This window comes from Equus przewalskii, chromosome 16, assembly GCF_037783145.1.
Source record: "Equus przewalskii isolate Varuska chromosome 16, EquPr2, whole genome shotgun sequence".
Classification (NCBI taxonomy): Eukaryota; Metazoa; Chordata; class Mammalia; order Perissodactyla; family Equidae; genus Equus; species Equus przewalskii.
Genome location: NC_091846.1, coordinates 39,709,325 through 39,781,413, shown reverse-complemented (window position 1 = coordinate 39,781,413; position 72,089 = coordinate 39,709,325). Strand labels below are relative to the sequence as shown.

Here is a 72,089-nt window from a genome sequence, read left to right as displayed (position 1 = left end):
AGAAGACTTGAGCCTTGTTAAAAATATTTTTAAAATCAAGTTTGTGAAATAACATTAACCATAAACCAAAAGAAAAAAAAGAAGCCATTATATAATATTGAGTGTAAATAATTTATCAGTTCAGATATGATATGATTACACGGATGGAGGTGTTTGAAAGTGGACTTGACTAATAGGCAAAAGGGCAAGATTAGAATATTCTTAATAAAAAAGTTATGCAGTCAATCCCAAACTTATCAAACATAAATTTATATATATTAAATAAGTACAGATTTTTACATGTCAATCTTATCTCAATAAAGTGATTTAAAAAACAAAAAGAGGGGCAGGCCCGATGTCATAGTGCTTGAATTCATGCACTCTGCTTCAGTGGCCTGGAGTTCACAGGCTTGGAACACAGGCGTGGACTTACACACGCCTCATCAAGTCATGTGGTGGCAGTGTCCCACATACAAAATAGAGGAAGATTGGCACAGATGTTAACTCAAGTACAATCTTCCTCAAGCAAAGAGGAAGATTGGCATCAGATGTTAGCTCAGGACCAATCTTCCTCACCAAAAAAAAAGGAAGAAGAAGAAAGTTTATAGTTAAGAATGTATACAAAAAAAAATAAAAAGACTTGGAAACTAATTAAATATATATCAAATATGTATTCACTGATTCTTATTTTATTCAATGAGTTCTAGAATGTAGTATGTAGCATGGGTTACAGTAGAAAATAAATTTCTGTTATTTAGCCAGCCAATCTATGGTATTTTGTTATGGCAGTTTAAGTTCATTAATATAATTTCTATAGGTACTCCGATAGAAGTTGGGATTACTTTTTAAAATATTGATACTAGGACTTGGGTATTTCTAGATGACCTACATAGTGTACTTCTTGCTTCTTGAATCTGATGCCAAGTGTGACAGTGATTTGTTTCATATTTCTTACTTGTTTCAATTTCGTACAAGAACATATATATTCCCTTTCAGAGCCTTAGGCTGACACAAGGCTTTTTAGCTTCTCTGGGATATTTGGCTGAGTTTATAAACTTGTCTTCCCTCTTAGAGTAGAAGGCAAGGTTCACATGTCTATGTCACCCCTCACCTTGCTTATGATTTATCCTCCTCTAGGAAGCAGATTATCGGGACTCTACAAGTTGATAGACTTTTTTCCCCTACTAATCCAAACTACAACTATTCTTATTCCCATAGCAAAACTAAGAGTCGTATTGTCTCAATTATTTGCCCCAAGTCAGAGAGTTATTAAGTGAGGAAAAGTGTATTAAACTAGAGCGTTACTTGATATCAAGCCCCATATATCTTTCTTATAAAACGCTGCCTTTCAAAGAGGAATGTTGCTATTTGGGGAAAAATTCTATCTTGTCTTCAATTTTATTTTTACCCAACAACAAATTTAATTCAAAGAATAACTATTTTTGCCTTGTTTAAAAAAAAATTCAGGGAAACTATAAGAAAAGTATATAAACGTAATATGCTATTTTCAGGTATTTTTATTTTGTGGTTTTCTCAAAGTGTTACTCAGTTATTTGTTTTGTATTACCACATTTTGATGAATATGACTGTGTCACTGAATTCTCTTTAGGAATGCAAAGTCAAACATCCTTTATAATCGTAGAATTTTCAGCTTTCTTTAATATCTAGAAGAATGATTCTCCCATTCACTGTGCTGTTGTTATAGAGACATGTTCAGAGATTCTTTACTCTAAAATATTTCTCTTTTCCAGTAGTCTTTTATACATCAGAATGTTAATATGAATTGAGAAAAGTTGAATATAGGTAAAGATTACTGCTAGAATATAGAATATGCTGGCATTAAAAATATTTACTTAAAATTATAGTCTAAACGCCCAAGAAGTTGTAACATCTAAATAGTTGGAGACAGTGAAAAGACATGTTAAGTAGGATTTCATGGAAGATAGGATGAAACTTCAGGTGGATAAAATAAAAGTGAAAATTTAATGCAAGTTTTTAATAAATTCAGTAAGAGTACACTGCTGAGTTCTTTAAGGCAGTGTTTCCTGAACACATAAGGGTTTATAATCAGTGTGGTTCACTAGGTTAACAGCAGAGCCATACATCAGGGGATAAGTATCTCAGGGGCTTTGGCTGCCCTAGACTTTGGTCAGGAAAACAAGACTGCTAACCACACCAATGATTAAGGCGATCAATATATTGTCATGACTGTAACCCATTCCCTACCTCCATTGGAAAGCACAGCCTTGGTATCAAAAAGCCAGAGGTGATTTAATTTTATATATATATATATATATAAAACTTATATGCATATACAATGGAATGCATATGTATAAACAATGTAATATATATACTTATACGTTTCTGTGTGTGTGTATATTTATACTTTATAAGAAAGGCTGATGGCTATCCTAGTCACAAAGCATTGACTATATATTAAAGGATTTTATGGCAGACTCCATTGGTTTTTCATACCACAGTGTTTCTCCCACTATCAGAGTTAATAGAAACTTGATGTTGTTTGGATATCTGACAGAAACGTATGCACAGGGAAAACCAATCATAATTCCAGTTCTCCTTTTCAAGGATTGCTTCAAGGGTAGGAAGCTAAACCTTGAGGTGGCAGTAACTATTTTGTGATCATGAGTATACAGATTTAAGATTAAAAGCTAATACAGGAAATAGTGGAGCAGAAAAATGGAGAGCATTAAGATCTTGATGCTACCCTGTGGCTGAAATAATTAAACCTGGAACAGCCTACCTTCAGATATTCTGATATGTAAAATAATATATTTCTATTGATTAAGCTACTTGTACAATACTTCATATCTTCAATGACAAATCAAATGAAATACTGTCCACAAGTACAAAATTAAACACATAGATTTCCTAGAAAAGTAACACAGATAATATACACATATTAATGAAATTCTGGCTGATTATTGATCTAAATTGTAGGACTAAAAGTTCTTATGACAAGTAAGTAGTCTGAGAACTAAACAAGTAACCTAAGACAATTCTAAAGAACAGGAGAAGAAAGGTTATTTAACTGTTAAAAATTTAAATGTGAAGTTGAATAGGGAGACCAAAATATAATATGTCATAAAAGGAGGAAAAAAAATAGAAATGTCATATTTCAGTTAATATGATGAACCTTACAAGAAACATCTTGGTACAAAACACCTAGATACTGGATAAATTTCGATAAACATAATTTGTGTGTCTGTGTGTGAGGAAGATTTGCCCTGAGCTAACATCTGTGGGCAATTTTCCTCTTTTTTTGCTTGAGGAAGATTAGCCCTGAGCTAATATCTGTGCCAATCTTCCTCTATTCTATACGTGGGATACCTCCACAGCATGGCTGATGAGTGGAATGTGTCCACGCCTGGGATCTGAACCCATGAACCAGGGCCACAGAAGTGGAGAGCATGGAAATTTAACCAGTTGGCCCTGGGGCCAGCCCCTCAATAAACATAATTTTAACTGCTTAGTAGAGACCATAAGAAGAAAAGTAAAGGAAAAAAAGAAAAGGAAAGGAAAAAGAAATTCAAACCCTTCAATACAGAGGTGGTAGGAAACCAGAATGAGCAGAAAACCAAGAGTTGAAAACATATAAAATAAAAGCCAGACTCTTGTTTGGCATTTGTCAGACAAAAAAATAGTTACATGAGTTTTTCCATCTGTGATAAAGATAAATGACAAGGTTTGGTGCCTGTACTGGATATGGGACTGGAACTGAGAACATCACATAAAGCCCCAAGGAATAGATTATAGACAATCTCCATGAGCCAACATCAGTCATGGCTGTTGGCCAATGAAAATATCTTCCGTGATAAATAGATGCAGCTCTGAAAACACACATTACTCATATGGTCTGGAATATTCAAAGCCTAAAAGTTAAACCGAAGCCCTTGTCAGTAGAGAACTCCCTGGCCTAAGCATAAACAAGTTCTCTTTGTAAAAAAGCATACTTAACTAGGCCCATTATTGTTCCCAAAGCTTTAGATCAGCCACTTATGAGCTTCAAACCAAAATTCAAGAAAACTTCCTTGAGATGAATAAGGTCTGAGGATTTAACATATAACATGGTGACTGTAGTTGATAAAATTATATTGTATAATTAAAATTTACTCCGAGAATAAAACACATGATCTCACACAAAAAAGAGGTAAATATGAGAGGTGATGGACGTGTTGATTAACTTGATGTTCGGAATGCTTTTACAATGTATGTCAAATCATGTTGCACACTTTACATTTATTACAATTTTATTTGTCAATTATGCTTCAATAAGGCTGAGAGAAAAAGAATAAAATGATGATTTACCAGAAAAATAAAAATGTCCTTGAACAAACTGCCAGTAGTGATAATCAACAGAATTTAAAATTCAATGACTTAGAATCCACATTTGCCTTATAAAATACAAGGTCTTATAAAATACAGATGTAAAATATCAATAGTTAAAGTAATAAATTAAATTGAAAATGCATTAAAAAACATAGCTACTAAATATGACCATGCAGGTGTGATAAAGACATAAAAACGAATTTTGAAAGGAACATATATATATGTATATCCAATTCAGTGGGTACGTTAACAAGAGAATATTCACAACTGAAGACACATAACAAGTAGTTAGCGAATGGATTTTGGATCAGAGAATGTTTTGTAAAATATAAGTAGAAGAGGGAGAATATGCAGCATAGATTTTGAGAAAAGAGAATAGAATTAAAATTTCTACTGTAGGCTAAATGAATTTCCAAAGGAAAAGAGACCTAAAATGAGGGAGAAACAAAATTTGAACATATCCTGACTGGAATTTGTCCAGAATTGACATATCCTGTGATTAAGTCAGATTCAAAATGAAGGGAAGCAAATGCCAAGCAAAAAGAAAGAAAAATATACATAGTCGTATCATCGTGAAACTATAGAATAAAAATGCAAAAGATGAGATATTAAAGGTAACTAATGAGAAAGGGAAGATTAGCTACAAAAAGGATGATTGGAGTTAGAATAACAGTCAATGGTGTAACGAAATCACAAAAAGAGTGAAACACTCTCTTTAAAGTGTTGAAGTAAATAATGGTCAACATGAGCTCCCAATCTAAAAGGGAGCAAAATCAAGGTACTTTCATACTAACAAAATCTCAGGGAATTTCACTAAGAGATCTTTAAATAGATTTATTTCATGAAGAAGAAAAATTATTCTATAAGAAAGGACTATGATATACATTTTTAAAGTGAGCAAATAAATTAATATAAATGTAGATGAGCATAACTATGTGGTTACAAAACAATAATTATATTGCTGATTCAGATTGCTGCATAAAATCACCCCAAAACTTACAGACTTAAGTTAATTTTTTTGTGCATTATTCTACAATTGATGTGGGCACAGGTGGCTGCTCTGTCCCTTGTGGTGTCTGATAGGGCTGGAATGTTCAGGGTGACTTCTTCCTTTATGTGTGGCTCCTCACCTGGGATGGCTGGAACATCTTGGGGCAAAGTGAGCATCTCTTTTTTTCCATGTGGATGTTACAACAGAGTTGCTGGACAACTATACATAGTGGTTCAGAGCTCCAAAACAGCATTCAGGGGACAAGCCCCAATGTGCAAGCAGTTGTCAAGGCTCTGTTTGTATCATGCTTGCCGACGCCACGTTGGTCAGAATAAATCACATGGCCACGGTGAGTTGCTCTAACAGTAGACTACACAGGGATGCATATACCAAAATATATGGTTTATGTGGGCTACTAATGTAATAGTCTGCCACAATTGCCTAGTTGTGAAGTTAAAAAAGATATAATTATATTTATGGCAACAATAATATATAATAATGGACAGGATGTGAAAATTAATAGTCATAAACTGCTGTATTTCTTTATGTACATAGAATGTCAAGAGTTCTCAACAGATCATTTTATATAGTGCCTCACTTGAGATTATGCAATCTATTTTGAATCTATTAACTTGTTGTTTATTCATTTATTAAATTATAGGTGATTATCTAATAGTATCTTTTACTAAAATTGTATTCAGTGCAGAATTATATATTATGGATATGAGTATAAATTCTTGCTATATCATTTACAAGCAATGCCTCCTTGGATAATTTACATAACCTTTCTCAAATTCCATCTTTACATAATGAAAAATATAATACATTATATAAAGCACTAGTATAGATTATAATTATTATATTCACATATTCAGACTTCCTAACTAATTGTTTTCATGCTGTCTTGAGGAGACAGAGCTTGTATTATTATTAGGAGAAAAGAAGGAGGAGAAGGAGGAATAGGGTGAGAAGGAGAAAAAGAAAAAGAAGTTGCTTCTAAGATCTGTATATGAAATACATTTGTATCATCTTTTTATTGGGTTTTCACATACCTCCACTATCCTGTAATCAACACACACATGCACACACTTAAATATACCATGTACTTAACCTACATTTGTTCTTAAAGTGAAACTAACATCCATCTTGACAAACACATAGTACAGACGAAACATGTGAAGGAAAATTGTTACTTTCAGGTTTTTTTTTCTGTACCCATATCATCCTGCTCCAACTTCAGAATGAGAAGACACGCATTAGAAAACAGCAAGATATATAGTGTTGAGCTATGTACTCTTATGGTAGGTATGACTTCTTATCACATGTCCACATTCACATTTTGGACACTCAGTTATCCAAAATTAAAAAAAATAATAATCCCTTAAATTCACCTTCAGTAATTTTACTCAAGGTTACTTAGAGCTTAGATTACTGTGCTGCAGTATGGAGCTTGGATATTATCAAACAACTTCACAAGAATTTGAATTTATAATAGCATAAACAGAAGCACACATTGTTTATTTTAAAATTTTATGGACATATGTTGCAACTTGTTTATTGTTACTGCTTTTTCTTCTCATTCCTCAGTCATTTGGCCTAAATTACAAACAGACAAACAAAACGCAAAATAACAACTTTACACACAATATCTAAAAATGTATTTTCTAAAGAAAAAGATAGAACCAGGTGGTGAGTGGGTCTTGGAATATTTTCCTCTATCACATGAAGAATAAATGTATTTTGGAATTAGCTAAGGTTTTTAGAATACAATATATCCCCTCTAATGATTTCACTTTAGACATGGAAACATATGCAAAATTAGAGAGAAAAAAATCGAATAAACAAACAAATGTGTTTCCTCACTTAAGTATATAATCAGCATAATATGATGTTGCTTAAATATAGAATCATGATAATATAACAATGATAATTGCATGAATAATCATTGTCTCAGTACTGTTAAAACTCTTTCTTGTTGTATATTATTTAGAATTCCCAAAAATGCTATGAAGTAGGTATTCTTCTTCTCTCAATTTTAGACATGAAGAAACAAAGACCTAGAAAGGTTAAGTAACTTTCGCTGGTTAATTGTACTATTTAATAGGGTGGCTGTCAACACGGGTTGTGGTAATGTGCCAAGTAAGAGGATTAGAGGTGGCAAGTCTCTGGTTGCTTAGTACATTTATAACAAGAGTACCGCCAGTGTCTAGGGTGAAGGAAGTAAGCTATAGTTGACAGGACTGGGGACTAAATGACACATGGGAAGGGGCAAGATTTCTGTTAAGGAATAGTGCCTCATGCCTCATGTGGACTAGAATAATACTCAGGAGAGCTAAAGCAGTGCATGCTGGCATCTGATGTGATGGGTGAGGAGAGGTGTCTGTGTGTGGAGGGATAGGTAATACAAGAGAGAGTCGGTGGGCATCACAGAACACAGAAAACATTAGATATATATTTTGTAGTCACTAGACTAATTTCTAAACAAACTAAGTAGTAGGTTGAGGCAGCCTTAAACGTGGCTTAAGAGTGTACATGAGGCTAAATGTGGAGATAGAAAGAAGCATGGAGTACAGCTAAGTGAGCTGGTAAAGAAAAAGAAATGGATAACGTGTCTATGTGGACTGAAATTAGATGAATAAAGTATGCATTCCCAAAACAAGACCCTATTAATGCCCTAATAAGCAATGTGCTTCATAGAATATGTGGAAACAACCAAATTATGAATAACATTTATCTAGGGTTTTTAGTTTTCAAAGTAAATTAACTATATTAATTTTAGAGATGTTGCAAGAATTTTGCAATATAAATAATTCAAAAGAAAAATAGTGGTAGAGGGACTTCTTGGAGCAAAGATTAGATAAACAAACTATGTAAGATTAGATAAACAAACTATGTATAAACAAAACCAATATTTAGAATATTCAAAGGCTATTAAATTAATATTTATGGTACAACTAATACAAGCAAATGTAATGGGTGACATGAGAAATAGGTCAGATTCAAATTACAGCAGCCTTTTTACACCATTCTCTTTCTCTTGATCTAACCAAGCTGAGCACCAGGACTTTGATGTTATATAGATGGATCTACCTGGTCAAACAGCTGTCTTTAATTTCTGAAGGAAGTCTTTTCATTTATGCAATGGTTTAGATAATTTGGGCCAATCTTTCCCCCTTGAGAACATCCATAAAATCCAAACAAAATATTTAAAACACTTTCATTGATGACAAAGGTACAAGTCAATATTCCAAGAAAAGTTCCAAGAAAGAATATAATTCAGAGAAATAAAGTTATCATTTGGGGTCATCTTCTACTTGTGAAGTTGGCCATCCATGCAGAAGCAGCTGGAAGGTTGTGAAGCTGAGGAAAGTTTTTGTCAGACTCATGAGGCAAGTAAAAAATAAGTCCTGGAAAATTTGGCTGGAGTAGAATTTTATATCTACCAAATATATCCTCGATGATGAGTTTGAAATAAAGACATTTTTGAGAAAACAAAACTGAGATATTTTGTTGTGTGGAGGACTGAACTAAATAAAATACTAAAGAATTCTTCAGATAGAAGATGCTGATCCCAGATGGAAGCTTGTAGATGTGGAGGACTGGCATTGGCCACCCCAAGATATGTCTCTTCGGCATGAGGATTATTTGGGGCTGGTTACTTTTAATAAACTGGGACAGAGAATGAGGCTCTGAGGAGTGGAACTTGCTTGCCCATTGTTGGGAGACATTTACATTGTAAAGGAAATCTCCCTCTGTAAAGGTGTCTCCCTCTCTGTACCAGGAAGAAGGCGGGATGACCTTATCTCTAGAAACTCTTAATCAATGCCAAAGGCAAGGACTTAAAGCTGCATAACAATCTTATTCCTGTTTTGTGCTTGTCTGGTAACCTCCTGTAACTGACTCCCCCCACCTCCAACATCTTCCTTTGTCTTTAGCTGAATATGATATTTAAGGTGGGGGCTTCAGCCATTTTTGGTGAGTTGCTCAGCTTGCCTGAGCCTCTCCCATTTATACATGTCATAAAGGTTTGTTTAATTTTCTCCTGTTATTCTGTCTCATGTGAATTTAATTCATTCTCTGGCCAGATGAACCCAGAGAGGGTAGAGGAAATGTCTTCCTCTCCTACATAGACATGCAGGAAAGAAGAAGAAGAGAGAAAATGAAAATGAACATGTGAGGGAAACTCCAAATAAATATTAATGACATAAAAATAGTAACATCTTCCTTGGTTTAAATAAACAGAATTGAAATCAATGAAAACATATTTCAGGAGAGAGGATTCATACTACATATTTTAAGGTCTTGAATTGAACATGAGGATACTGTAAATTTGAATTAATATTACTGATAAACCAGGAATGCATGATATGATTTTAATGCCAGGCAGTAAAAGTATGTTCAAATATGATATAAATACAAGGTCGATAGTATAGAAAAAATGAATACTTAAAATTTAAAAATAGTCCCAAAAGGAGGCAATAGAATTATACTGTTTTCCTATTACTACATAACACATTATCACATATTTAGCAGTTTAAAACAACAACCGTATTATCTCAGTTTCTACAGTTCAGAATTCTGACATGTTCTACCTGTGTCCTCCGGTTAGAGTCTCACAAAGCTGAAATCAAGGTGTCGGTCAGATGCATATTCATCTGAAGACTCATCTAGGGAAATATCTTTTCCCAAGCTCCCTCAGGTTGTTGCAAAATTGATTTCATTGTAGTCCATGTGACTAGGTTTTCTTACTAGCTCTTGGCTGGGGATCACTCACCTCCAGAGGCCATTCTGGGATTCTTGCCCTGTGGCTTTCTCCATCACACGCCAGCTGTCTCCATTAAGGCCAGCTGAAGTCCATCTCTGTGATGCTTCACCTTCTTTTCAATCTCATCTAATTGGGTTAGATAATCTCCCTTTTGATTAATTCAAAATTAACTTAGTAATCTCCTCATGGGGGTGAAATCCCATTATATTCACTGGTCTTCCTCATACTCCAGGGTAGGACTTAGACAGGGTACGTACATTAAGGAGCAGCAATCTCATGGGTCATCAGAATTCTGCCTATTCCAAAAGGAGAGAAAGCAATGGAACAAAGACAATGAGGAAGGAAGAAGTAAGATGGTAGATTTAAATCCAATTATATCAGACATTTCTTAAATGTAAGGTGTCAAATCTTCCACTTATAAAACAATAGTACATTGTTCATAAGTACATATATAAAATATATGAATGAAAAACTACATATTTTGCAAAATGTAACCGAAAGAAATCTGTGTGTAGCTCTAATCTCAGAAAAAAAATACAGACTCTAAAATAAAAAGCATGCTTAGGGGAAAATGACATATGTAATGATACACTTGCAGTTTGTTAGAAATATAACAGTTCTAAACTAGTGTGTTTCTAATAACATAACCCCAAATGTATATATAACACAATTACTGAAAGATCTTTAAGGACAAAATTACAAATACACCATCATGGTGGGAAATTTTTAACACTTTTCTCAGTAATTGATGCATTATGCAGAGAAAAAATATTAAACAAAAAATGTGAAAGATTGGGAAAACACAATTAACTAGTTGACCTAATTAAAATATACTAAAGACAGATCTTCTCTGATTTATGATGAGATTATGTCTTGATAAGCCCATCTTAAGTTGAAAATATAGAAAGCTAAAAATGCATTTAATACACCTAACATACGGAACATCAGAGCTTAGCCTAGCCCACCTTAAACATGCTCAGAACCTTACATTAGCCTACAGTTGTGCAAAATCATCTAACGCAAATCTTATTTTATAACAAAGTGTTGAATATCTCATGTAATTTATTGAATATTGTACTGCAAGTGAAAAACAGAATTGTATGGGTACTGAATGGATATAGGTGTATTGGTTGTTGACTCTTGTGCTTGCGTGGCTGACTGGGAGCTGCGGCTCCCTGCTGCTGCCCAACATCCCGAGAAAGCATTACACTGCATATTGCTAGCCCAGGAAAAGATCAAAATTTCTACTGAATGCATATCACTTTCACACAATTGTAAAGACAAAAAACCGTTAAGTGGACCCAGCATAAATTGAGGACCATCTGCACTTAAAGTTGTAGAATATAAACTCTTCAAACACACATTAAACAATTACAAAAATTGAACATATCATATGCCAAGGAGTAAGTTTTGAAAATTTTCAAAAGATTGAAAAGACATAGAATATGTTTGTAAACATAGTATTATTTAGCAAGAAATTATTATCAAAAAGGGATAAATGGAAAAATTATATTAAATGATAGGCAAACAAGAAAATTATAATAGAAACAGAAAATGTTTTGCATTGCATGATAGTGAAATGAACACATACCAAAACAAGTGTCTTGCAACTAATACCATCTTTAGAGGTAAAATTACAGCCCTAAACTCTTGCATTAGAAAAGAATAAATGATGGAATTCAATCAACTATGCATCCATTTCAAGACAGTCATAAAAAAAGACAGCCAATTAACCCAAAGGATGTAGAGGGAAATAATAAAAAGCAGAAATGAATACAATGAAAACATCATAAATGATTCAACCAAGCCAAAATTTTATGCACTGAGAATAATTAATTGATAAATGACTGTCAAGATAGCTTTTAAAACAATGAGAGAGAGCATAATTAATCAGTATTAGGGAAAAAAAAAACTTTTTTGAGTGCATGAGGTGTAAAGTGATTGAAGATGAGTTTAGAAATGCTACCTAACACAAACACAGGTTGGTTTACCTGCCCCACACTAGGGCCAATTACTGAAACATCCAATTATAGCAAGGAAAGAGGGTCTATTATTATTGAAAGGCAGCCAGATGAGGAGATGGGAGTTGGAACTCAGATCCACCTCCTCGAAGGGAAAAATGTGGGGCTTTTTATCTGGAGTTTTAGGTAGGGTAGAGAGAGCAAGTGTTGGGGTTTTAGGTGGGGGGCGGAGCATGTGGCCTTTCTGGTTGGTGCCTTCTCACCAGCCTGTCTGGCCTTGAAGACTGAATTTCTTTTCCCTTGACTGTCTGGACTTTTCTGGTCAGTTTTCATCTTCAGCCTGCATTTGGCGTTGTGAGGCTGAATCTTGGTGTCTGGACCTTGACTTCCTGGGAAAGATAGCTCACTCATGTACTAAGGGGGGACAGAAGACCTAGTTAGTTTTAAACAGCAGTTGATTATGCTGAATATGCACAGCTGCAGTTAGCAAAGCTCATCTCAAAGTTTTTGGCTCTAGGGAAGAATTTTTAAACTTTGTCTTTGGTTTCTGAAAGTCAGGTTAGAGCCAGGTTACTGAGGGGCCTTCAGGCTAAGCTAAGGAATTTGGAATTTTCCTTTATGGGTTTGATCATCTCAGTCTGTAGGAATATGGATGAAAGAACATTCAGGAGCCTAAGTGAACAGATAGTAGGAATGGTGAAGTGACACAAGTTTAGAATTACGAAAAAGGAAAAATATGAAGGCGTAGGTAAAGAACTTAACGTTGAGACTGGGGAGAAGGCAGAGTAAAGAATAAATCTAAAGTTTCAAACCTGATGAACAGGATGGTAAAGAGCCCATTAATTCAGAAGCTTATTTGGACTGAGGGGAGACAGGAACAAGCTGTTAGGAAATTGGGGGCGAGGAGTCCGTTTTGGAACATACAGAATCAGAGGTGCCTGCAGCCGTTCAAGTGGAGAGATCGCATCAGCAGCTGAAAATACAGTTTTCTTGCTCTGGAAATAATTTGTACCTGAACATTATCAACTTACTTGAGCTACCTGAATTGCAATTTCTGAGTTTTTCTTGAGATTAAATAGCAAAATTTTGTATAGTAAAGTTTGAATAGTAAAGGATTCTTTATTATCTGAGTCTATTTGGTTCCAGAGTATCAAACAGCAGGTAATAAAAGTGCAAAATATGATAGTTATTCTGGAAGTAAGTAAAATCACCCAGTAATCATGTGTGCAAAATATTATAAAATAATAGAGTTGAAGAAAAAAATCTAGGGATTACTGAACTTAATGTGACAAGCAACAGAAGAGGAGACTTTAAAAGAAAATGAGAATAAACTCTCTGAGGATTAGAGTGCAGTAATGATGGCTAAGAGAGAAGAGCGGAATTATCTAATACATCAAGTTAACTGCCCGTGCGCGAGAGGATAAGCCCAGGAACCACAGTAGAATTCGCAGTGATGGATTTAAGACAATTTTAAGAGGTAATATAAAAGTGTATTATATGTGAGGAAAAAAGTGAGGAGAGGAGTTGAGAATTAATCCCAGGGTTTGGTTTGCATGATCACTGGATGGTACTGCCACCAACTAAGAGAAAGACATAGAGATGATTGAGTTTTTTTCGGGAGAATATCATGCTTAGGGTATATATTTGATTTTAACTGCCAGGTATGTAAACTACAGGATTTTGGCTATTTAACACTGAAATTTGGGAAAGTAGTCTAGGCTGGACACTGTGAAGGGCCAGTGTGTTAGTCATATTTTGCTAGTGTATTAGTTTCCTAGGGCTCTTATAACAATGACCACAAATTGGGTTTTTTAAAGCAACAAAAATGTATTCTTTCACAGATGTGGAGGCTAGAAATCCAAAGTCAAGGGGTTGGCAGAGCCATGCTCCCTCTGAAGGACTAGAAGGATCCAGGTTCTAGTAAGACCATATGTTCCTTCGCTTGTGGCAGCATAACTCCAGTCTGTGACACTGTCTTTACACAACTGTCTTGCCTTGGTGTCTGTGTCGGTGTCCAAATTTCAGTCTTCTTATAAGGACACCAGTCATGTTATATTAAGGGCCCACCCTGCTCTGGGATGACCTCATCTGAACTAATTCCCTGTGCAATGAACCCATTCCTAAATAAGGTCACATTCTGAGGCACCAAGAATAAGGATTTTAACATATGTTTTTGGGAGACACAATAAAACAAATAGCTAAATTTTGGTCCATGTTCCAATAGTCCATAGAATTTTGTAAATGTGCTTTTTTTGCTTGACTCATTTGTAGGTACCTTGAGCTTATCAGGCTTCTTTGGGAGAGCAACATCTTTAGTCTCGTTTCTCTAAACATCTTATCCTCTTTAAAAGACTTGCTGAAAGCCAACTAAATCAGATCAGAGATTTAACAAAGGACTTCTTGATCAGACTTTAGACTTGGTCTAGACCATAAGGCTGATTATTTATCGACCTCTAACACTAGATTTTGTTTTTAATTGATTGGCTATGAGTAACAATTGCATCTTTCAACACTAAAAGTCCCAGAAGTTCTCGTTTTCTTTTCATTTGTGTTTGCCAACTGGCCAATCATTTTCTCAGCTCGTCTCTTTCCTGTAGTATCTTGTTAAATGCAGCCCATATCACCAAAGTACATTAAATTCACAAATTCATTTAACGTATAACTTTCCTCCGCATTGTTGCTTTTGATAATGTTGGCAAATGCTTTGGTTTGCATACCAAGTTTTACCATTTTTCTGCCCTCCAGAACTGTGCCTTCCAGTATATTTTATGGATTATTAAATTTTTACAAATTGTGCTGTAGGGAACAACAAAACAAACCCAGTTGTTTACAAGAGTAAAGTTTTAGTTCTTGCTTTTGTTACATGTTGTCTAGAGGCAGCTGTGGCTCTGCTTCATGTGTCTTCCTGATGAAAGATCAGCCTCTATCTTGACTTACAGTTCTTGCAGCAGAGAGAAAAGCAAAAGGATGTAGGCAGGCAATGGTGCTATGGTGATTAAATTTTCTGCTGAGACAAACAATTGATTATTTTTGCTCATATCAACTAACCAAAGCAAGTCATATTTCTAAGTCTGATATCCGTTAATGAGTTGGAGGAATTTTCCTTCTCACATATTAGCATAGCAATAACTTGCAAATGAAAATGGGGATATATAATTCTTTTACATGAGGGGCTCAGTGAATTGTTTGGAATAACAATAAGCTATATAATAGTTAAGGTGATTGTACATTGAATGGGAGTAAGGATTTAGAGAGAGATCAAGAAAGTAGTTACCTCTTCAAGAAATTTGGCTTAAAAGGGAAGAGAGAAGGAGTGTAAAGGATGTTTGGATGAGTGTGGTATAAATGTATTTTTGATTGTTTTGGCTGTTGCGTGTGGTTTTAAAAGAGAATAGAGAGGAAAATACTCAGAGATTGGCAAACAAGGAGGGGAGTGGAACCGCTCATTTTACTTAGCAAAAGGAATAAGGGGTAAGTGTTAGGTAAACTGTCTAACGGGAGGGTTGTATATTCAAATGAGAAAAATTAAGACTGATGTCTAATGTTTTTCCTCTAAATTATGTAACAATGCTATCTATCTAGAATTAAATAAAATTATTAAAGATGTGTATTTAATCATTGTTGGTAATAGAAGTCGTTAAAGATGTACAAGTAAGAGGATTGATATTTAGCACTAGGAACCAGGTTTTAAAGATGTAGAACTCGAAAGTGTAGAGATGCCTGTTGGTACAATACTATTATAGTTTCATCAATAACTTCAACAGTTAAAATATAGTGATGCGGAAGTGCTAGTGCTTTTAGAAAAACAAAATTAGCCAGTAAAGTTGGAAGATACAAAATGTAAATGAAGAACATGTAATTGCTCATTGCAGAGGTGGAGAAAGAGTAGAAATTGAGGTTAGAAATAGTGCTTAAGAAATAGATGTTTCTTTTTGCTATAGAAAAGCGGAAGATAAGAGTAGACAATTCTTATAATTTCTAGATGACAAATTTTTGGAACCCCTGCAGCCAGAGCAGGAAAAAACCTAAATTGAGTCAGTTAAGTGATTGTGTAACAGTTCAGCCAACTCATTAGTGCTCCAACACTTGTTACCAATCTCATTTTATAATAGTGTTTACATGAAACTGGAACTATCAGATAGGAAATATTGTATAGTTACTTTTTCTGAATCAATAGGTGAGTAGGGTTGTGTGTGTGTGTGCATGTGTATGGAAAATCTCCACTAAGATAAACAGGAAAGAAACATCACTCTTTCCACATTTTCTTAATTGTCTTTAGAAAATACATACATGCATATAAATACAGATATACGTAAATTCTAGGAGTTGATAATTGCTCTAATTCACAAAAGTCTTTGGAAACATTTGCACTAACTCCAAACTGTGACAATAAAAACCAAAGAATAAAACAAAATCCACAAAGAAACTTCTTTCATTTGTTTTATATTTTTCTTGGGCCATATGCTCCTTTGTTTTTTTCCTGTAGGAAATACATTCCACTGCTGACTTAAGTGATCTCTTGTGTATTAGCCATTTCCTTAAAGTTAGTGTCTATAAACATGAGCTATATAAAAACTATGATTTCACAGCATGCACTAAATTCTAAACTATTTAGATGTCGCTTTTCCAGGATTTTCTTTTAAATATTAGACAATTATTCATTACTTACAGAAACAATTCTAGACGATAAGAAGTGAAAGATTGTGATTCAGTTCTTGGAGGATTTTCTGTATTTATGTTACAATAATGTGTTCCTAATTTTTTCCTAGTTGTCTATATTCTGTTTTCTCTCAAACTCACTTCCAGTGTATAGGAAATAAATGAAAAACAAGTGGTTTAAAAAACAGCCAACCAGCCATACTATATTTCTCTAATGACAATTATATATCAGACTCAAATGTCCTTTTTTTTAAGGAAAAAATAAAGGTTTTTAATTCATTCCAGGTAACCAGATTATTTTATATTGTCCTCATCAAACCTTGGTTTCCTAAAAATACTCAGTTGCAGAGGATCGTTGCATTAAATTACGGTACACAGAGTTTGCTATCAAAGCAGCCAAAATTTTCTAAAGCTATCAAGAGGAGAAAAATACATACTCAAATACTATAAGTATAAATATCCTAAGCCTTTGATCTTTCTCATTGCTGAAGTTACTTTCTTCTCAAAAATAAATTTAATAATTTTGATTTAATTCAATAGATATTATTTGGATATCAGATTGATCTTTCCAAATTCCCTCTATAATTTTTAATCCTACTTAAAAGTTCATCCAAATGTAACTTTAGAAAATATATAAACTTAATCTCATAAAAAGATGTTGAGTGAAAGAAGACAGACACAAAACAGTACATACTGTGTGATTCCAATTATTAAAGTGCCAGAACAGACAAAACAAACGTATGATGTAACAAGTCGGGATAGTGGTTACTTTTTGGAGGCTAGAGAATAGTCCCTGGGAGGGCACAAAGCCAGCAGATGGGGGTTTCTTGACTTGGGTGTCATTACGTGGGTGTGCGTGTTCACTTAGGAATAATTCAGTCCACTGTACGCTTAGGATTTGTGTATTTCTCTGATAAAGGCTTCAATAAAATGTTTTTAAAATCAAATGAAATATTAAGAGAAAATACATAAACTTATTTAAGACATTGAATAAATTGTGTCACTTCCAAAGATTTTAATTCTCTCTGTTGTAAAAATAAACTGGTAGTGCCGCTCATAAATCACTTACCATACCAATATTTTCCATAATTAAAAGCTATTAGGGAGGAAATCTGTAAAGAAGATAGAAAAAAACAACATATCTTTTTTAGTTAATGTGTTTGTTATCTGCAACATAATCTCAAAATTTAAATGTACTGCTAAATATTGAGTAGCCAAGGTTTTATTTATCTTCTCTGTCTCTCTATCATCTATCTATCTATTTAGTCATTGTCAATCTTTAGTGCTCAGGAGAAGTCATGAAACTGTTTTGCAAGAAATAACTTGTAGCTTAGTTTCGTATGCATGTATAGGATATCCTGCATCATTGAATGAGGAAATTTTTTTAAGCCTTTCATAATTGTCAGCTTATATACATAACTCAAGTGGTTGTCAATCATATCTCTATTGGAAAGATAAGTAATGAAATGAAGGATGTGATAGTGTCCTAGTGTTTACCTGTCACCATTATTTAGTGATACTGATTCTCTTATCCTAGTACCTTTTCTCCAAGACTGTGCTTGTTATCTATATGAATCAATGTTTTGGATGTCAAGTTCTGATGCTCCTCTGGGATTTTATTTGATCTTTGTAACATCATAGGAACTGGCCTAGGCAAAATGGGTGATAGCTTAAAAGAACAGATACAAATGTAATACAAATTTTTTTTTTAAAAACCTTAAATGCTCATAATTTTCAAAGACTCAATTAGACGCCTGAAATATCATGAGTGTTTATTATAGATCTATAAACTCATAGCCTGGAAAACTACTTGTGAACACGGAGGAATAAAATGGTACGTTTACTAATGTGGTATATATTTTAAGAAAACAAAAAACTCTCATAAACAGTGGTATCCTTGTCATTAAAAGTCATTCTACCAACAGTACAGCTCTGAGAGTAAAGTTACTCATGGTGGCTATTTGATAAAAATCACTTTACTTTTAATTTGAAAAAAATTCATAATGACTGAAAAGTTATAAAAATAGTAAAAAGAAATTCGAATAACTTTTATTCATATATTCTTAATTAAATGCTCCAATTGTTAATATTTCCTCAATATTATATATCCTCTATATTCTTTTTAAAATAAGGAAATTGCTACCACCTTTATAGCCAATGTATCCAATGCAGAATTAGGAGCATCATCTGGTTGACATATCTGTTGAGTCAATCTAAAACTACTCCTCAGTCTTAGAATCCTAAAATCTAGTCTTGCCATTAGAATCTTAAATTTTTCTTTAAAATTACAGGCCTATTATTTTGTAGAATGTTATCTAATGCTGCTTCATGATTAGAATCAGGTTACGTATTTTTGCATAAATATCACAAATGTAATCCTGTGTTCTCAGCACAGTCTATAGAACATGACACATGATCTCAATTTGTGTCATCATTGACAATGTTAATTATGACAAGCTGGTAGAAGTGCTGCCTTTAATCCATTGTAAAATTTCCATATTCCCTGTTATAATTACTAAGAAATTTGTAGGGAGACAATTCGAGGCTGTAAAAACACAATTTTCCTCATTAAACTATTGCATTTTTAGCATCCATTGATAAAAATCTTGTCTAGACAATTAATACTGTGATATTTTGTAAAAGATTATTTTTTTTTTTGCAGCGGAAGAGTCACTCTAAACTAACATCTGTTCCTAATCTTCATCCTTTTCTCTTCCTTCACTGCCTTCCCACCCCAAAGCCCCAGTACGTAGTTATGTAGTTGTAAGTTCTTCTGGTTTTTCTATGTGAGCTGCTGCCACTGCCACAGCATGGCTACTGACTGATGAGTGGTGCTATTCTGTGCCCAGGAACCAAACCCTGGCCACTGAAGTGGAGCACGCTGAACTTTAACCACTGGACCATTAGGTTTTGGCTCTAGATTATTTTCTAATTTCATCATTTCTTCCACATTTTAGTTGCCATACTACTATAAGTAAGAGCTTTCTCTTCTTATTTCTTTCGTTATTTGTATCCTATGAAATCATATATTATTCATTTTATGATAATTTGCTACTCTGTTTATTTTGATGCCCAGATTGTCCTGGCTAGTGGGAGCCTCTTTAAGCTGGCTTTTATGTCCTTTGATAAGACTCCATACTTCTTTTGACATTCTCTTACTTTCTGGCACAGCATTTTCCAAGCTTATCCAGTACTTTCCCTCCCCCATTCTGGGATCAGCCATTTTTCTAGGAAGCCCCAGGACCTTTAAGTAAAAAGTGATGTTTAGAAGCCAAGATCTGGGCACCAAGTATGCTCATTGCTAATGGGATATTGCTACTCCCAGGCTCTATCAATGAACTGATAAGAAGTGTGAGCACCCATACATACACACACACGCACATATAATTGCACACACACATATATGTGTATATATGTATATATATTTCTGTGTGTATATAAACACATACACACACAACACGCATTTATATCTATATCAACCTATAGCTATATTTATATGTATATCTATATCTTGACATACATGAGAGTTCACCCCATTACTTCCAATTCTAATCTAACACACAGGATTTATTCTAAATTCTTCCATTTCCATACTGTTACTTTTCCGATAGTAAGAAATCTTGTTTTTCTATTAGCATTCTATTGTTTCTGTAACAAATTAGCTCAAACTTAGTGGCTTGAAACAACACAGATTTATTATCTTTCTGTTCTGAAGTTAGAAGTCCAACGTGTGTCTCACTGAGTTAAAATCCAGACATCAAAAGGGCTCTATTCCTTTCTAGGTACTCTAGAGGAGAATTGTGGATTTGTAGCCGTTGTTGTCATTTTGGTTTTTTCCGGGTTTTGTTTTTTTGCTTTGCTTTTTACAACTTCTAAAGACCATCTACATTCTTCAGTTAGTGGCTTCCATCGTCCATTTTGAAAGCCAGCAACAGTTGATCTCTCTGATCATTCTTTATTTGTTACACCAGTGACTCTTTTGCCCAGACCCTGTGCAGACTGCTGCTTTCCTTGTTACCCTCTTAATTGACCCTAACTCCATGCCAGCTGCTGATTTTCTCTGTCACCTCCTTGTTTGGTCCTGACACAGCTCCAGTTGCTGCCTCACTTGGCATCTTCTTTACCTGTCCCTTCACCACCAAACAGCTGATTCCTGGCTTGGCCCGATCCTCACTCACATACTATGGATCTCATACAGGTTGGCCCCAAAAAATATTTTCAAGAGAAAGAGGGAACAGGAGAGGTAAAGGTTGTATTTTTGTTTTAAGCTCTAAGACTGGTATGAAAGTAACATGTACTAAATATCAAGTCTATTGTTTACAATTATTCTTGGAGAAGAAAATTAGATATTTTCTAAACTTCGATTTTTTCCAACCATGAAATAAAAGGATCAGATTATGTTATCTCTAATTATTATTCATGAGTAATATACAAAGATACTATTATTTATGTTTCTCAGAAAGTTATGTATAGTGTCTGATATTATATGTTTTCATTTGCAAAATCATCTACCTATTTATACATTTTTAGAGAAGTATTTTGCTTCTAAATTCAAAAAAGCTTGGGCCAGCCTCGGTGGCCTAGTGGTTGAGTTCAGCACACTCCCCTTCAGTGGCCCAGGTTCAGTTCCCAGGCATGGACCTACACCACTCACCAGTGGCCATGCTGTTGTGGCAGCTCACATACAAAAAGAGGAAGGTTGGCAACAGATCTTAGCTCAGGGCAAATCTTCTCCAGCAAAAAAAAAAAAAAAAAAAAACTTATAATTAACCTGTGTAAATTTTGTGCTTCTGCTCCAAGATAATTTATTCTGATTCTTTTTTTCCCAGTTTAATTGAGAAATAATTGACATATATCACTGTATAAGTGTAAGGCATACAGCATGATGGTTTGATTTACATACTATTCTGATTCTTGGTTGCATTATAAAAGATATAAGGGAAGCCAAAACCTCTTCAGTGATCTCTTCTGTGTTATGATCAAAGAAATTTCATATAATCTCCTTTATGTTGAAAACATCTATTTTTATAATGGATGTGTTATTCCCTAGGTTTACTATAACAAAGTACCAGAAACTAGGTGGGTCAGAACAACAGAAATTTATTCTCTCACAATTCTCTAAAGACTAGAAATCTGACATCAAGGTCTGAGCAGTGCCATTCCCCCTCTGAAGGTTCTAGGGAAAAATCTTTTCTTGCCTCTCTCAGCTTCTGGATGCTCCCAGCAATCTTTGGCATTTCTTGGCTTATAACTGTATCATTCTAATCTTTGCATCCATGTCATGTGAACTTCTTCCCTGTGTGTATCTCTGTGTCTCTGATCTTCTTATAAGGACACAGTTTGTTTGATTTAGGCCTATACTAATCCAGCATGACCTCGCTTTGATGAATTACATTACCCTATTTCCAAATAGGGTCATATTCTGAGGTTCCTTAGATATGTATTTTTTGAAGACATTCTTCAATCCACTACACTGGAAAATATTTAACAACAAACACTAACAACGAGACACATTTTTAAATGGATTGGTTATTAGCTGACACTAGGAAGTTGATGTTAATTGTAGTGTGATAATAGTATTCTGATTATGTAGGAGAACGTTATTTTTAGGAAAATCATGCTGATATTTAAAGGTGATGTTGGCAACTTACTTTCAAATGTTTCAGGAAAACAGAGAGAGAGTGAGAGAGAATGGGAGGGAGAGAGAGAGATACAGAGAGACAGAGAGAAGCACACAATAGAAAATAAAGCAAGGTAAGAGAGAAATAGAATACAAGAAAGCCAGAATAAAGTCTTAAATAGTATAGTCAGGGCAATCCTCATTGGGAAGTTGAAACATGAACAATAGCTTAAAGGTGACAAAAGAGTTAGCCAAGTATATATCTAGAAGAAAGTGTCTCTGGAAGAGGAGACAGCTAGAACAATGAGGCTAAAATATGAACATGATTGGTATGTCTGAGAAAGAGCAAGCAGACAAGTATGGTAGGGTTGGGTGAGTAATGGGGCAATAAAGAGGATCTGACAGGTAATTGGAGACCAAATTACGGAGGGCCTTTTAAGCCACAGTACAGGCCCTGGCCTTACTCTGTGTGAAGCAGGGAACTACTGCAGAGCTTTGAATACAGGAGTGATTCTGACTGATTTACATCATAAAGAAGCTGACTGCTTTGTTGAGAATAGACGATAAGGAAACAAGAATGGAAGGAATCGGACCTTTTTAAAAGTTATTGCACTAAACCAGCGAAAGATCAGGGTAGCTCAGACCAAAGTGATTGCCTTATGTAGGATGATCAAATGGTCGGATTCCACATATAGTCTGAAGTAAACCCAGCATGATTCCCTGACGGATCAGATGTGGGAAGTAAAAGGATACAAGTAAATTAAAGACCAGAAGGATAGAGTTTCTGTCAACTAAGATAAGGAAGACTGTGGGTAGAGTAGGGTGGACATGAAAGATCATGAGTTCAATTTCAGGTACGTCGACCTTGAAAGGTTGAATAGGCAGTTAGTTATACAAATTTAGAGTTTGGAAGGGTAGTCTGCCTAGTCCAGAAATATAAATTTTGAAACTATCAGCAAATAGATGGTATTTACAACATAGAAATAGGTGAGATAATCAAGAAAATGACTGTAGATGGAGGAGACAAAAGCCCAAGAATGGAAGAAGAGGAAGAACACTGGGAGAGATGGAGAGGCAACAACCAGAAAGACAGGAGGCCAACAAAGACAGTGTGGTCTATTGGAGCAGGACTTGTGACATACGTTGTGGATCTGGCTCAAAAGAAAAAGTGGATGCTTGTTAAAAAATTATTTAAAATTCAAGGCAGTAACGGCAGAACATTAAACTGAGTATAGAACACTTCTAAGCCCAGGGCGCTGTGTGACTGCACAAGTCTCATTCTAATGAAGCTGGCCATGATTGGAAATGAACAGAAGAAAATATATTAGGGAAGAGAAAGAAATCAATTGTTTCAAAAGCTACCAATAGGTTAGATAAGATGAGGACTGAGAATTAATCATTGAATTTATCAATGTGGATATAACTGTTAACTCGAACTAGAGCAATTTCTGTTGAATGATGTTGGCAAAATCCTGATAGGAGTAGGTTAAAGAGTGGATGGCAGGAGGGTAATCTGAGGCAGTGAATATAAACAACTCTTTTGAGGAGATTTTACTGAAGGATAGGAGGCAAAAGATATAGTCTTCTTTTCTTTTCTTTGTTTTTTTTCGGTTAAGGAAGGAAAGAATAATAGAAAAGTTTAAGGCTGAAGAGAATCTTCCACTAGAGTATGAAAAATAGATGATGCAAAAGAGAGAGAAATTGTGGAGCAATGTCATTGAGTAGGTGAGAAAGCATGTGTTGTAATAAATAAATGAGAGGTGATAGGATTTTCTTTCAGGCACCCTGAACATTTATCTATGCCAACAGACCAGAAGGCAAACACATCGGTAGAAAAGAGGATATTACCACTGTTGTGGTTTGTTAATTGACCGTAAGGAAGCAAAGGTAGTAGTTACAATAAACAAATCTGGAGAATAAAGTTTAATTATAGAAGAGTTGAGTGTATGAGGAAGATAGGTTGGAATAATAATATATACCAGGAAATTGAGAATGTCAGTGAACCTGGTTGGTGGGGAGGAGGGTTGCAGGGTGGAGACAATGCAGACAATTTCTTAGTTTTTGTTTTTGTATTTTTTCTCACCACGTCCTACCCCTTAATTCCCGATTCCCAACTGCCTTCCTACAGTAGAAGCAGCAGTGCAGGGTCCTTCTCCCTGAGTGGGAAACTGGGAAAGTGGGTCCCTATTATCCAAAGTGAAGGAAGGGAATCATTTTTACCTTATTTATTATTCTTTCTTTTCATCACTTTGTCCTGGATGAAGACCCAGTCTTAGGAAGTGTATAACAGCACTGAAAGGCCAAAACGCCAGGTGAGAGATATTAGAACAAATATTAACTGCACCTTCATGAAATTTACAGATGACAGTACCTAGTCTCTGTACGGGTGTTGTGGTGAGAGATATAGATAAACAGGATTGATTATGTGTTAGTAATTGTTGGAAATGTCCGATTGTTTCTTGGTACCTCTCTACATTTGTATATGTTTAAAATTTCAACAGTAAAAGGTAAAAAGAGGATTGGCTATCAATTCTCACAAGGATGTCCACCTGAATAAATGTAGCTCTCAAATCCCCCCAAAATACAGTTCCTCAGATCACAGGTATATGGGAATGTTAACAAAGGTTTTCCTTTATTTTGGGATATAGAAAACTCAAAAGAACCTCTCAACCTGAAAAGAAAATGAGTATAAAGTACAGAATCATAATTATCTTGAGCCTACCAGAGAGCTAAAGTTAGAGGACAACCAAATAATCTGAATTTCAAAGAAAGACAACCCCTTCAAAAAGAGATGAAGTACACAAATTGACTCACCTATAGGGCAAGGTAGGAGGAAGAGGTTCTGCCTGCCATCCAAGATGAAGATGAATTAGCTGAAATTTGAACAGACTGCTAAAGGCCATTATGGGCTATATATCAGTCTGCAGTAACATGGAACTCTAGATACAAAGGGGGTCTGTACTCATTTGCAAGTTCTGCCCCAATGGCCTTCTACCTGGAGCTGATGAGAAAGATTGGGTGTAGCACAGGAGACCAAAGTGGTGGTATATGCAGGAAAAAACTGATTATTGGCTATGAAGATCAGCTATAAAACAGTTCTTTGGACTTCCCTTTCCTTGAAAGCAAAACTTTAAACTGCCAGAGGAGAGGATTTAAAACCTGTCACCTCTGAGACACAGAGAAAGATAATGCCACTGATGGAGGAAGCGAAAAAAAATATTTTCCCTGGAGGATGGACAGGTAATTATTTTGGGACCACGATCCTATATCTATACAGAAGCATAGATCTCTACTGCTAGGGAAAAGGCATGGAACAAGTGTTCAATATCAAATATAGACACAAAGCAGGGTTTGACCATCACAGGGAGAAGGGGCAGGAGTCTAATAAAGCTCCAGTTCAAAGGATCTAGCACAAAGGGCATCCCTAAGACTGAGGTTGGGGTGAAATAACCAAGAAACATCCTTGCCTGCAATAGGAACTAGGCATGGAGAACAAGAATCATTTTACCACTGGGGGGTGGGGCAAAGGCATGGAGAGAGGCACTCTCTGGTGTGCAGTCATGAACCAATGGCTGAGCACTGAGCATAGAGCTCCAAAACTAAGAAAAACCCTGCAGTGCCCTGCGCTCAGACAAAAGACAAGTCTTGTACTGCACTGAAAGTAAGTGTAGCCACAAAATAGGAACTTCAACTCTCCTACGCTGATTTGGGGATGCAAAAAGCTACTACCACTTCACAAAACATTTTGGAAATTTCTTATTAAAATGAAAATGAACTTGCTTTATGGCCTACCAATTCTCCTCCTAGGAATTTACCCCAAGTAAATGAAGACGTATGTTCATAAATAGTCCCTGTGCTGGAATGTTTATAGCAACTTAATTCATAATCATCCAAACTTGAATACAACCTCAATGTCCTTCAACTGGTGAATGGATAAGAAAATTGTGGTATATTCATGCAATACAATATTACTAAGCAATGAAAACTAATGAACTACTGATATATGCAACAGTATGGAAGAATCGCAAAGATAATGTGCTAAACGAAAGAAGTGAGATTGAGAATGCTATATTCTATATGACTTCATCTATGTGACATTCTGAAAAAGGCAAAATTACATATTCAGTCAACAGATCAGTGGTTTTCAGGGGCCTGTGGGAGATTTAGTGAACTGACTACAAAGGGGCACAGGGGCCATTTTGGAAAGATGGGAGTATTGTATGTCTTGATTTTGGTGACACAACTGTGTATGTGTGTTAAAATTTCGAGAATTGCATACCAAAAAGGGTGAAATTTACGATATGTAAAGTGTCCTTCAATACACCTGACAAACAAAAAAAAACCAGAAAGCATATATTCATGCACTCATGCATTATGAATAGATTCCACTTTTCAGTGTTTGAAATGTGTTTTCTTAGTTTCCACAGGAAGCTATTATTTTTAAGTAGAATTATTTGACAGAAATCCATTTGCTGCCGTATTATTATAACAAATATGCTTTCAGCTTTATTTTCCTCTTCATTCCCTTGGTTGTATTTCCATTGAATATTTTAAAATTATTTTTTAGATAACTATTTTTTTAGTATAAGTTCTCTACAGTCTAGAAATGGTTTCATAACCCAAGTCTAAATACTGAGCTATGAAATATTAGCATCTAGCCACATTCCTGAGAAAATAATTTCTAGATTCTATTCTTTTTTAAAATTTTTTCCCCTTTTTCTCCCCAAAGCCCCTGGTACGTAGTTGTATATTCTTCGTTGTGGGTCCTTCTAGTTGTGGCATGTGGGACGCTGCCTCAGCATGGTTTGATGAGCAGCGCCATGTCCGCACCCAGGATTCGAACCCACGAAACATTGGGCTGCCTGCAGCGGAGAGTGCGAACTTAACCAGTAGGCCACAGAGCCAGCCCCTAGATTCTATTCTTAAACAGGCCACATTTCCTTTGCAGTAAAGAAGGGGAAAAAAGCCAAACATTTAAAATACCAAAAATGATGACAATAATTTTGAAGTACAAATAGTCATAAAAAGTGATGAGAATGTTTATGGTTCTTCTGTTAAATGATTTGTGTTCCAGAAAGAGCACCCAAATCTGTGTTAGAACACTGTCTAGTTCCTCTGGTTTTAAATTAAATGTATAAGTGTAATAGCTTGTCTAAATCTCTCCTTGTGAAAACCTGTTATTTTCTGTGCTATATACTATTAGTGAAGTTTTAAGAAGGGTTTCATTTCCAAATATGTTTTGATCTTTAAAATAATATATGTATCTCTGGTAAACAGAATAATGACCACCTAGATGTCTACATTTTAATCTCTGGAATTTGTGAGTATGTTAGGTTATATGGCAAAGAGGAATTAAGGTTGCAGATGGAATTACGATTACTAATAAAATGACCTTAAAATGCAGAGATTATCTTGGATAATCTAGGTCAGCCCAAGGCCCTGGTAAATAAGTCGAAGAGGAAATAGAAAAAGAGTCATGGCCCTGTGAGAGGTATTTGGCTTGAAGTTACTGGCTTAGAAGGTAAGAAGAATGGGATCCCAAGCCAAGGAATACAGGTGAGTTCTAGAAGCTGGAAAAGGCACGGAGACTGTTTCTCTGCTAGAGCCACCAGAAAGTAATGTAGCCCTGCCAGCACCTTGGTGTCTCCCAATAAGACTCATTTGGGACTTCTCATCTCCAGAAATGTAAGATAATAAATTTGTGTTGTTTTATGACACTAAGTTGGTGGGAATCAGCTGCAGCATAAGGAGGAAAGTAATACATTATCTAAAACCATTTTTGAGGTAACATAGCTATAATTGTTAGGTTTTATAGGTTATATAGAATTTTGAAATCTACTATTAATGCTTATTTTTTTCTTTTTTATGCAACAAAATATCCCATTGATAAGACTGAAAAAGCAACTTTTGGGGCCGGCCCAGTGGCACAGTGATCAGTTCAGCACATTCCACTTTGGTGGCCTGGGGTTCACAGGTTTGGATCCTGGGTGCAGATCTACACCACTCATCAAGCAAAGCTGTGGCAGTGTGCCACATACAAAATAGAGGAAGATGGGCCCAGATGTTAGCTCAGGGCCACTCTTCCTCAAGCAAAAAGAGGAAGATTGGCAACAGGTGTTAGCTCAGGGCCAATCTTCCTCATCAAAAAAATAAAATAACTTTCAATATGATTTAATTGTAGATGATTTAAGAACATACCGTCAATTATATCTCAATAAAGCTGGGGGGGAAATTACATATGGCATGGGAAAGTAAAAAGTTTGGGATTTTGGGAGCACATTGGGGAGTGGATACAAAAATGAATAAGTTTCAAGTATATTGTATTATGAAGTGAGGGAACTACTTAGCAGTCATTTGGAAATATTTCTTGGAGCTCAAGAAATGAAAAGGTTTACAAATCTGAAGTTTTTATCTGTTTGATGTTAGCTATTTGTATGTTCAGATTATGGAAGCTCCAGAAAATATAAAAAAAATAAAGAGGGAAAACAACAGAAGTTCTGGGAATAAAATGAGCAGGCAGGAAAATATCAGATTATGATCCTGGACATGGAAAAATCACAATAAGTAATTATCACAATGGCCTAGAACAAAAGAATACTGAGAAGCAGCAGGTCATCATTTTCCAGTAATGGGGAGAGGTTGAAGACAAAGAGAAGTCTATGGAATTTTGCAACTATAATACTTCGGTTAACTTCAGAAAAATCATTTTGGAATTCTGCATATTGAAGATACACAAAATTTGGAAGACTGATTCAATGGCGAAATGAAGGTAGCAAAACTTTTCAAAAATGGGAAATAAACTTTTCTTGGAGGGTAACAAAATCAAGGACGAACCTGATACAAATATTTAGATGATGTAACACATTCAAGCTCCTGTTAGCTCTAGCAAGAACTGTCTTTCTCACTTCATCTCTCACACAGAGTCCTTGCCAAGGCTTGTGAGATCTCGTCCAATACAGCCATTGGCTTATTCTCTGAACTCATTTCCTACACATCTCCTCTTTCTTCCCATGATCCAATCACACTGGCCTTAATGCAGTATCTTATATCTGTTATCTTTAAAATCCATCTTAGGGCTTTTGCACTATTCCTTCTACAGGAAAGACATGTGGTTTAGAGAGGAAATCTCATGTGATCTTAAGCTCCTTCAGATTCTATCAGCCATCACTAGTCACACAGGCCCAAAGTAAACCCAAGGCAGGCTAAGATTCCTTCCATGTGGCTGAGAAGAAAGACAAACCAAGTTTGGTGAGTACTTACAATCTCTATCCCACCAACTTTATTTTCCCTCCAATAATCTGTTTTCCAAATTTTATAAATTCTATTTTGTTAAAACATGAATTCTACCATGTCTATTTCAAACTTAAATCTTCAACGATTCCCCATTGGTTGCGTGCTAATTTTCCTTATTACCTGTCTATATTAGTCACCTTCTACTTTCTACAAGGCCACCATAATCCAGCCACTTTTGTATATGGACTCCTTGAATATACCACGTTGGCGCATGCCTCTGTTTTTCTAAGCATGCTATTGCCTCTTCTCACTGATTAGTGAACTCCTTTCAAAATCCAGCAGATTCCTTGTTTTTTTGATGGTATCTCTGTCCTCTCCCTGAGAACACCAATCACTTTTTTCTGCTGTAGAACATTGTACTGTTTATTTCACTTATTATTTAATTGATTATATTGTATGAAAATGATATGTTACTCACACTTTTATCCCCAACCCTGGACTATGAGTTCTTTGAAGGTCCTGTCCATGTCTTTTTATTGTGACTATCACCTACCTCAATATCTGTTGTCTAATACGTTGTAAAATATTTGCTGATTTGGTTGTAACAAAAGGGACTTAATTGTTTGAAGTATGTGGAGTCTTTATACATGGTAATTATAAGAAAGGAGCATTTGGTTTGAATTTCTGTATTGAATAAGTTTGGAGGAAATTACCTTTTGATCAAACAAGAGATCTTCATGGAAAATATTAAAATTTGTATTATTGTTTAAATAAAACTATGGAAAAGGCATTTTGAGGTAGAAAATTCCATAATTGTTTTAATAATTCAGAGAATAGGAATTAAGTCACAGTCCAATTATCTATATAAAAATAGCATTATCTCTCTCTCTTGCTCTATTTTTTTAAATACAACTCTTTGTTTTATTTGGGGGAATTAAATGATTTTCCTACAAAGAGAGCCAATTAACAAAACACAAATTTTGTAACAGGTTATTCTAAATAAAAAATATTCCAATTAAATACAGAAAATACCATATGCAGGAATAGATAAATCTAGAAGATAAAAATAATTTTAGGGAAATGCTTTGCCATGATCAAAAGTTTTTGATGCTCATTTTATCGTTTCCAAACTCATCATTTAAATCTCACATGAATTTGAAGTTTAGAAGCAGTTTATTTTAGATATTCTAAGGCTTTGGTTTTGAAAGCTTTAAAAGTTGTCTTTTAAGCAAATAGATTACTTCAAGAAACTAAATGGCAATATTTTGTCTTCAGCCATTCTCTGAACACATTGATCAACATTTGTCAAATGTGAAGAGGAGAGAGAGCACATGTCAAGATAGACTTCATTTTACTTATCTATGGTATCACCATTATTGATTAGGTTTTACTCATTTACAACAATAATGAAAGAGAGATTCGAGTACTGGGAAAGCAAAAGTAGATTAAAAAAGGTACTTCCATAAGGTTATAAGTCAGTATTTAGATTAGAAAATTGTGGTTGCAAATAGAAAGGCTCCACTTCTTGTGGCTGCTATTAGTTTTAGCTTTTAGATCATTCACAGCTCTTATCACCAGAGAACATTCGAGTAGGTATAACAATTATATCAATTAAAACAGAGACAAAGATCCTTTCTTTCAAGTAATCAAAGCCACACAGGCCTATAAATCTTGGTACTAGGATTGATTAAGAAACTTTTGTCGTGTTTACATTTCTTCATTTCTAGAGCTCTGGAACTGTCTGTCTTTGTAAAGCAAATCATCTGGGCATCTTTTTTAACTCTGTGATAATTTTTTGCTAACGTTTTGTTTACTTCATGGTAATTTTTTTTAAGAGCTATCTGGTAACATTATTTTTCTCCAAGATTTAAAAATTGCTTCCTATTAACAGAAATACTTACTAGAATGTAGACTCTGATGACAGCCTGACTGTCTGTGGATAATGGATCACCAATGGGGTTTGGAAATCAAGTGGACTCGTTAAAAGTTCAGATTTATTCTCTGATCTTAGTTTAACTCTGAGCCTACATCAATTTTACCTCAAAGTTGTTGAGGAATTCTTAGTGTAGTTTCTGTATCATCACCATAATATTATTCACATATATGTTTTCATAACTAATGTACTGCATACATACATAAAGTACTTCATGCCTGTGCTTATTCCATTGTACAGATTGTCACCTAACTTAAACTCTTGATCCTACTAAAATATCCATCTAGAATTGTTTTGTAGAGGTTTGTCATTGTATTTTAGGGGACTGCATTAGAAATTTTCTAAAAAAGATAAACTTTATCAGGTTTATTTAGTAGCTTTTGAAATTTATTCTAGGGACTCTAGCCTGTAATATAATAACTGACATTCTTATGGACAGCATTGGTGAGAATGATATCTAATTTGATAAAAAGAAATTATTTGATTAACCGTTAAATTATAGAAAATTTTACATAATTAGTATAGCCAAACATCATGTCTTTTGCAATGGTGAAACCTGAATTTTGTACCATTCCAGCATATTTAAAAGAATCTCATATCTAATAGCATTTTCCTGTAATAAGGACATGTAAATTATATTTTCAAAGATTTAATATTTATAGCGTAGTATGCTGTGGTTGGTAAGTTAGAAGCTAGAGCATCAGTCACAGTCTCTTTATAAAACTATCAGATGCACAGCTACTAGGCGCAATTGAGCTGGATTCCTCCGTATCAGGGTTTAAACTAGACAAATAATTTGTTCAATTCCCTCTCTACGTGTTTGGTATAGTCATAGGACATTTTTGGAAACATAGAAACAAGTGGAAAGTAATCCCAATGATTATGTTGTGGTGCCTCTGATATAAATGATGTGTAAGTTAGTGTCTGAGCACAGTAACTGTGTATCGGGCCTCGGCTTTCTGAGCAGTTCTGTTTAAGTCACTGTTTCTCAAGCTACCTGGTAAAGGGTTAGCCAAAAAACAACTTCTAAAGCTTGGCATTTTCTTGCCAACAATGTCAACGTTGCACTTCACAGTGTTGATTGGAATCTTAAAGCAATGAAGTAAAGGAATCTTTACTGTTCGCGAAGGAACTAATCACTGTGGACAATCTTGTGTAGTGAGAAAAGCACAGATTTAGGGTTTAAACAGGTTTTGTTTTTCATTTTAACTCAGTTATAAGCTATGTGATCTTGGAAGTAGAATTCAGAACTTGAATTTCCCCATTTGCTAAATGACAAAGACACGCCTAATTTCACAGAATTTGGTAAAGATTACCTGGAATTAGGCATGCATATTGACCGCCTCTTGACGTGCTCTAGTATGCTAGATTTATGCTATTTTTCACCATATATATGTCACAATGGTTAGTGTAGCCAAACACAGAATATCAGATTCTCAAAAACCCTAAATGCTGGCAGAAGAGCACTCAATTCTAGTCATTACGCAATATCCAGATCTTCTGCGTACAGTCCAGATATCACACATGGTAACAGAAAAGTTTAGAATGAATAGATTTTTTTTCTACTTTGTAAGACCTTTCTTTTCAACATAATTCAAATCGTGCATACGCTTCTCCTGTTTTAGCTGTATTGGGCACTCATTTGGATTAAGGGGAACTAGTTCTGCTAATCCCATGCTAGATACTCAATAAACGTACTCATTGAATGAGAAAATGTGTTCGTTATGCTGTATTTTATGGTTAAGCCTAATAAAATTTTGCATTAAGTAAGACTCTATGCCTGGATAATAACTGTTTGCACATTAAATTTCGAGATTTAACTAAGTCTATGATGTAAAATAAAAGCCTTATGAAATTCAAACTTCATTCTTGGATTTCCTAAGATATTGAACAAGATGCCCTTAAAGTTCCCCTCAGTGGACTAAACTTTAGACTGGAATTTTCCTGACTCTAGGCCCCTGACCTTCCTTTCCTTAGACCATTTGCTTTAGAAAATTTGTAATTGTAAATTCTTTCTCTGCTCCTATAAGATGTAAGTTGTTTTAAAAGTCTGTTGCCAGTTTTGTAAGCCAGGGATGTCTTTCTTAAGGACCTGGGAGCCATCCCTTTGAAATGTGACCATCAAGGAAGATAGTGCCTCTATCTTCCAGTCTCTGTAGGAAGAGAAGGGCCTAATTTTGATTTGTGGCAATTAGCAAGCACAGGTGCCTAAGCACAGACAAAAACATTTGCAAACTCAGTAATAACTCAACATGTTAGATACTTCCCATTGATCAAACTCCTTGTCTAGTACTTTCCTCCAGTACTTTGCAGGGGCTCACTCCAGCACTTAAAAACTTCCCAGCCCTTTTTGTCAATGGACTGTAGGTCAGGCTTAGTGCTGGTCTCTCTCTGCTGCAATAACCATTAATAAATTTGATCTTGTCTGTTTAACTTTGGTGCAATTATTGCTTTGACAATATGCTAATTTACTTTTGGCCAAAAGTACGTAGTAATAAAATTAGCCTACTTCAAAATAAAATAGTTGAAATTATTCATTTTATTTGCACTAAAAATAGTTTTTAAAAAGTTGTTATTTTTAATGTCATATATAAGCACCACTTCCATTTATCATCTAATAAAAGTATTTAACTGTGGATTTGCTAATTTTGCATTTGATATATAAACTGGTAATACTTATTTGAGAACCATAACACATATTTTGCTCCAAGACAACTCCATAGAAAACCACAAACTTTGCCATATTTCCTGAAATCAATTAATGGATTTAATTTTTATTATTTATATGGGTGGTACAAGGTGTAATCAAGACTAATTTTGACCATGGGAAGAGTTGTAGTCAATATTTCTTTAACAAAACATTATATTGGACTATATCTTCAAAGCGATTATTTTCAGTTTATCTTTGTCAACACATATTTCCTGGGCATTTGAATATGAGCAATTATAAATATGATAGGAAGAGGAAAATAGGCTATTAAATCTTGTGAATAAGATGAATATTATCAATGTGGGCTACCAAAATGGTTAAATTACTATTATAACAAATTGTAGTAGGCTAATAGCTGAACCAAAAAATCAACCTATTTGCATATCAACTCAAACATTCTATCATTTCTTAGAACATGGGGTGTTTTGATTAAATCTCATCTTAATTGTGTGTGTATTGTATCTTTGTGTATGTGTATATGTATGTAATATACCTAATACATATAAATATGGCACAATATACTATATATTATACACACATAAACACACAAATATATATTTACTATTTCAGGTTGACTTAATTTTTCAATATGAAGTCAAACTTTAAAACCAAGCTTAATTTAAAATGTGACCTATATAAACCAGAGTTTGATATTCCTTTTGTTTGGCGCACACGTTTTTTTAAATGATTTATTTAGAACACTACATAATTTGTAAACTTATACAATTAAATTTTATTTAGAATTTATTTTATAACAAAGAACTAATCTTAAAAGATCAGAATATTGTCTACTGTCTTTCTGTCTGTCATAACCTCTTCTCAAAAACAACTATAAAACCTAAGCAATAATTTGGGATAGGACAGTCTTTAAGAAGGCTGAAGAAAACATCTTTGCAATGTGCTCTTAATTCCTCTAAAGTGGAAGAAAGTTTACGTGTTTGAAGTCTTTGTGATATGCAAGTCAACTGGTAAAATATAAGAAAAATTCCTGCTGCCTGACTCATCCCATTGAAATGTGTCACCATGTGATCCATCATCCGGAGAGTCAGAATGATACCCTTAAAATTTAAGGGAGCAGGTAGTTTAAAGAAATTATAGTCTTTGGAAAAACAGCAAAAAATAGCTTTTTTTTTTTTTAAGCAAGAAGATCTTCATAGTTAAATTATTATAATAAATGACATACATGCCACTGATTTGCATGAAATGATTATTGGATTTTTCAGTGCCTAAAATTCTGGTGAACACATTGAAATACAGGCTGACATATAATATTGAAATACTTGCAATCCTTTTCGGTTTTTTTTATATATACCTAATGAGAACACCAAAATCTGTATGTACTATGTGTATTAGTTAAGTGTTTTTGGCAATAAGCAATAGAAAACTTCATCTAATTTATTATTTTTTCAAAGATTGGATGTTTGGAATATTACTAGGATAAATCACAGATGAGAAGCAGGTAGACATTTAAATTTTAGGAGGTGCCTGATATGGTACAAGTCCCTGGTAGCTCAGCAGCAACGATCTAGGACCACTGTTGTTTTTTTTTGAGGGAGATTAGCCCTGAGCTAACTGATGCCAATCCTCCTCTTTTTGCTGAGGAAGACTAGCCCTGAGCTAACATCCGTGCCCATCTTCCTCTACTTTATATGTGGGATGCCTACCACAGCATGGCTTGCCAAGCAGTGTCACGTCCACACCTGGGATCCTAACCACTGAACGCAGGGCCACTAAAGTGGAACGTGTGCACTTAACTGCTGTGCCATTGGGCCAGCACCTGGACCACTTTTTCAGATTTACCCTGGAATATAGTTTCCAGTGAAAAACATAAATATGTTCATTTGTCTTTTTAATAATTTTCAGAATAAGGAGCTCTTTATTCTTTTTGGTGAGTAAGTTTTGCCCTGAGCTAACATCTGCTTCCAATCTTCCTCATTTTGTATGTGGGGCGCTACCACAGCATGGCTGATGATGAGTGGGGTAGGTCCATGCCTGGGAACCAAACCCAAGCCACCAAAGTGGAGCATGTCAACTTAACCACTAGGCCGTGGGGCTGGCCTCCATACAGCTCTTTAAATGTGACTTAAATAACGGATTTTTTTCAGAACCTCAGAAAGATGCATTTTCTACTCATTGGTAATAATACTCTTTCATTAATTCTTGCAGTCTAGAGATGAGAAATGCTGCACTGTGGGATGTCAAAGTTGATGGCTCAGTCTCCCTTCATTCACAAATTTTTATAAGATAAATGTATTGATTTGAGGCCTACTGATTTGGATGTGACTCCACCAACATTTTATAAAGAGAGAAATAAGGCTTTATTACATCAACTTATTTAGTCACTGTCTCCATGTTCTTAGGAGCAGATTTCATGGCCTTTAAATATCATCATACATTTATTCAATCAATACTGATAGAAGCCTAATGTGTGAAAGGCACTATTGCAGATACCAAGAATTCACAGGTGGAATTTGCCATTGAGGTATTGGAAACAGCCCAGATTGTTTGTCTTATCTCCAAATGAACAAAAATTCAATATTAGGTCATGCAAAGAATATTCAGAGACATTCTATACATTCTAGTAGCTTTGGTAAGTGCTTGCCAGAACTTAGAAACAGAATGCAAACCCAGTCCTCAATTTAGAACATACTAAAGGCCAATTACTTGGACCTACATGGTCATAAGTGAGGAGCAATATATTTAAATATACAGATTATTATTGTTAAAAATTATGAGTTTCCAAACATCATGTGCACGTTCTCTATAGCCACTTTAGTTTTTCTTAATTAAGATAATTTCTATAAAACCTTACATATACTCTCACTTTCTATTTATAAAACTGTTTGCTTACTACAATTAATGAAATTAATTACTAATTTCATGAGGGCAAGAGACTGTTTGCTCCTGAATCCACTCCTGGATGTAGAAATAGTATGTTCTCAACCAGTTTTTTAATTGAATTATTCTTCAAATCCACACACATTTTTGAGGTACCTATTTTGTGTTAGGCAGCGTTAGGTAATGGAGATATAACAATGATTAGGACACAAATCTTGCTGTTGAAGAGCTTAAAGATAAGAAACATGGTGGTATAACCCTGCCTCTGCTGGTTTATTTTATCTCAGCAGATGTAGGATGGAAAACAACACAAGCTAGGGAAGATTTGATTAAATTATTGACTTGCTGAATTTGCAGAAGTGTAGACTGACAGAGGTGTTTCACAGCTATTAGCTCAATGAATCAATGAAATACAATATTGCTGAAGGCGGAAATGTGTTTCTAACGATTACTGCTGTCATTATGCTGCGTCCTCCTCTACACCACTGACAATGTTCTCAAATATATGCCAACACGCAGTCATTTCCATTAAAGAAATAAAGGTCTGAATTGCGGTCCCGAGTCCATTCTCAGTTTGAAATTCTGGGTAGCAGTTTGTTTCCTTCCTGCACCTTGAAAGTTTTCGTTACCTACAAGTTAATTTTTATTCAACAACCCAACACTGTACTTTTACATACTAATTATGCACATTTTATGCACTTATTATGAGCTAGATTCAACTTACTACTAATTGAATGATTTTATTTCTATATGCTGACCAACCAAATACCTCTTTAGCTCTACTATTACTCTTTTTTATTTTACTCTAAATTACAGCTCATATTTTATATTTAACCACTGACTTTCCAAATCACCTTGGAAATTAGTTTTCAGAAATCACTAGAGTATCAAATTTGATAGAAAAATATACATTGTCTCATTCTACCCATTTAAGTCATAGTTAGTTAACCTGAATATCTATATATCCCCCTCAATAAATTTCATATTTCAGAATGATTAATTAATCAACCAAAGGCAATACAAAGACATCGTGAGATTTATTTGCTAGAGTCTTCTGGAAATGCCACTGCCCTAAACAAGGAGACATATTTTTTCCTGGGAACAACAATTCAGAGTTCCCTCCACAGGGCCGGAACTGCCAGGAACTTCCAGGTAAGAAGCTATGGCTTTTTACCTCCATATGCACTAGCCCAACCCCCCCTCTCCCAAGCACAAATAATCATAAAAATCAAAAAAATACAGAAATCCTCTGTCAAGCAGAAAATTGAAATACCTAAGTATGTCTAAAGCTACTTTCAATTTTTCCCCAAGTACTGTCAGAACATCTCCTTTTATTAGGGCAAGACTGCTTCAAATGAATTGATCTCCAGTCACTTGAACCAGAGTGCTCTATCTCACAGATTGGCTGCTAAGCGAGACCTGAACTTGGCTTTCTGACTTCAACTATCCCTAATACCAACCGTGATCTTTACCAACTATGCTTGCTGACCCCTGGTACCCATCCTGGCCCGGCTTACTGCTCACTCCTGATTTGTATTACCTCCCACAGCCCTGGTTATGCCGTGTCTCATTCCTGTTCCCTGACACGCACCCTGCTTCCTATTAGACCTTAGTACAATGCCACTGCTTATTTTAGCAGACACCTTATGTTCTCTATGTACAGATTACCTTCACACTGTTTTTCCCACCTTGCCCTCTTGTAACTGATATCATCAGTTAACAGAAAGACAAACTGAGTAGAAATTGAAGTAAAAGTTTTCATGAGGTTCTCTGAACTCATCTATCGTAATCTGATGGGAACTGAATCTATTGACCTTCAAGTGTGAGATCCGTGGCTTCAGTCTTTTCTTAAAAACTAAATCTGCCTTCATTTTATAAATCTGCACTGCACTAGCATTATTTCGTCTGAAAAAATATTATTTTAATAGACTGAAATCATTGTCTATTTTATTAAGAATATTCATTTGATAATGTTCACAAAGTGGTTTATGATCTTTCTGCGAAAATGACAATATTTCCATTTCTTTCATATTGTGCTTTGAGGAAATATTTCAGGAGCAAAGGGTGGTAATGCTATGTTTGATCCAAAGAGACCAATTACTCATTTCCATGCCTTTTCTTAATTTTTGAGGGCCTATTAGCAGAGTGTCACTAAATGCTCCTACAAATTAGCTTTGCTAAGCACATTTTAGACAGATCTTAAATCTCTGATGTTCTCCTTTTGCCTTTAAATATGTTTTTTCATTTTTTAATTTTTCTTCTCTTTTTGTTAACTTATAAAAGCTTTGTAAGCTTCTTAGAATGGAAAATCAATTAAGGACATTTGGTTGAGTAAATGGGTTTTTTCTTTGTGGTTAAATGTATTCTTAGCTATAAATGGAGTGAAATGTTATAATGGAGTAAGTCATAATGTTTATATGCAAATCATGAGAAGATAAAACTTTTATGCTTAAATTTTAAGTCACAGGGACTGCACGTCTCTTAGTTTTTAAAGCAACACAATCATTATTTATAATTCATTGAATAAAAAAATATTGACTATTAAATAATAATGTCATGCCGATGCTGTAATTTTCTCATGCACATATTTTCTCCAAAAATACTTAAATAGAGATCCTATGTAAATTTTTATCAAGTAGCTTAATTCAAATACATGGAAAGTATTAGAAAATCCAGCAATCAATCAGGAGCACCCACCAGAAGAAAAATTATTAGGAAACAAAGTGTAAGTGCATGTTACGTCAATCTTAGAAAATTAGTAAAACCTAAGGGAACAAGTAGTTTTCCCTCACTTTGTTGTTTAGGATCAAGTGGGAACCCAGACAAATATATTATAATTGTGAAGACATTGTCAATTTTATCGTTACCATTCACCCACAAATGAACGAGCAAAGGAGGAGAGATATATTATGTTTTTAGGCAGAAAGTTTGTTCACACTTATTGAAGGTATATTCTTGGATTGTTTTTTCCCTTCTCCAGACTAGATTGACACTATTCACATTCAAAGTACGTTTTGCTTTTGCTTACAGACTGTGTGTAAGCAGAGTGTGACTTCCTGGGGATACCAGCCCATTTCGTTTAAGTCCAGGAAAGAGTTCAGGGTGGTGATTGATAAACTTCTTTTTCCTAGCTCCAGGAAAAACGAAAACTGTCCCTTAAAGAAGAAAATGGATTGTTTTTGGGTTTTTTTGGGGAAGATTAGCCCTGAGCTAACATCTGTGCCCATCTTCCTCTACTTTATATGTGGGACGTCTGCCACAGCATGGCTTGCCAAGGGGCACATAGGAGATCTGAACCAGTGAACCCCAGGCTGCCAAAGAGGAGCGTGGGAAACTAACCACTGCACCATCAGCCTGGCCCCTTTAAGCAACTTTTTAATGAAGAATTACGTCTTCCTATCTTTTTGATTAGCCAGCCCTGGTGGTATAGTGGTTAAGATTCTCTCACCACCATGACCTGGGTTGTTTCCAGGTCAGGGAACCACACCACCTATCTGTTGGTTGTCATACTGCAGCAAGTGCACCTTGCTGTGATGCTGAAAGCTGTGCCACCAGTATTTTATTTATTTATTTTTGGGAGGGAGAGGGAAGACATTCAGCTTTTATTGTTAATTTGACAGTTTCAAACATTTGTGTGGTGGGACCGTTGTTATGCAAAATTCCACAAGTTTTAGGTGACCAGTGACTTTGTCAATTAGGTCTGCTGGTCCTGGCCCAATTCCTAGGACAGTTCGAGAGCCTGGTGCAATCTGAGTGCGTCCAACATCTTGGATTAAACTCACAGTCAGTCCCAGCGTTTTTGCATGGGTCAATAATTCAACCAGAGTTTCTTCATCAGGGCCTTTGACTACCACTTTGGGCTGACCACAGTATTCCCACTCTGAGTAATTCAGGGTTTCTCCTTTGAATTTGCTTGTAGGCAGAAACAGCAGCATGAGAGCACTGGACAGCCACTTTCCCGTTTCCCATCTTCAAGACATTTCGAACCACAAGAATCATTTTGTACTCCCGACTCTCTCCTAAGATGCTTGCTTCAGTTCCACTCTTTGTGTCTGTCTTGCTCCTTGAGCTTTTGCGGGTCAGCCCAAAGTGTGTGGGGAGGCCCCAGTCCACGAACATGCCACAAACAACTCCAGCAGCCAAGCTGCGTGCACCAGGATGAACCAAATATTCCATGAACAAGGATTTGGAGAGCATTTAGGACACATCTTTGCCTCACTTGCGCTTTTACGTGCCACCAGTATTTTAAATACCAGCAGGGTCACCCATGGTGGACAGGTTTTGGTGGAGCTTCCAGACTGGGATAGACTAGGAAGAAGGACCTAGCCACCCACTTCTCAAAGAATTGACCATGAAAATCCTGTGAATAGTAGCAGAGCATTGTCTGATATAGCCCCAGGAGGTGACAGGATGGCGCAAAACACCAGATAGGGTTCTGTTCTGCTGTACACAGGGTCACTGGGAGTTCAAATCAACTGCACAGCACTAAGAACAAATCCCTTTGATTATGATAGCTGTATTTGCTTAATATTTTATATATTGCTTTTATACATTATATGTTATATATTACTTTTATATATACTTTATTTGATCCTATTGACATTTTCCTCAATGTTTGGATGAAGCAATTGAGGCATAGACAGGTTTAGAGAGTAGAGGGTATTAACTTACTTGCATCTCTGAGATGTGAGATGTGTCCAAGGTCATATAAACAATACAATGCCTGGCACCTAAAAGGGGCTGAATATACGTTTAATAAATGTTCCTTGCATACTGAGCTGCTTTTTAGTACTGTACTGTGCTATTTTGAAATTTCTCCTTTGCCTCTAAAAACTATTTGCTGAGTAATTCTACTTTAATATTGAAAAAAAAGCACAACTAACAAGTCCAAAATAGAAAACAACATTGTCCACCTTTACTTCCCAAATTTAGTTATTTTCCTGAGAACCCTATCTCCTCTGACTGCATCACCATCTGCCTGATCAACCAAACCAGAAATCTAGAAGTCTTCCTTTTTACCTTCCTCTTGCTCAGTTTCTACAACAAATCACTACTTAATCTGATTTGATCTCCTGCCTTCCTCTTCATCTCTTTCACACAATCTTCCTTGCATGTGTTTATTTTAAGATAGGGTAACATGCCACTTGGAGTATTGCATAGGCTCCATGTTGACTTCTCTCTTCATAGTTGAACACCACCTCAAACCAAACTTCTTCCTCTCTCTAAAGCCCCCTCATTGAGTTAATTCCAAATTATCCATCCATATTGAATTTAAGCTATTTTCTGGGAATTTTCCATTCCATTTCACTCAAATTTGGTAACTCTCCTGTACTTTCCTAAAGAATGCATATCATAACCCTTGACCTAACCACGTTATTTTTAAAGTAATCAATTTCTATTTCTAAATATTCTAATAGATTATAAATGCCCAGAAAGCAGTAAACCCAACATGATTTCTGGTATGCAGATAACAAATAATAGCATTTCACAGAATCAAACACAGCTAAACTAATATAAAAAAGAAACAATACAATACAGTTAACTATTCTGAAAATTTATAGGCTTACTATTAATAAACTCATTCTTTTTAAGTTTTATAGAATTTTTTAGCAGAAGAATTTGACATTGACATTGGTTAAATAGCAATGTAAAATTAGACGCAGATAGAATAGTATAAGTCAGGATTGGATTTGGGCTCGAATATAGAAATGAATATACATATATACACAGTCCTAGATATATATAGATATAGATGCACAGTTTGGCTTATACTTTAGGCCAGAATTACTATTTTTCGACTTCTGTGAAAACTAAAACGTGGTAGAAAATATTAACCTCAAGTCAAAATGTAATTCTCAATATCTATTCTGAATTTAAATAGATCTATTGCTTCACTACCGAAACCAGAGGGATTTTCCAAAGTCTAAGCTTGATAAGTCATGAAATTATTACCATAAATTCAGAAGCCAGAGATTCTCCAATTGCAATCCAATTGAAGTGTTTAAACATTGTGGCAATTTCACAGAAATACAAAATTTCCTCTAAATTTCAAGATGCACTCTTGGTAAACTATAAAGATTTCCAGGGATGTTAGTCTTTGGTTAAAAATTTCAGTACATTCATTCTGCAAAATTGGTTGATTTCCTTGAAGAATATTATAAATATTTTTGTTGAAGTTTCATTTACTTGAGCATTTCTTCTAAGTGGTTCTACTAACAAATTCCTTAATAAGAAAGCATCTAAAACAAGTTTTTAAAGCAAAAGTCAATATGCTTATTGGCATAACTTTGAATGATGGTTAATTTCTGAATCGGTGACTAATACTTCTGTTTAATGTGCTCCAGCATTTCTTCAACTGCAGATGGTGTGATTGAAGAACACAGATGTGCCGAAATATTAATAATAACAGTCACTGCATATTCAGAGAGTATGTGCATAATTTGGTAGAGCTTAATTGCAATATGAGATATATAACCATTTGTTTATCTATAAAAACCAAGTAATACCTATTCAGAGAAGCATTTCATTAGCTTGCTTGGCAGTGTTTTTAAAAAGAATCAATGCCAGATGTGGACACAAAGGAGAGAAGCAGGAATTAAACCAAGGAAATTCTTGGCTACTGTAAACTGTTCATTTGTGCCTAAGGATATTTGCTTTCTGTGCTTTTAATTTTTAATATGTACACATTTTCTCATCCTCCATATGTATGCTCATGCTAGAAACATTCTGTTTGTCCCAATTACTGCATCCCAGAAAATGTAATATAATTTTTAGATGATTTCTGTCATGTGAAATAATTATATAATTGTGGAAGTAGATGAGATCATATGTAATGAACTTTAATATTTATATATCAGTCTGAAATGTTTCTCTTCATTTTTGACTATACCTCCTAAGTTTTCTGAGGAAAAGCCCAATGAATAAGTCTGTTATTCATTTGTAATATAATAGTTTCTCTTAATTTTATCTGTGATGCTTCTTTTGGTTTGAATGGAAAGAATATATAGGTATATATAAAAATAAATTACAAATATATCTGTCCTTGGTCACAAGATACTCAAATATATATTTCTCAATATGTCCACAGTAAAACTTTATTAGTTATTGAAGTCATGATGTTAGATAATGATAAATTCAATGAATAATCTTATCCAACACTGGAAAAGAAATAATAGGAATATTACATAAAAGAAATATGTAGTTCCTTGGATCATTTTATAGATTCAAACTAAACAATTCAAAATATCCATTCAAATAATTAAAAAACTTTAATACAGATATTTAAACTAGCAAATAATATGGGACAATGGCTTTCATATCTGGATATAAATTGGAATTGATTTGGCATCATTGAAAAATGTAAACCTTCTGCGTCCTTCAACAACCAAATTACAACTTTGAAGGATGGTGCTCCAAAATACGTATACTGATATTTCCTCGGCTGATTATCTTCATAAAGCACAGCACAAGGAACGTATTCATTTGGATGCCTCTAATACGCTCTAGATTTTTTTCTTAGTGTTAAACCGTTCTATGCTTTATAAATGCCGTTAGAGTTCTCCAAGAGCCTTATCTCTTCTAAAGTGTAAATATAAATGGTAGAATTTATACAGTTACTCTATCAACACCTCAAAGAAGTAATGGACATGAATATTATATACGAATAGATTTTCATGTAGGCTTTGCAGACTGATATGATTGTGTGTGTACATATGTATGTGTGCATATGTGTATGTGTGCATGTGTGTGTGTGTGTCCTCCAAATTTATATTTCCATTCAAATATCTATAATTTTGAGAAATTATTGATGGTTTCATTAAAACACCATTTTAGTACTTTATATTCATTCTTTCTATAATTATGTGAAATGGGTATCTATTTGTAGCATAAAAATTAAATTCTGATATTAAGTTGTTGCATATTTTTTCTTAAATCAATTCAATTTTGGCATGCTTAATAGTAAGCATAGGCACTGAGCTTTCAAAACACCTTAGCTATTACTCTGAAATTAGCTATAATACTTTAAATGAAAAAGTTAAGATATATTTCTGCAATTTAAAAATAAAACGACAGCATGATTTATTTTGTGCCAGAGTAGCACTGATAAGTTACACCTGGGTTGCAGATCCTGTGCTTAGCTGGTACAAGTCCCATCAGAAATATCAGGCTCTCTGAGCATCAGATGTTCTCATGCTTGGATTGTCATGAATCAGATCTTCCTGCAACAGCACTGCAAGATTGATGAGGCAAAACCAAATAGCTGAAGTATGCAGATGTTAAAACAGTCAAGCAACACACAAGGATTCTCCCTATTAACATAAGGAAAGACTAAAACCTTGTGATGAACTTTCCAAAAAAATTTAAAATACTGTATTTTGTTGTTGACCTACTAGGTCAATCAAAGTATGTGATGCCGCTAATTTATTTGCAATTAAATTCAAAAGGCAAAACGCTACTTATTCTTACATCTTGTGAGATTTCCTCCTTTTGGAGTTAGGAAATACTGAAGAGAGTTCTGATCTCTTGTGAGTATGAAGAGAAGTCAATGGCTGCAAAAAGTATCTTATAGTTCTTAAGAGGTAAAACACTTTTTCACCCCACCCCATCTCACTCCTCTATCTCCTGACGAGGGTATAGAAGAGGTTTGTATTAGTTAGGGTTCTCCAAGAAAAAGAACCATAGAATATTGATAGCTAGCTAGCTAGCTAGATAATAGAAAAAGATTTATTATGAGGGATTTGCTCACATGATTATCGATGCTGAGAAGTCCCATGATCTGCTGTTTGCAAGCTGTAGACCCAGAAAAGCCAGTGGTACAGTTCCAGTCTAAATCCAAAAGACTGGGAAACAGAGGAGACCATAGTGTAAGTTCCAAGGGCAGGAGAAGATGGATGTCCCAGCTCAAGCAGAGAGAGAAAAATTGCCCTTCCTATGCCTTTTTGTTCTATTTGTGTCCTCAGTGGATTGGATGATGCCCACTCACATTGGTGAGGGTGATCTTTACTCAGTCTACCCATTCAAATGCTAATCTCTCCCAGAAACACCCTCACAGATGCTCCCAGAAACGATATTTTAACAGTTCTCTGGGCATCTCTTAGCCCAGTCAAGTTGACACGTAAAATTAAGCATTACACGGCTACAGAGAGAATTTTACATTTCTACGAAATATAACATGTAGATCTTTCTTTTGAAGTTCCATGAAACAAATACAATGACAGGTATGAGAAAGCCAAATAGGTTGAAGAACCACAATATTTATATCTCTAAGCATCTGCCTGTTCTCAATAATTGAACATAATTGACCTTATCTACACAGTGTTGACTTAGTTGAAATTCTTAATCCAAATCTCCTTTGATTCATTAGTTTGACTAATATTTAATAAATTTCTAGCATGGCCAGGTATATTTCTCATATGAAAGACATTATAAATGAATACATTATAATATTTCAACTTAAAGGCACTATTCGTTGCATATATGATAAATGAATCATGTTCTCGTTTCCTTTATTTCCAATAGTAGCTTTCATGTCCACGGCTACAATTACTTCCTGTGGTAAGCAATATGTTGGTCCCCATGAAAGTCACCCCCTGTTTCTCCTAGGGTTAAACTATTTTATCTGGCAAAAAGAACATTGCAGATGTAATTAAAGTTGCTAATTATAACCTTAATTTCATCTTATCTCACCTTAAACTTCATCTCATCTTATAAAAATATGTTGTATAAATAAAGAATATCTTCCTCTTCCTCATCCTCCTCCCATCCTCCCACCTGCCTACACACCAACCCCCACCCCAGGAAGTGACTATCTTGGAAAGAAGATTAATTAAAAGGTTAACTACCTCCTTGACTACTAAAATAGGCCCAGTTTTGTTAAAAGAGGCTACTGTCCTGATTGTCAAACCCTGAGACTACCCATTTCCTATCACTGGAATGGTAGAATGGACTTCTTTGGCCAAAGGTAACCTCATATGTTATTAGCAGGCACCACCAGATGGGAACCAGCTAACCTTCCCCTACAGATGCAACTGATAAGTATCCCACAGTACTGGCTAATTCAAGGTACTGAAGGATTACAGTCTGTCACAGCTGTCTTACTTTTAAAAAAGCGGTAGTGATTATTACCATCTTACCTTTTAGTTCCCTGGTATGACCTGTGCTTAAAGCCAGTACTGATGACTAGATGCTAACTATAGACTATAGAGAGTTAAAGAAGTCTATTTCCTTTATTAAAACACCTCTATCAGATCTTATCACCTTCACAGATGACATTCAAAATAACATGGGTAAATAGTTTAAAGTTATAGATTTAGCTAACCTGTTGTATTCACCAAAACTTAATTGGAAAGGGGCATCTTCATCTACCACATACTTTGCTCCACTAAGGACATTGTGGAGCAAATCCGGACCTGCTCCCAATGCCCAGGAGGTGTAACCAATTGCCCACAGACAGGATAGTACCATTAGGGTGATACTCAAGGGACAACCAGTTCCCCTACTGCCAGCCTCAGATGACTTCCAACTTTAACCTCTACGCTGTTGCTGTGCCTCTTGCCTGAGATATTCATTCCTTTGCCAATCTCAACCACACATCCACTAGTGTGTCACCCTGGCCCTACATTACTTATTGGCTACAAAAAGAGTGGGTCTGTGAACTTGTTAACACATCTGGTTACATATTGGTAGGTAACACCAAGTTTTACAGATAGTTACTAAAGGGGTCCTAATATCACTCTGCTGACCAAACAGATAAAACAACTCAATATCTTCTCTTTTCTGATCCATTTTCCTGGCTTTCCCCCATTAAATGGGCAGACTGGCTGCAAATGATATTTAAAATTCTAGTTTGGGTCCTGAAAAGATTCTAGGTCTTAAAGATGCTCTATCACTGTCTCCAATCTCAAGTATTACAAAGTAAGATACGATTTAGATTATAATAGAACCTGGCACCAGGGGATAGATTGTTGTATAAATGAGCCAAAGATGGCCTTTGTTTCTTGACCTCTAGGTTGTTAGTTTCTTCCCTACAGACTGAGACCTGTTAGTTCAAAAACCTTCTTATGCCAAACTCCAATTTTAACACATGCAATTATTTTCAAAATAGCCAAAACCAGCAAATTTTCAGGCATTTAGAGCCTACCTGCTTTGCATATCCTGAGAAACTTCACCTAACAGCTGTTACATATGGGTAAGATAAGGCGTTATAGTTATAAGGCCCTTGGCCACTGCTGCCGTTGTAAGTTCTCTGATCCAGAAACTCTCCGCCATGATGCTGAGTGACATTTCCTGGACACATAAGCCTCCTCTCTGATCCCTCTCTCCCTCAGAAGTTCCCTTGCCCTCCTCCCCTTCTGAGTAGTGATCTCTAGGCCATGAGCCTCAGAAATGTCTCATTAAATGAGGGACATCACTCCCATGCAACCCTGTCCAAGTACCACCCAGTAAAGTTCGATGTGTGTTACTACCTCTCTTAGTCTTTCTTCTGTGATCATCCAAAAATCCCTCAAAGTTGAGAACGACCCCTGGCTGACAGTCAGCAAAAATGGTGAACTCAGTCCTACAGCCTGTGAGAACTGAATTCTGGGGGCCAGCCAGCTGGTATAGTGGTTAAGTTTGCACAATCCACTTCAGCAGCCTGGGATTGACTAGTTCAGATCCTGGGTGTGGGCCTACACACCACTCGTCAAGCCATGCTGTGGCAGGCGCCCCACATATAAAGTAGAGGAAGATGGGCACAGATGTTAGCTTAGGGCTGGTCTTCCTCAGCAAAAAGAGGAGGATTGGCAGCAGTTAGCTCAGGGCTAATCTTCCCCCCACAAAAAGCTTAATTCTGCCAACCAGAATGAGTCTCTTGAGCTTCCAGATGAGAGGCCAGGCTAGACATCACTTTCTTTTGGCCTTGTGAGACCCTAAGTATGGCATTCCTTTGAAAATACTGAACTGCTGACATACAGAGCTGTGAGAAAATGAATGGACGTTATTTTAAGTCAGTAAACTCTTGGTAAATTGTTATAAAAGAAATAGAGAACTAATAAACCTCCTATCCTAACTTCCCTTAATGGCCTTCTAACTTTGTACTTTTATCTAGCAAATCCCAATGTTGGTTAAACTCAACATCTTGACGTACTCTATCCTTGCATGCAGCAGTTGATCATGGCTGAAGAAAATCACACATCTATGATAATTAATCTCACTTCACATTCATGATCACAAACCCTCAGCATTGCCAAGACATTCTATTTTCCTAGTAAATTTGTCTTCCATCCCTCTGAAGTCTCTATTTCACAACTTTCTTTCCTTATCAAATACTTACCTTGTTCCCTCTTCCTATTTTTTTGTGAGGCTGTTTACTTTAATATCACTGAAAAAAGATAGAAACATAAAAAGATTTCTTTTTGATCATTCCACACCCCAATCTTTCATTCTTTCTACAGGTCTGCCCATATGTTCTTATTTTCTCCCTCTTACAAACCACTCTGACTTTGACCTTAGTTAATCAATTCATTTGTGCAGTTATCATGCTCCTGTTGTCTACTCAATGACTTCAATCCTACAACTATCCTCTAATTTTCCAGCATCATCAAGTATTTTTCTGCCCTCTGTATCTTTCCCAACAACATTCAACTAAGCTATATTTCCCAGTATAAATGAAAACTTCTTTGACTTTGTATCCTTCTTCTACAATTTAAAAGCCATTTCTGATTCACCTTTATAGATATCTTCCCCATAAAGTTGTTTATAGTCACTGACTTTACTTCTTGCCTTGCATGACCCCTCACTGCACTCCAGAAACCCTTTCATTTATACCAGTCCAATGAAACAATCTTGCCAAGTAAACCAAAGAATCTATTTTGTAAAACCCATGCATCTATGTTTAAGCGTGATCTTAATCAACTTCTCTGAGGCAATTAACACAACTGATCACCTCACTCTTCTTAAAACATGTCCTTCACTTGGTTTCCAGAATATCATATTTTCTTATTTATTACTCTTTCATTGGTCATTTATTCTAGGTATCCTTTGTTGGATATTTCTTATATCTCTTACTTAAAATTGCTCAAGTATCTTAAAACTTGTTCTGAGGACTTCTTTTTTACAATATATTATAACCCTTATCACATGAAAGGTGATATATAGTGATTCAGTGCATGTGATCCAGACTGCCTTGAGTGGGATTCAGCCTTGATCACTTGTTAGGTGGCCGTGGGCAAGATATTTAATCTGTCTGGGTCTTATTTTTCTTTCGTCTAAAATGGAGACAATAACAATGTCTACTTCCTAGGCTTGTATTTTGAAATAAGTTAGTGAAATTATTTTGAATAGTACTTGACACCTAGTAAGAGCCCAGTGCATGTTAGTCCTTATTATCAAGTGACATTTTCTGGTGCCATAACTCTACTCACCATCAGTATGCCAATAATGCCAAAGTTTATATTTCTAGTATGAACCACACCCCTTGCCTTCCAGTCTCACATTACTAACTGATTTAATAGATACCTCAAATTAATTTCTAAAACACAGCTATTTGTTTCACGCCAAGAATATCAACACTTCTTTTGGTATTTCCCATTTTATTAAGTTGCACATTAATATTGATCAGGTTGTTCAGGCAAAAAATCGACTCATCACTGTATGGACCCTGGGTAAGTATTTCAAGAAAATCTACTATAGGGCATAAAAATAAGCTCAACTTCCCTAAGAGGCTTTTTCTCCCACCTTCAGTTGGTGTTCCCCTTCTCCGTGCAATAGATCATTTCATAACCCTCCCTCACTTATTCATTAGCCTTCTGTACTATATAAGACATGGGATGAGCTGAAACATATGATAGAGACATAATTCCATTAGCTCTTCTCCCCAAACAAGAATATGTGAAGATTAGCAATGAATGAGAAAATAATATTTGTAACCAATTATCTAAGCTACCCTGAATGGTCAAAGCAGTTAAAATAGAAATTGGGAAAATACACATTATTGATCATATTACTCTTTGGAAGCTCTGCTCATTTGGTCTATGCTAAGGTTTTCCACAAAGCTCTTGGCTGACATTCACATGATTCAAAACTAAACCTTTCCCTGAGGAAGAAAAGACATTCACTTGGCACTCAGTGCCCACCCCCATCTGCTCCTGCCACTTCCAGCTGCTTCCCTTATGGTCCATGAATTGGGAAGAGTCACAAGGATCTATTTTATCTGAAAATGGAAGTGGTATCCACTCTCTAGGCATGCTGTTGATATTACTGACTGGAAATTCCTGACTGAAAACTTGTAGAATTTTAATTAATTCTCTAATGATTTTTGACTGTCCAATGATTTCAAACTTAGATCTGATTTGTGTAGAGGAAATTCAGTCATTCTATGGAAAATTTGAAGTTTCTTAGAAGTTGCTCAGTTAAGTTTTGTTTCTTTTCAATATAGACTATATCAAAATTCAACAAACGTTATTGAATTTCTGCCGTGAGGAAGGGAGGCAGTTATCAATCTAGAATATTCACCCAAATATTGACATAGTATAGAAAGAGATCCAGTGAATAATCACATGCTACTGAGAGTGTTAAGGAAGCTGATATTCACATTTCTGTATGTTTAATCATATTACTTTTCTAACAATGTCAGGGGAATTAGGGAGGGTGGATAATTAACATGGGAGTGTGAAACCCTTGAGGAGAAATGTGATTTTTTTGTACCTTTGGATTACCTTGAATTCCAAGAGTTCCTCACTATCTTGTTAGTCCTGAGGGATAAGGGACACAAGGAGAGAAGAGACAGCAAAAGTGAAGAATTGGCAAGAAGAGAACTTTAATTATTCTAAGATTTCACTTAGTTTTGCTAGGGCTTGTCTCACTTAACACAATTGTCATTTAGCTCATTACTACCTTTGGCCCTTCATTTTGCCCCTGAGCTATAGAATTTTCAGGGAAAATGGGATGAGAACTAAAAACCAGCCAAATTGACCATATTAGAAGAGAAAATTAATAACAAAAGCAAGAATGTATGTCTAAAGTAATTGCCTAGAAGAGCACACAATAATATAGCCAGGTTATGTGGTATTTTGAATGTAGTTATTACAAGCACATAAATAGCGTAGGTGCTAACACTGAGGATTACACTTCATTAAAGCATCAGGGGGCCCAAGTTCTCTCACAGTCTTACAAATGACTTAAATCACACAATTAGAAACGTTTTTCTTGTTAGGATTTCCTAATATAACTTGGCTGCTGAAAGAAGTATTATGTCAATTCAAGAACATCTGAATGTGGGTCAGAATCAGGCTGGCAGATGAGCCCTAAGATGTCAGGAAGGGAGGATGCCAAATATGACATATGAATCTTTCACCTGAAGTGAAGCAGAAGTGAAGAAGAAAACTCACAACTTTACTTAGACAGCTCCTGTAACTGAAAATGGCACTAGCGCAATGTTAAGACGTTTTGAGATATCGCTGCACTAATACTTTGAAGGTCTCCCTCCATGTAACATAAAAATTACACGCCATCCATGATAAATAAACCTTACCTCTAAATTATGACTTGTGATGCAATTGAATAGTTTGCATAACATTGCATTTTGCAAACACGATTGTGCATTGATTAGTCAAACTTTACACTTTCAGAAGTCCCAGAAAAGCTCTATCTACAGTGCTTACTGTCTAAACTAACTATGAATGAGACAATTGACTTATTGACAACATCTTGGTGGAGATTTGGGATAAAACTCCATTCCATAATCATAAATACTTGTCAAATAATTTGACTCAAGTCTCATTTGTTATGAAATATATTCCTCTCTTTAATCACACATAAATATCCATCATGCACAATGTCTGAATTTCTCTTTCCTTCTTTACTCACACAATATACAAAATATTCTTACTTTTTTTTTAATAAGGCAGAGACAATTACTCAGAGATGAGTGTGTGAGTCAATGAGTGAGTGGCTCAATTATCTTGCAAATTGTGTAGTCATTACATCTCAAAATGTTTCTTTGCAGACTATCAGTTCTCTTTAAATATCTTTTCTTATATTCTTCATACTGTTATTTTTAACATTAAAAGCGGTTAAATCATGCTTCAAGAATAATACAAAAGTAGACTCGGTAGTAATTTGGGGCTAAGATAATACAAGTCAAACATTTCAGAGGAGCCATATATTTCAGTAACAATGTATGGGCAACAAGAGTCACTCTCGAACCACAGTCTCTCTCTGAAATTATAAGGTTATTATACTACGAAAAATGAGTTTAGGTATGTTTCATTTAACTTCTTGCCGTTGCTAGGCCACCAAAAGCAAAACAAATGAGTCACATTTACTCTGTTGTTATTTTTTAGTATCTTTTCTTACATATAAATAGCAACCTTAAAAAAACTATGTTAATTTGCTATACATAATATACAAAACAATGTAGTTCACGAATGGCATAAAGCAGTGCCTCACAGTTCTCAAGTTATACATAAAATTACAGTGGTGTGGTTAGAGGGCATACTGGGGTAAATAAAGATGTTGTTGGGCTGACTGGCCATTGGTTCATCTACTCCAAGGCTGAAGACATCAATATGTCCGCACACGTGTAGCATATCAAAGTTGAACTTCAGTACATTTAATGGGAAGCTCTGACATTAGATATAGCTGAGAATCATATGAACTGGCTGAATGCCTCTGATAGAAAAATTTATTAATTAAACAATTTTTATTTTTTTTTTGGGGGGGAAGAAGATTGACCCTGAGCTAATATCTGTGCCAATCTTCCTCTATTTTGTATGTGGGATGCCACCACAGCATGGCATGATGAGCAGTGTGTGGGTCTGCGCCTGGGATCTGAACCTGTGAACCTTGGGCCGTGGAAGCAGAGCACACAAACTTAACCACTACGCTGCTGGGCTGGCCTCCACCATGAATTTTTAAAGCACTACGCATATAGCATTTGGTTGCTGATTTCATGTAGATATGTAAACCAACCAGTCATGAATAAACAAGAAATGAGTATGACTGACAACCAAGTAAATATCATTTGCCTAAAAACTATAACTCCTATTAAAAGTATATATTAATTTTGCAAGAAGTACATAACACACAGGCTGACTTTGCCAATCTAACCTTGCATTTCTTTCATGCGCTAATTTATTTACAGCTGCTACACAAGATTCACAAATGAAAACCATGTATCTCTAACTGTAGTATGAATTGAGTTACCTGGGGATCTTGTTAAAATGCAGAATCTGATTCAGTAGGTCTGGACTGGGGCCCAAGATTCTGCATTTCTAGCAAGTTCTCAGATGCTGCAACGGCTGCTTCTGCTCAGCGAGCCCCGTTTGTGCAGCAAGAAACTAAAGCATTTCACCCATGCACTTTGAAGCTATAAACTCCTTTATATTAAATTAACTAACAAGGAGTGTGCAGTATGAATAAACAAGGCAATATAAACCTGATACTTTCAAAAACTTTCTACAACATCATCACAAAATTCTCTAAATTAATGAACATCTATATTATATATACAATGCTAATGCGTTTTCTTTCAAAAAGCTATTTTAATTTGCCCTAAATGGAAACAATTATCAAAGACCAGTCAATACTGTATATACTACTTTCATGTGACTTCATTGCCATGATAGATGTTGATAAGCCTTTTTTTCTAGGGAATAATCACAAAGGAGTAATTTAATAGCAATAAGATGACTTATCTTTAGATTATAATCACTATTTCCCCAGAGCAACCAAAAGTAATTCATGTTCCTCTGAAATATTACAGTAGTTTAAACACAGAAAATCTCACTAATTTGAAATTTTAGTAATGCAATCAAATGATAAGTCTGGTGATACTAAGATAAGACTCTCTGATCATCTTCTGAATAAAATCATTCCATGTGCTATACAAAATGTGTGAGTACCATGAGTAATACACTAATGCACACATGTTTCTGCTTGCATTTATACTTTGAGGTAGTTTGTATACATTATTTGATAGCCATGTCTGTACTTTGAATTTGGTATATGTTGTTCTAATTACTGTGTTGAACAGTTTTACCATGGAAGATTCTTTATAGCAGGCAGAACAGAGTTGGCTGAGGGTGACCGTCTAGAATACAGCTTTGTTCAAGGAAGAAACACAAAATCTCAGGTCCATGATCAATGATTCACTTGGAGACTGGAGGTATTTTCTCTCGTGAAACAGGGATCTCTCTTATGAAGATATCCATCCTCTTTCCTGGAAACTCTGCTAAATAAGTAATAATCTGAAAAGTTATTAATTTTTGAGGTACACTGATTCTGGAGAAGAGAGCCCTAAAGTGTAATTGGAAGCAGTATTGGTCAGGAGGAGACTAGCATATTCCCTGTATATCAACAGCATCAAGTTTCTTGATCTATAAAGCTCAGGGTCAGTTATTAGAAGATTTTCATCATTTTAATATTCTTTTCTCATAGATCTACTTCATTCTCATATTTCTCAGTCTTAGAATCATCGTTTAAATTGTGTAAATCTATAATTGTAATTTAAATTCATTTTCTGAGAAAGTATGATAAGCAAATTCAAGACCTAGAAATGAAAAGATTCTGTGAGATATTTGAGGTGAGTATAATATGTTAAAACTATAAACACATTATATTTCTATATTTAATATTACATTAATATATTATATTTTCTATATTTAAATATATTAAAAATATATGAAATCTATACTTTTGAAATTCATCTCATGCTCATCGTTATAGTATAACAATCCACGTGTGTGTATATATGTATTGTTTTAATTTATTTTAGACTTTTCCCTCTCACCCTAACTGAATGTTGAAAATGATTCTAACATAACTGTAAGAAAAACACTGGGACGCTGAAGGTTAAAGCCAGAGAATTAATTAGTAATCTCCTTGTTAGAAATACCATGACTGCTATATATAGGACAGAGCAGATATTTTAAGTTTTACCCTGTTACCAGTATTGCTCTTGGTATATCTTCCTCTTCTATCATCAATGCAAGACACAAAAAGAATATCACCAGCCCAGCACTAGCTGGACGCATGGAGTAAGTAACATAAGGTTTGTGCTTGAGGTTGACCGGGATGGGAACACAACTAATGCAGACCCAGAGGGCTAGGTGATTACAACCAGGGGAGATAGCTCTTAGAAAATAGCAGCATTGGGGAGAGAATTAGAGGAGATTATCTATGAGGCAGAGTTGTTGGATCCAGAGAGTGGGCAACCTCTCTTATTACATCACTGGTTCTCTTCCCTTCCTATAGTCGTCAGTTGCTTTATAATCCAGAAATTCAGCTTGAGCCTCTCCTTTCACATTACCAGGCAAGTAATTATATACCAGGGGATGTGAGCTCACAAAGAAAATTGTACATCTCAAGAGTTCAACTGATACGTAAAAATATTAAAAATAAAACAATCTATGGCACCTGAATTAGTTTTAATGAAGCAAAACAAATAAATATTTGCAATCAAGGCATTAAATGCTCTCAAGGAGATGAGAGCAGATATTGGAAACACAGGGTAGGAACAAGGAGGCATAAGGAAGGATCGAGCTGAAATACTGAAAGTGATAAATACAATAAATGAAATAAAGAATGTAACTGGTAGTTTTAAAAGTCCAGGAATGAATTAGACACAAAGAGGTAGAAAGTATTTAAAATTATTCCAGATATGAAGAGTAAAGGTAGAAACATCAAAACCCATCTAGCAAGAATCTTAGGAGAGGAAAAGATGATTTGGGTAAAAATTTAAAGTTACAAAGGCAGAATTTAATAGAATTAGGAAAAATGTGAGACTTTAGATTTAAAATTCTTGTCAAGTACAAGCCAAGTTAGATAAGAAAAAATATACTGGTGATCAATAAAGTGGAATATAAAAACTTGGAAGGACAAATTATTTGAAAATCTTAGAGAAAGTTTCCTTACAAATATCCAAAAATGAAATTGACATCGGAATTCTCGACAGTGACACTGAATGAAAACAAATACATATAATACCTTCTAGCTTTAAAAAAAAATCTTGTAATTTGTGTCCATTTAATCTATTACATAAATGTGATGCAGAAAAAAATGGTGAGGGAAATTAGACTTTTTAAGCAATAGCAGCAAAGTATTTCTTTCAATTTTGTTTTGGAGAAGTAGCTTACCAAAAGCATAAGTAAGTTACAGAAACTCTAGGAGGTTTCTGAATTCAGGGTGTGAAATAAAAAATACAATAAATTGTCTATTTAAAAATAAGGCAATATAGTATATCCATAAAAATTCAGAATTAAATTCTGATAATACCAGCATGGTAAACTGCGGATAGGGCTGGGAAAGACCAGAAGTAAGAGAGAAGAGCTCTTGTTTCATTCATGGAGGTGATAAAAACATTGATAAGCTTAACAAATTAAATAATATATTATTAACTATCTTAAATATGCATGTGAGCCTTAATACCTTATAGATAAAGAGGAATGTAAACATGTAAGGTATAATCACAAAACCACTTGTAAAATTATGATAACTCAAATGGAAACTGGACAAAGAGGGAACAAAGAAAAGGAAATATATGAGAAATAGAAATTTGGAATAGAATATATGAAATAATTGTAGAAATAATAATAACTGCATAAATATAAATTAATAAAACAGTAGATCTCAAATTGGTTTGAGATGCACACTCATAACTCATATTCACACACACACAAATACTCACAGGAAAATAAAGCAATATATTATCTAGAAGAGTCTTTTAATGCAAAAAAATTTTGAATGTAAAAGGAAGGGAAATTATTCCAGAAGAATAAGACCTAAAAGAGGTCTGATAACAGAAATTCTGATAACAGAATTTTTGCTGATTGTTTGAATTGAGACAGTATAAACTCAAGAATTTATGTGTGGCTGTGAATGGTCATGTGCCCACGTTGAAGAAGAGAAATCTAATCTTCTCAGAGAAAGTGAAACAGAGATATTGCTTTATGGCAGAAAGAACAAGGTCCAGAGTACACGCTAAGGAGAGAAATTAATTGAGAGACAAGCTTTCTAAGATTTCTGCTGATGATTTTCAGAGGTCTCAGCACATCTGCTTTCCTTAGGTACCTCAATAAAGCACGTTGACGGTTTGTAATAAAGTCTCATTTTTCCTTCTGAAAGGAGCTCTCATTCCTTGCAAATAAACAAAAGCATTAAGACATCTAATCAAAAAAGTGTTATCTAGTAGCCTGTGGAATTGTTAAGTAGAATGGGCTTTTGACAGTTTATCCATTTCATTTGGATTGAGGTACATTGACGCGGCACGGAAGTTTTTCTTTTGTTTTTACCTTTGTTTTTGCTTATTTGTTTTTTAATTGGAGAACAGATTAGCTCCATATAATTTACCTAATAAAAAGCATCACCAGGTTTGTGTTCCCAGAATAAAAGAAGACTTGGAGAAATTACAGGCAGTAAATTTTACCAGTTGGGAGGGGAGCGGTGGCTTTGTGTGAGGCCCCATTGCCGGCAGGCTAAAGGAACGCTCTGAATCCAGGTTGCCAGGATGTGAATCCTGGTCTATTCTCACTAGGTTTGTGAAGTTGAGCAAATTAATTAACCACTCATTTGTTTAGTTTTCTTATCTATAAAATGTGGATAAAAGAAAACCTAAGTTATATGGCTCTTATGTGGGCTAGTTGTGAAGCGAACACAGAGTGCCTGGGATATGCTGGCTGTTCATCAATGCTTTACAGCCTCCTAGACCAGTAGAGGAGATTAAACAGGGTGGCCTTTATGAAGAGACTGTGGGTAGTCAGATACAGAAAAAGGAGGGCTCCATTCCTTTAGGAAAGGGAAGGATTCAATGGTAATGATGTTTGAAAAGAGAGAGGGAAAAATACCAAAGACAATTGGTGTTCTTCTCAGAATTCATAAGTAGGTATTTACCAAAAGGATTAGATGGGAATCCCAAATTAAGTATGAGGAAAAAAGTAGAATACACAGAAAACTGATCATGTATTTTATTTCCTATTTTGTACTCAGCATGACTCTTAGTTTCTGGTACACTTTTGCTTGAAATAAGTCAGAGCTCAGGCAGTAAAAAATTGAGTGAAAAAGAGGTACTAGGGGATAAATGGACCAGGGGAAGATCAGATATGATTAAGATCTTGTGCTTTCCCAACTCACATCCAGTCTATCGCAACTCCTCCGGTCAGCTCCACGTTCCGCGTGTCTCCGGAGTCTAATTTCTCCCCACCTCCGCCTCCTCTACCCAACCATCTCTTCACCTGGCTTAACGGAGCCTACAAATTGGTCTTCCTAATCCCACTTTTGCCCACTTTTTATCTATTTTCCCCTGAGTAGTAGACGTGATTCTTATAAAACTTAATAATTCCATGTCACCCTCTGCCCCAGCCTCTCCAAAGGTTTCAAAGCTCACCTAGAACAAAAGGCGGATTCCTTAAAGTGGACTGGACAGCCGCTGTGGCCCCTCAGCTGCTCCCTCTCGTGTCCTGCTCTAACCCTCTGTGCTCACTCTGCAGCAGCTGCGCTGGCCTCTCCGTTCTCTCTCAAACACACCAAGTGAACACATTTGAGGCATTTTCAGTACCCTTACCTAGATATTATTTTCTAGAACATTGATACTTCCAGATCCTACTATTTTTGGTCTCATAGTTGAGAAAAATTTCCTATCCATGCTATCTGAAATATCAGCTTTTCTCACTATCTTTATATCTTACCTGATTTCTTTCTTTACAATATGCTACTCTTTACATTAAATAACACTTTATTTGTTCACTGTTGGTTGCCTCTCACTAGGTTTTAAAAATCATCAGAGTGGTGGCTTTGTCTGTTTTTTCTTATTTCCAAGGAGACGCTCTGGTTCTCTGGACTCAGAGCTACATTTGGGGAATAAAATCCCAGATGAGAACTTGGGGATAGTTTAAGACTGCATTTTCATGGAATCGTCAAGTCCAATGTTGTATCAAAAATTCTTTTGATACTTGTGCCCTACTCAGCAGCCAAAAGGTTTCTTTCAACATTTCAATATGCAAAAAATACTTTTTTGTTTGGTGAGGAAGACTGCTCCTGAGCTAACAGCTGTTGCTAATCTTCCTCATTTTGCTTGAGGAAGATTATTGCTGAGCTAACCTCTGTGCCAATCTTCCTCTACTTTGTGTGAGATGCCTCCACAGCACAGCTTGATGACCAGTGTTAGGTCCATGAGTGGGATCTGAACCTGCAAACCCTGGGCCACCGAAGGGGAGCACATGAACTTAACCACTATGCCACCAAGCTGGTACCAATGTTTGGTTATTTTGATTTACTTTCCTAGGCTCATGGAAAACTACGGAGTTTAACATGCTTAAACTAAAACACAAATATGCTAATTAAACATATATGGACATTTTCCTTTTATTAAGAGCTTCCTTGGGCTGCATTTTATCATAAATGTCATGTAGTGGCAGCTTAAAAGCTATTCAGAAATAATAAGAGAATCTTAAATCAGATTATGCAGAGTGTATTCAAGTGTATGTATGTATGATGTGAATGTAAATGCATGTGTTTGTGTTCTCTCTCTCTATTTTTATATATATGTGGCATAAATATATAGCCAGCCCTGGTGGTCTAGTGGTTAAGATTCGGCGTTTTCATCACTGTAGCCAGGATGCATTTCCAGGTCAGGGAACCACAGCACCTGTCTATCGGTTGTCATATTGTGGCAGCTGCATGTTGCTATGATGCTGAAAGATATGCCACTGGTATTTCAAACACCAACAGGGTCACCCATGGTGGACAGGTTTCAATGAAGCTTCCAGACTAAGACAGACTAGGAAGAAAGGCCTGGTCCCTCAACTTCAGAAAAAATTAGCCATGAAAACCCTGTGAATAACAGTAGAGCATTGTCTGCTGGAAGAGGAAGAGGAGAGAATGATGCAAAAATGACAGAGCAGGGTTCTGCTCTGTTGTACACACAATCACTAGGAGTCAGAATCAATTCAAAAGCACTACCGACAGATATATGATATGGTATATATTATTATTATGTATATAGTATATTAACATATATTATATAAACTTATACATAAACAAAACACATACATACATAAACATAAATATGGCTTTATATATAGAAAGTATAATTCATCACTTGAAAAAAATTATAACCTGGAAAATTGTATTTTAGTGAATACATTTGACCATGTGAATCAGATCCCTAGTTTTGCATTCTCCTCACTGCTTATGAATTGGTCTATCAAGAGAAGTTGCAGATAACAGGGAAACAATAAAAATTGCTGGGATGTTTACTTCTACCACCCTCTGCGCTGTAAAGTTCTGCTTAAAGACTCTTTCAGCTGAAAAAAAAAAATATGATTTCTAATGTATTTCTCTGAAAAAGAAATGTGCAATTTATATGTCCATTTCCACACATTTATCGTAAATGAGGTTTTGAGGGATATAAAAATCTTTATACAATTGTCATTATCATTTCCATAAACGTCTACATAGAACTCGGTTTGACTTATTATAAGGGAAGTTTGCTTCTTTTTATGAACTGTGAGGTCTAATTTTTAGATTTGAAGCAGTATTTTCTGATTTATGTTGGCGTTAATAACATTGACTCTGTGCACATCGCCATTCCCTCCCGGCTGGGCAGCACCCTTGGGAGGGCAGGTCACGGCTATCTAACAGCAGCATCCACAGCTGTTCACACTGACACAGATTTGAGTGTTATTTCCTTGACAGAGGTCACAGAGAAGCAGTAGAAGATAATTTTATGAGGCATCTGCTATATTTGTGGTTACACTCATTCTTCAAGATTGACCTACAAACTTTAGTTTCTGCAGGAAAATAACATTAAATGAAGACACAGGGGCTTATAAATGGAAAGCTGTAACAAATGAACTTTCATGTGAATAGAATGTTATCCTCAATTGAAAAATCAATATAGTTAAAACCAATAAAATGTTGGTTTCGAAGGAGGCTTAAATAGAGGTCAAAACGGATATATTTAACTTGAAAAGCTTTAAACTAATATAAAAATCCAGCTAGAGTATCCTGCATGCAAGTATACAGCAGCTAACACTTCAGGTTATCTATAGAGTTAGCTAGAAGCTCTTCTTTAAAATATTTATTTTTTGGTAAACTAAAGCAAATAAGACATGATTGTAACAAACAATTTTAACTGTCTAATTTAAATATTATGGTCGATGTCTGGTTTGAGATCAGTAAAATATTTTCTTAATAATAATTTGCTATAAATTAATTAAAATTACAAAGGACTAGCTCTCTATAGAAACTAGGGCTCTTGTTTCCTCTCCTAAAGCTTGTTCTTAGGTGCCTAATGGACATCATTAAATAATGCCAGATTATTAGCTTTCAAGCCAGAACTGCATTCCAATGTTGCCTTGTTACTTATCTGAGTGACATTGGAGTAGTTGCTTCAATCTTTTTCTTCCTCTACAAAATGAATATTAAATTATCACAAAATAATTCTGTGAAGATTACATGCTAAAATGTTCATAAAATCACTTAGAAAGGTAAGTAGTAATTGTTAGCTATTTAGTAAACACATACCACATACCTTCTTCATAAGTTTAACTCCAAAAAAGCCACTGTTCAACCCAATTCTAGAGAGGGTTTCAAGAAACCAAAGTAATTAGTTCTATCTATGAGCAAATGGCCTACTTGTCTGTCATCTAATTTTTTCTTATTAATTAATTATTCATTTTTTTCTTAGAAATAGTTTTTACTTGCTTAATGAGTACCAGGCACGAAACTCTTGCAGGTAGATGTGATGACAGATAGGAGCAGGGTTTGAAGGTGGAGAGGATTTTGCGTGTATGAGGTACACCAAGCACAGAGGAGGAACATCAGCCGAGGAAAAGTCACCTAAAACCGCATCCCACCTTTGGGGAATGATGAGTCCTTCAATTTCGCTCAGTGGAGGAGTAGAAGAGCAAGGGAAGTGGACCTAGGTCATGGATCTTTTGTGCGGGAAACTTGAACTTTACACTGAAACTAATGAGAAAACTTTGAGTATTTTTAAATATACTAGTGATATGTATTGGAGTATACAATAATCAAACACCTGTTTTGTAAAATATAGAAAAATATAAACAATATAACTTGAGGAAAATATTTTTGAATACAGAGATAAATGAATCTTCACCTTCGCTCAAAAGATTTACAAATCTTTGAAGGTTTAAGACTGAAAGATAAAACACTAGAAACATCCCCAAATATTTTTCATCAGAAATTGGGCTTTACTGCTGTTTCTGTTGATGGCAATTATACATTCTTCTTACCCCAAAGGGATATTGTTTCTCTGAAGGTTATAAAGTATATTTGAGATATAAATCTGCTTAGCTATTTTCTCCACGCTAGAGAACACCGCACGCTTGCTTTTTACATGCAGAGAGAGAGAGAAGTTTTATTACGAAATTTTCCACTCTTAGAAGTCTTCCAAGGAAAACAATAGGGCTCTGTAAACCTAAAAAAAAATATTGTGAAGACTTCATAAGTCTTATTCAGGAATGACATAGGAGTTTTTAAAATTATTGATAAATGGTCATGTTTTTGCTATGAAAATTGCATTTTGTTACGAAAATTAGTTGAAATTATACAGTAGCCAGGCATTCCTCATTGATTCAACCAAGGAGCCAAAAGCAAGGAGAGTTAGTAATAAAGAGCATCAGCTTATCTATCCTTATCTCACTTTGAATTATAAATTGTTGCCCTAAGAGACCCAGCTTAATTGAAGTTGTGCAGGTTTTCACGGCACTGTTATTTGATTCTCTAGTTCAAAGTATTAAAAATAATTGCACAATATTAAGAAATTTCCTCTGTGATATGCTTGTAAACATCAATTTTTTATATGTGTAATTTTCAGACATTTATAAGAAAAAGAAAAATGCTTTTTAAAAATAATGAGCAACTATAATCACAGGAATTTGGAGAACAATGGGCAGTAAAGAAATGGGAGAAATAGGGACACCTTATTTAAACAAACACACAAGGAAAATCAAGCCTATCTCTTAACTTCTTGGGTGGAAATAAGGAGTGACTCTTTTCTCTTTCTCCTTCTAGCTAATAGAAAATTATGTAATTGATCTCTGAGAAGTAAGACATGGCGAAATGTGCCAAATCAGAACCAAATACTGGATATTAGTACCCATGACCTGGGTAAGGTTTCCAAATTTTGCTCAGAGGGCAAGTATTTTGACAGTTATTTGGAAGAAATAGGAAGCTGGTAAATTGGTGGTAGTTTAAATGGTGTTACAAGTGAAAAATAATGTAGGGTTAATGTCTATGATCTATCAGCATTTGGAAGCATGAATAAATTGCAGGAATCTGGGACATTTGTCAAGTTATATATTTTGAATGCAAAGTAAGTAAAAAGATATAAAGGGCCTAATTTCCTTTTTTTAAAATTTATTTGTTTAATTCAGAAGGCAGTGTTTGGATATGCTCTGAATAATAAAAAAAGATCAGTGGATAAATGCATGAATAGTTATTTAACACTTTGAATGTTATGAAAGTTGTGCTACTTAATTAGAGTTTGAATGTAAAATTTAATTTCTGATTTTATTTGATCTCAATTCATATGTAATAGAAGCAATATTTTTCATTCACCTTGAGAAATGAAGTGTGATTGGTATTGGATTATAAGTTCTTCCAATAACTTATTAGAATAAATTTTTCTATTTAACCAGAACAAACCTGTTATAACAAAGTATGACCAATTGTGTGAGGTTGATAGCTATAATTTAAGATTGATAAACACCCAGTGTTCTTCTATTCTTTGATCTTCTTGTACCCTCTCCTACATTTTCTTTAAGAAATGATATTAATACTTTCATTTAGCCCTGTATTGGCTTTTGTTCTTCTATTTTTTTTCCTTTAATCACTTAAAATTCTTGCTATCTAATTATCTACTGGAAGATATATATTTTCTCTTTAACAGTCAATAGATTTATAGGCAGCAAGCATTCTTGTTAACAGTCTACCTAATTAATTTTGCCAACAAATATTTATTTAGCAGTTACTAGGTGCTAGTCACTTTTCTAAAAAAAATATAGGCACAGAAATGAACTAAACAGAAAAAAAATGCTGTATTCATGAAAGTGTCACTCTAGTTGGGGAAGTCAAAATATTAAGCACACAGTAATTAAAAGATGTAAATTTCATATAGTAAATGCAATATAATACAATAGAAAAAAAGTAAAGTAGTGAAGGAGAGGATTAGTGAGTGCCTGGGCAGGGAGAGTCAACTTTATATACATTTATCAGAGAGTGAAAATATAACTTTTCTATAAAAACTTTAAGGAGGTGAAGGAGATCTTACGAAAGGAGTATAGGTAGAGAGAATAGCGACTACTAAGACTCTGAGGTAAGAGCATGACTTGTTAAATTGAGAAACACGTTTCAATCTAGTGTAGTCGGAGTGGATTAAGTCAGAGAGACATAGATATGACTTTAGAGAGTAAAAGGTGTGAAATATCCTACAAATATGTGGAAACATTGGGGAGTTTGGAGCAGAGGAATAGTATGGTCTGTTCAAAAGGAGACTGTGAAGAGCTGCACTGACTTACATACTGCACTGGCAGAAGGAGACAACATGGTCAGGAGGGAAGGGGTGTGGTCCAGGAGAGTACCTGGTTTCCTGGATGAAAGTGGTGGCTGTGGAGGTGGTGAGAAATGGTCAGATGCTGGCTATATTTTTTGAAGGAAAGCTAAAAGATGTGCTGATGAATTGAATGTGAGATGTGGAGAGTCAAGTTTTCAGCATGAGCAATTGGAAGGACTTAGTTACCACTTGTTGAGTCGCAGAAGTTTTTGACCTGTTAAGTTTGAGATACCAATTGGTCACCTATGTGGAGATGGCAAATAGGGGTTAGATCCAGGCTGGTTTGATTAACAATAGTCCCTGGACTCAAGGAAATCAAAAAAAGAGTTGGTGTATATAGAGGAGAAAAAAGAAAAGCGCCAGAACTCGGCCTTAGGCATAAAAGCATGTGAACATTGGGAATGATAAGGAAGAATCTAGCATGCAAAGTGGTAAGGAGCTTCCAGGGAGGCAGAAGGGAAACCAGGAGAGGGGGTTTCCTGGGAACCAAATGATGAAAGTATTCCAAGGAAGTGAGAAGAATTAACTTTTTCAAATATTGATGACAGCTAAAAAAACAAAAGCTGAGAACTGACCACGGATTTATCAATGTGAAAGCCATTGCCAATCTCATTTAAACTAGTTTTGGTTGACTGGTGGTCATGAAAACCTGAGTGGAGTGAGTTCAGGAAAGAATAAGAATTTCTGGTAGAATGATGGCCTAGTTACCTGGGTAGAAACCTCTGATGTAAACAACAAAAACAGTTCTGAATAACATATTTAAGTCTTCATACAAACATTGATGTGCTAAGAAGGATGCAAGGATTTCCACGCTGGTAAGGAACGCAGGTCAGAACCCAGAAAATTAAGTAGAGTAGTGCAGCAAGGATTCAAGTTCATTCTGAATGCTTTCATCTAACCAAAGATACCTGACCTCAATGCGGCATAGGAAAGAGAAAACAGGGCACAAGATCCAGCCAAGGTGGTAAGTCTAGAAATAGATTTTCCCATAAAGCTAGGACGTCCAAAGGGTACACTCTCTGTGTAAGGGTAAATACGAACTAATCTTCTAACCCTCACAGAATTGTCAGGAAATTCAATTAACGTTTGGCTATAACCTGGGTTTGAGAGGGAATCATTGCTGGGAATTTGGGACCTCACTCTTGACTTCTTATGGGTTTGCCATATCCATTTGTAGCTTAGTATCTGGGTAGCCTGAGAATCTTTAAAATTAGATTATATCTTACAGAGGTCCTTACATAACATTCCCAAGTGCCTAGTAGAAACAAATAACAAAAACCTCTGAAAGAATCTACCCTGATCCAAAACTAGAATAACAATTCTACAATTAAAACTGCTGGAGAGATGAATAGCTGAGAGCAAAAACAAATAAAATGAATTTAAGAGAGTACAATGTATCAAACGTGATAGAGAAAGTAAGACTCAGTCAATCAGATGAAAGTAGGATGAATTTATGGTCTAGGAATGTCTCTTAAAGAATTAGTTACTGGTTATATATAAGAAAACAAGTTTGTCATTCCTTTTGAACAATACCAGAACATAGAAGCAGTGGTCAAGAAGATCACACTCACAGGCCAAGTACCAAATTCCATGGTATATGTTAATGAGTCTTGAGAATCTTCTCTATCTTGAAATCAATGTTTGAAATTTCTAGTGATGAACATCTATTTCTTGTGATATGACAACGAATGCCTAAAAAAAGTAGATCAAATATAACCAAGGGACTTGTAAAGACATAACAGAGATAGTAGGAAAATAAGAAATATTATCAAGGGCAAAAAAAGAGAGAAGTAAAAAAGGGAATTAGGCGTACCAGCTTTAAGAGGATAGAAGAGAACTTTTGGTCTCTCATAAGTCAGAGAGCTGGAACTCTCACATAAAGTGATGGCACTCAAAGGACTGCACATTTGGCAAAATAGGAGATGAGAAAATAGAAATACCTACCAGAAAAATCACATTAAACAGAAGCTAATGATTCTCCATCAGGGCTCTTGTTAAACACGAAACAGAATTTGAGTCTTCTCAGGAATTTGCTCACACATAGTATTCAAGTTCCAATTTAAAGGTCTACATGGCCTGAGAAGCTGTGAATTGAAAATTTTACATAAAACTTGGGCCAAGGCTAGAAATGCTCCTAAAGTTCTTGGAAGAAGCAAATGCAGAACTTCTGAAGGGACATATGTCCTAGTACAGACTATCCAAGTCTTCATCTGAGAAGCCTGAGAATTAATGAGCTCACCAATAAAGTTACTAAAACAAAAACACATGCACCATAAATGATTGTGAATATAAATTTTTAGAAAAACAGCAGAATCAATTAATAAAGAATTCCTACTGGGAGCCGGCCCCGTGACGCAGCGGTTAAGTGCACATGTTCCGCTTCTTCGGCCCAGGGTTGGCTGGTTCGGATCCCTGATGTAGACATGTCACCGCTTGGCAAGCCATGCTGTGGTAGGTGCCCCACATATAAAGTAGAGGAAAATGGGCACCGATGTTAGCTCAAAGGCCAGTCTTCCTCAGCAAAAAGATGAGGATTGGCAGCAAGTGTTAGCTCGGGGTTAATCTTCCTCAAAAAAAAAAAAAAAAAAGAAAAACAGAATTACTATAAATTATCATTGGAAAAACACATTAAATAGATAGCTATAATACAATTTATAAGTACAAGCAAGGATTTTAAACGTGAGGAAGAACAATACACTATCAAGAAGATGAAAAAGATTTGAGAAAGAATCAGAATTTTTTATATGAAATTCATAATTATTAATATTAAAATTCAATGTAAGAAGTAAGCATTATATCAGACAGTTTAAAAATTGTGTTTACTGCGAATCAATTCTAGAACTGGCCAGTGTGTATAAATATGTTTATCTGAATTTGTATAATCTTATTTCATCTAAAATATTTCTCCACAGTGTTTTTTCAGGAAGACTTACCTCTTTGGGACTTAGTTTTCCTGTATAACTCTTCTCAACTAACTAATTTCAAGTATTTTCATTATATGTTATGTGACTCTAGTGGCAGGAAAACCATAGATGATAAAAAATTACATAATATAAATCATATTTATATTCTTTCACAAGCAAACTCTTTAATCAAGTGGCTTATAATTTTTGCTTACATCATTCTGCCAATCATTCATTTTGTGGTTCATAAACCGTCTACAATTGACTTAAGCTATTCTGCTGATATTCACCCACAATGTACCTATTGGTTTGTTCCTTGCTAATGTCCTACTTGAACTTAGATTTTCTTAAATATCTCATTGTTTAAAATATTCTCCTTTTTCCTTTATAAAAATCCTCCCTAGTTTTCTTCCTTTCACTCTTGTCCCACGCTCTCCTCACTCCCAGCTATATTTTCCTGAGGTAAATATCAATGATGCTATTGTTCAAATTACATTACAGATGGTACCCAGCTTATGATAGCTCTAATTATGATTTTTTGACTTTACAACGATGCAAAAGTGATATGTATTCAGCAGAAACTGTACATCAAATTTTGAATTTTGATCTTTTCCTAGGCTAGCAATTGTGGTACAATACAATCTTAGCTCCCAGTCAGCCATGTAATCATGAGAGTAAACAACCAATACACTTACAACCATTCTGTTTTTCACTTTCAGTATAGTATTCAATAAATCACATGAGATATTCAACATTTTATTACAAAATAGGCTTTGTGTTAGAAGATTTTGCCCAGCTATACACTAACATAAGGGTTCTGAGCACATTTAAGTTAGGCTGAGCTAAGCTATGATGTTCACTACATTAGGTATATTAAATGCATTTTTGACTTGCAATATTTTCAGTTTATGATGGGTTTCACAGGAGGTAACTCCATCATAAATTGAGGAAGATCTGCCCTTGGATTTTGGCTGTAAACTAAAATTTAAAAGTTAAAAAGCATTGACCTTAAACAAATAGCCAGTTACTTCTCCAGCAAAAATAGGTTTATTTGGGATCAGGAAAGAATTGCAATTTGGGGTCTACAACCATGGCAAGCCATGTGCAAGTCTCCAGCAGCAAAGGGAAGAGAAACTCTTTTATAGGGGGGAAGAGGAAGTTGGGAGGGCTATTGTAGACAAAGAGTTGGAGGTGCAGTGGCTTTTCATTAGTTGAGTTGTGACAGTCTCTGATTGGTTGAGCTTCTTGCCAGTCAAGAAGAGAAGGTCGTTCTCCTTCCTGTTGGCTCAGCTATCTACATAGGGTGTGAGGGCTCCCCCTTCTGGCCTCCCACCTCTGATAATGAGGTTTGTGTTTATTAATTTCAACAAAAGGAAAAAAAGAAAACCTCATTGTTGCCCTTCCAAACTGGCTATCCTTAGAAATATCCGACCTCAATGAAGATACACTAAACTATTGAAAGATTTGCTGAAATTTTTGCTTAAAATTCTTATTCAGACACTATTTCCAATGTTGCTTCCCTTATTTCGCAAATCTTGTGTTCCATCTCTCTTTTTTAGCTACAGGACTCAAAGCAGCTTAAATAATATGGAAATATATTGACTTGCATTACAGCAAGTCTTATGATCATGTGATATTCAAGGTTGATTAAATTTCATTGACTCAATGATGTCTTTGAAGGTCTCAGGTTTTTTCCATATTCTGATTTGCCCTCTAAATCGTAGTTGCCTTTGTCCTGGGAGTATATTTTATCATGGCTAGATATTGTTGCCAAGAGCATTAAGACCATGCCTATCTGTTAATATGCATATGTGATACAGCGCATGTGTATGTGGGTGTATGTGCATAGTAGCAGTCTCTAAACCACACCTTGAATAATACTAAAAAGTTCCTCACTCTTTTATACAAATAGAATGTCAGAACTAAGGTCTTATTTATCTTTTTGCACGTATTAGTCAGGGTTCCCCAGAGAAACAGAACTAAAAGGATATATATAGATATACGTAAGAGGAGATTTATTATAGAAATTGGCTCATGCAACTATGGAAGCTAAGTCCCAAGATGTGCTGTCTGCAAGCTGGAGAACCAGGATAATGCAGTGGTATGATTCAAAGTCTTGAAGGTCTGAGAACCAGGAGCACTGATGGCTAAGAACAGGAGAAGATGGATATCCTATCTCAAGCAAAGAGAGCAAATTCGCTCTTCTTCAACCTTTTTATTCATTCAGACACTCAGTGGATGGGATGATGCCCACCCAAATGGTGAGGGCAATCTTCCTAACTCATTCTACCAATTCTAATTCTAAATGCTATTAATTCACTTCTGGAAACACTCTCACAGATTCCCCCAGAAATAATGTTTTACCAGCTGTCAGGACATCTCTTAGCCTTGTCAACATGAGACAAAAGTAACCATCACACTGCCTGTCTAAATTGCTTTAATTGGATTCTGGTTAAACTTCAAATTTAAAAGGCATATTCTAGGTTCTTCTATAATTAGTGTTATGCTCATATACATAAAGCAGACTTCCTAAATGTTTCTTTGTGCTACCCCTCATATGTAATTCCTGATTTCCTCTTAAATCCAAATACTTCAATTAGTATATCAACTGGTTGAGTTCCTGAGGAAGAAGTTTATTACGTGCTATTCTTGGGATCAACTTGTGGAAAGAAAGGGAATAAATTAGACTGTGCAGAGAAAAATGTTGTGATGTGATTCAGTTTCCTGCAGGCCAGAGTATGCTCTTTGGGGAGTTCTGAAGTAGATGTGGCTCTTCAGAGTTGTCCCAACTGGGGCAAGGTGGCTGGATCTTCATACTCTCTATGTAGATCAGTCACAATTATCTCCCCCAGAAATGGTATTTAATCTTAGGCAACTCTACAAAAGAGTTGACACCGAAACGCTACCTACCTACAGCACTCTAAGCAGGTGGGGGGAATAATTCTTTCATTCCTGAAGTAAACATCCTTTACCACTGTCTTTAACCATGCTAGTCCATCTTTGTCCTGCCCCAAAGATACTTGCTTCTTTTTACCAGTGAACTCACTAATGTAAAGTACAACAGTGAAGGCATCAAATTTTTCAGATCTTGATCTATATTCTTTCTTTAGGTTCTAAGCCAACAATTACCTTTTTCTGTAAATGGTAAGGGTATAAAACAATGGTTTTTATCTTGAATTTCTCCAGTCTTAATGAATTTGCTGAGTAATATAGTATTTCCATTCTCGTTATCAGATGGACTAAGATTTTTATGTAGCTTTTTCATAGGAGAATGTCTTATCTACCAAAGTGGCTGATAATATTCTTGAAAACAAAGGACGTCTTTGTTTCCGCAATCCTTAAAATAGTATTTGGAAATATAAATAACTATGTATGTATTTGTGTGTATTTAGATAAATGGAAAATAGAAACATAAATGCAACAATTCTATGCATGTTTAATTAAATCGAACTGCCATGTGATTAAAGCTAAGAGCTTGGTTTCTTTGCAAAGACTTCCAGCACAACTATCTAATAATAACGTCTAAAATAGTAATGAATAATTAGTTTGAGAAGTACAACTGTGTTCTGATTTCTGACTCTCGTTCCTCTATGACCTC

General features: G+C 35.3%; 1 pseudogene; it reads right to left on the bottom strand.

Annotated features, from left to right (window-relative positions):
• Window positions 1-40,644: 40,644 nt before the first annotated feature.
• LOC103548366 (peptidyl-tRNA hydrolase 2, mitochondrial-like) lies at window positions 40,645-41,233 on the bottom strand (annotated as a pseudogene).
• Window positions 41,234-72,089: the final 30,856 nt, after the last annotated feature.